Source organism: Manihot esculenta, chromosome 13, assembly GCF_001659605.2.
Source record: "Manihot esculenta cultivar AM560-2 chromosome 13, M.esculenta_v8, whole genome shotgun sequence".
In the NCBI taxonomy this organism is placed as follows: Eukaryota; Viridiplantae; Streptophyta; class Magnoliopsida; order Malpighiales; family Euphorbiaceae; genus Manihot; species Manihot esculenta.
Window position 1 is genome coordinate 19,222,878 of NC_035173.2, and position 72,089 is coordinate 19,294,966.

Sequence of the window (72,089 nt, forward strand, 5' to 3'; positions counted from 1 at the left end):
AGCTGATTGAATCAATGAGGAGTACCTGGACTGTAATTTCATAACATACCTCCTGGCCTTCTTCACATCTGTATCTAGAGCTTGCCCTGAGAAGGGTAATAGCTCCAGAAATTTATCTGTGTACTCCTCTATGCTCATGTCTTCTGTCTGTCTCAGTTGTTCAAACTCAATCATCTTCAACTCTCTGGAACTATCTGGAAATGCCCATCCAGCAAACTCATTGGCAAATTCCTCCCATGTCATACTGTCTAGTCTCGGGTCCACATAGCACTTGAACCATTCCTTTGCCTTTTTGCACTTCAGGGTGAACCCTGCCATCTCAATGGCTCTTCTATCATCTGCCCCTAGCTCATCAGTGATCGTCTTCACTGCTCTCAGGTATTCAAAGGGATCATCCCCTGACTTATATTTAGGAGCATCCAGCTTAAGGTAAGCTGTCATTTTCACCTTACTCCCACTGGCCGAGCTAGGTCTAGGAGGTTGAGTAACTGGGGCTACTGGTTCTGTAGGAGGTGGAGGTGGGGATGCAGCATTCCCCGAGGTGGGGTTTGCTGGGTGAGGATGGAAGGATGAGGGTGGATAGGCTGGGTACTGTGGGTACGGTGGATAGAAAGGTGGATAAGGCATGTGAGTAGGGTAGGGATTAAAGCTGGAGTAATCCGACGTACTTCCCATCGGATACCCGGGACTCTGTGCATAGGGTGGGTAATAGGGTGGAAAACCATACCCCGAGGCCTGAGTGCCTCCTTGTGACTCCCCTGTCCCTTCTTCTGACATGCCAACATCCAGGTTCCCATCCCTTCTCTGATCTTCTTCCATAACCTCCCTCACATCTGAAGAACTTCCTCCTCTTTCTGTCCCCCTTCTGCTAGTATCAAAAGACCTTCTAGGGTCCCTTGATACTCTTTCTCTGTTTGTTCTGCATGACATTGCCCTAGGCAATGTGGGAGGACGGGCGCTCGTGCCCTCATCCTCTGGTGGGACTCCTGTCAATCGTGCAGATCGACGAGTTCCTCTCATTCTGTTTCTGAAAAACAGCACATAACTCACAAGCATTAGCATCATATGGTTCATGTGGAGTCACATGAACCTACATCACATACATGGCAAACATAGCATATCATTTATGCGCATGCATATAGTCATGGCCTCCCCTGGAACCCGGCACTGTTACCGTTCACACCCAGGGCTATCCCTCGCCTGGCCTCTTGCCACCTCGGGCTTTCCACTGGCGTATGAACAGCTCTTAACATCCCTTCACCCTCACGGGTTCCAGGCAGGATTTGTCCCCTTGGGTTCTCGTCAAACGCATCCTTCCCCAAGTGGATTTGGCCCAAATTTCCCTTAGGAAATTAGGTCGCCTCCCCCACTGCTCGAACCCTTGACCTCCCACTTTAAGGGAATAGTCTGGTGAGAGTGAGTACCAATTGTTCCAACTCTGTAACGCCCCGGAAATCCGGACCGCTACCGGCGCTAGGATCCAGATCGGCATAAGGCCGCCGGGACCCGTAGCAAGCCTAACATATACCTGTAAACCTGCTTAATCCCATACATGATCAACCATCATACATAAAAATTAAAACTTTTCTTCTATACATGTGATCAATCACCAACTCAACCTGTGCATACTCTGAACATATACATAAATAAAGTCCCTCTGTGGGATCTCATCAAAGCCTCGAAGGGCTATACATCATGTGTTGAGTTAGTTTTGCATAAACATCATATCATAAGATCATGTACATAAAAAAGGGATTAGCAATACACTATGGTCAAGCACAGTTCTAACCTCAAAATCTCATTACATAACATACTGAAACTCTTACATTTCATCATAATACAACTGTCATGTCCACAATCTAACTATTACATACATATGACTTTTCTCTTCTTTTCTTCTCTATCAATCCCGTACCTGCAAACCTGGGGGTTAGGGGAGAGGGGTGAGCTAGATGCCCAGTGAGTAGAACTATAAAAAGAAAAAAAAAACATTTAAAACATGCTATAATGGAATGCATCATTGCACATACATTTCACATCATGGACGGACCGACCCAAAAATCCCTCAGCTCCATGCCCGGCCCTATTATGGGCACCACAGGACTTCGTATTGCCCGGCCCTATTATGGGCACCACAGGACTTCGTATTGCCCGGCCCTATTATGGGCACCACAGGACTTCGTACACAGGACTAGTGAGTCGTGCAATGTCCCTCCTCATCAACCACAATATAATAATGCAATGTAACATATTCGTGATTCTAATGCAAACATCCTATATTATAGTCATGATGCATGAAACATGATAAAAATATTCACTTTCTTAATTTAAAAGATTAAGTATAGTTCCACTCACCTCTGGCTGACTCTGTCAAACTCTCAGCAGCTGGCTCACTGCTGGGGTCCTTGGTTCCTCGGGTCCGAACCTACACAGGTGGACTCCAATGAGGGACCAACATATATAATCATAACTCTAATGTATCCCCCAAAAACCCCCTAAAACATCATGAAAACATCACAGAAAATATGCATGAAATGGCTGAACAGGGCACCTTCGGCGGCACCTTCGGCGGCCGAAAGTCCCAGACAGAGACGAAACTCAGCTAGGTTCGGCGGCACCTTCGGCGGCCGAAAGTGCCAGACAGAGACGAAAGTCTCTTTTCGGGGGCAACTTCGGCAGCCGAAAGGCCTGCCTCCCCAGCCATGTTCGGCGGCCGAAAGTACCTTCGGCTGCCGAACCTGGTTTCTGCCAAAGGGCAGAAACTTGGCTCCCTTTGCACATTTCGCCTCCAAATCTATAAATCATGCATATTTTTCAACCAAAGCATGCATACAAGTTCCTAGGGGCCTCAAACATGCATATACCCCATCTACAACACTTCATTCATACACAATCAAGCTACATTGTTCATCAAAGCATCAAAACCATAAACTCATCAACAAACCTAAACATGCATCTCTACCCCATAGATCTTGCATAAAACTTGTTTAAAACATAATGTAAGCTAGAGATCGACTCTTACCTCTTGAAGATCGAGAGTGGAGGCGATCTAACTTGGAGTTGGGAGAGATTGAGCTCCTTGGGTCTCCAAGTTCAAAACTTGCTCAAAACTCGTTTCAAAAGCTTAAAAACTTCAAAGCAAGATGAAGACTTGTTAAAACCATGAAAGATCTAAAGGAAACACTCAAGATCGAGGGAGGAGCGGCGGAGACTCACCTTGGCCGACAATGGGAGAGAAAAAAGCTCGCCCGTGCGGACCAAGGGGACCCTTTTATAGTGGCTGGCCAGGCCACGTTCGGGGGCCGAATGTGCCTCCGTATCCATGCAATGTTCGGCGGCCTTTTCGGGGAGCGTGTCGCTGGAGGACCAATGCATGTTTCAGATGTGGCCAGGAGGGACACATAGCTCGGGATTGTCCTAGAGCACCTTTCATGGGCCAGCCCCAACAGACAGCTTCGGGTAGTGTGGCACAACCAGCAGCTCCAGCCACAACACAGGGCAGTGGCAGAGGTAGAGGGAGAGGGGCAGCCTCTTCTTCTGGTTCCCGAGGTGAAGGTCCATCAGCTCCAGCCAGGATCTTCACAATGACTCAGCAGGAGGCGAACACATCCAACACCGTGGTGTCAGGTAATCTCATCATTGGGTGTTCTGATGTGTATGCATTAATGGACCCGGGTGCATCTCATTCCTTTATTTCTCCGAGGGCAGTTGAGAGGTTAGGGTTGATGGTCTCTGGGTTAGAGTGTCCCCTATGGGTCAGTGGACCCAAGTGTGACCCGACGGCGGCAGAGTCAGTCTGCCGGTACTGTCCAGTGTTTGTTGAGGGAAGATGCCTCTCCGCCGACCTTGTGGTTCTAGATTTGACAGATTTTGACGTCATTCTAGGGATGGATTGGCTATCTACCCATGGTGCTACCTTGGACTGCAGGGACAAGGTAGTCAGGTTCAGAGATCAGAACGGGTCAGAGGTTGTCTTCAGAGGAGACAAGAGGGGTACGCCTAGAGGTCTGATATCGGCCCTACAGGCTCGTAGGCTGCTTAGGAAGGGATGTCAGGGGTATGTAGCTCACGTGAGAGAGCTAGATAGTCAGGTCAGGGAGCCAGCCTCAGTGCCAGTTGTCAGAGAATTTCTGGATGTCTTTCCAGAAGAGCTTCCAGGACTACCACCTGCTAGGGAGATAGAGTTCGAGATTGAATTGATGCCTGGAACTAGACCGATCTCTATCCCTCCCTACAGGATGGCACCAGCAGAATTAAGGGAACTGAAAGAACAGTTGCAAGATCTGGTAGATAAGGGCTTCATCCGACCGAGTACCTCACCTTGGGGTGCTCCAGTGCTTTTTGTGAGAAAGAAGGATGGATCCCTCAGACTTTGTATCGACTACAAGCAGTTGAACAAGGTCACTACCAAGAACAAGTACCCATTGCCAAGGATCGATGATCTATTCGACCAGCTAGCGGGAGCGGGTTGTTTCTCCAAGATAGATCTGAGATCAGGGTACCATCAGCTGAGGATAAGGGAAGAAGACATATCAAAGACAGCTTTCAGGACCAGATATGGGCACTATGAGTTCCTTGTAATGCCGTTTGGGTTAACTAACGCCCCTGCAGCATTCATGGACCTCATGAACAGAGTATTCAGACCATACCTGGATCACTTCGTTATTGTCTTTATAGATGATATCCTAGTGTATTCCAGGAATGCAGAGGAGCATGCCCAGCATCTGAGGATTGTATTACAGACCTTGAGGGAACATGGCTTGTATGCCAAGTTCTCCAAGTGTGAGTTCTGGTTAAGGAGCATATCATTCTTGGGGCATATAGTGTCAGAGAATGGGATAGAAGTGGACCCCAAGAAGGTTGAAGCTGTGACTAACTGGCCAAGACCCACCTCAGTGACAGAGATCAGAAGCTTCTTGGGTTTGGCTGGTTACTACAGGAGGTTCGTTCAGGACTTCTCTAAGATTGCAGCTCCTTTAACCAGATTAACCAGAAAGAATCAGAGATTCGAGTGGACCGATCAGTGTGAAGAAAGCTTTGAGGAGCTCAAGAAGAGGTTGACTTCAGCACCAGTGTTAGCTCTGCCAAACAGCAATGAGGATTTCACAGTGTTCTGTGATGCATCCAGAGTAGGCCTGGGTTGTGTGTTGATGCAGAATGGTAAGGTGATCGCTTATGCTTCTAGACAGCTGAAGAGGCATGAGTTGAATTACCCCACACACGACCTGGAAATGGCAGCAGTTATCTTTGCCCTCAAGATGTGGAGGCATTACCTCTATGGGGTAAAATGTGAGATCTTCACAGATCATAAGAGCCTGCAGCACATCTTGAACCAGAGAGAGCTGAACTTGAGGCAGAGGAGATGGGTAGAACTGTTGAGTGACTATGATTGCAAGATCCAGTACCATCCGGGTAAGGCTAATGTAGTAGCTGATGCCTTAAGCCGGAAATCACTTGGCAGTCTATCCCACATCACGGCAGAGAGGAGACCGGTGGTGAAGGAATTTTATAAACTCATCAATGAGGGTCTACTGATGGAGTTGTCTGGTACAGGTGCTTTGATTGCGCAGATGAAAGTAACACCCGTGTTTCTGGAGCAGGTGGCTCAGAAACAACATGAGGACCCAGAGTTAGTAAAGATTGCCAGGACTGTTCAGTCAGGCAAAAACAGTGAGTTCAGGTTCGATAGTAAGGGGATCCTCCGCTATGGGAATAGACTATGTGTACCAGATGACATCGGGCTAAAAGGAGACATTATGAGAGAGGCTCATAATGCAAGATACAGTGTTCACCCTGGAGCCACCAAGATGTATCAAGATCTGAAGAGAGTGTATTGGTGGCCAGCTATGAAGAGGGAAGTGGCACAGTTCGTGTCAGCCTGCGAAATATGTCAGAGGGTGAAGCTGGAACATCAGAAGCCGGCTGGAATGCTTAACCCACTGCCGATTCCAGAGTGGAAATGGGAGAATATCGCTATGGATTTTGTAGTGGGGTTACCGGCAGCATCCAACAGACTAGACTCCATATGGGTGATTGTGGACAGACTCACCAAATCTGCTCACTTCATCCCTGTTAGGAGCAACTACTCTGTGGATAAGTTAGCGCAGGTTTATATGGATGAAGTTGTCAGGCTGCATGGGGTCCCAGTGTCTATAGTATCAGATAGAGGGCCCCAGTTCACCTCCAGGTTTTGGCGGAGTCTGCAGAATGCTATAGGTACCAGGCTGGATTTCAGTACTGCCTTCCACCCCCAGACTGATGGACAGTCAGAGAGGACCATCCAGACAATAGAGGATATGCTCAGGATGTGTGTGCTAGATTTTGGCGGTTCTTGGAGGCAACATCTACCCTTGGTGGAGTTCGCCTACAATAACAGCTATCATGCTAGCATCGGGATGGCTCCATATGAAGCTTTGTATGGGAGGAAGTGCAGGTCACCTGTTTGCTGGGAAGAGGTTGGAGAGAGGTCCTTAGCAGGGCCTGAGCTTGTAGAGATCACCAGCAGAGTGGTACCCATGATCAGAGAAAGAATCAAGACTGCTACAAGCAGGCAGAAGAGTTATGCAGACATCCGCAGGAGACAGGTAGAGTTTCAGGAGGGGGATCTAGTATTGCTCAAGGTGTCTCCAATGAAAGGGGTGGTTCGGTTCGGAAAGAAAGGTAAGTTAGCTCCACGGTACATCGGGCCCTTTGAGGTCTTGCAAAAAGTTGGGAATGTATCGTACAAGCTGGACTTGCCTGCTTCTATGGAGAGAATCCATCCGGTTTTCCATGTTTCCATGTTGAGGAAGTTCGTGTCAGATCCGGGCAAGGTTCTTAGTGAGCCTGATGTGGAGATCCAAGAGGATCTCACTTATGTTGAACAGCCAGTGCGGATTCTAGACACTCAGATCAGAAAGCTAAGGAACAAGGAAATCCCGATGGTGAAAGTCCTTTGGAACCACCACATTATGGAAGAATGTACTTGGGAGACACGGGAGTCCATGCTCCAGCAATATCCCTATCTCTTTTAAGGTTAGTCTCTATGTGTTTTATATGTATGTTATGTTGTTTTGCTATGCATGTACTAGTTGAGGAACATTCGGGGACGAATGTTCTTAAGGGGGGGAGAATGTAATACCCGGCTAGACTCCGGTACCGGAATTCCTACCGTCCGGTGGAATTTGGGTGTCGGAAACCTCTAGAAGGGGTAAAAGCATGTTTTTATAAAATGTTTTCATGTTTTTAATGTTTTAAGTATGATTTTAAATGAGTTTTTGCATAAAAATCTCTTTAAGGGAAAACCCAGGTTCGGCCGCCGGAACTCACTTTCGGCCGCCGAACATGCATGGACTTTGGGAGGCACGTTAGGCCCCCGAAAGTCTTAGAGAGGGAAGTGCAGGTTCGGCCGCCGAACCTTATGTTCGGCCGCCGAACATTGCATGGATACGGAGGCACATTCGGCCCCCGAACGTGGCCTGGCCAGCCACTATAAAAGGGTCCCCTTGGTCCGCACGGGCGAGCTTTTTTCTCTCCCATTGTCGGCCAAGGTGAGTCTCCGCCGCTCCTCCCTCGATCTTGAGTGTTTCCTTTAGATCTTTCATGGTTTTAACAAGTCTTCATCTTGCTTTGAAGTTTTTAAGCTTTTGAAACGAGTTTTGAGCAAGTTTTGAACTTGGAGACCCAAGGAGCTCAATCTCTCCCAACTCCAAGTTAGATCGCCTCCACTCTCGATCTTCAAGAGGTAAGAGTCGATCTCTAGCTTACATTATGTTTTAAACAAGTTTTATGCAAGATCTATGGGGTAGAGATGCATGTTTAGGTTTGTTGATGAGTTTATGGTTTTGATGCTTTGATGAACAATGTAGCTTGATTGTGTATGAATGAAGTGTTGTAGATGGGGTATATGCATGTTTGAGGCCCCTAGGAACTTGTATGCATGCTTTGGTTGAAAAATATGCATGATTTATAGATTTGGAGGCGAAATGTGCAAAGGGAGCCAAGTTTCTGCCCTTTGGCAGAAACCAGGTTCGGCAGCCGAAGGTACTTTCGGCCGCCGAACATGGCTGGGGAGGCAGGCCTTTCGGCTGCCGAAGTTGCCCCCGAAAAGAGACTTTCGTCTCTGTCTGGCACTTTCGGCCGCCGAAGGTGCCGCCGAACCTAGCTGAGTTTCGTCTCTGTCTGGGACTTTCGGCCGCCGAAGGTGCCGCCGAAGGTGCCCTGTTCAGCCATTTCATGCATATTTTCTGTGATGTTTTCATGATGTTTTAGGGGGTTTTTGGGGGATACATTAGAGTTATGATTATATATGTTGGTCCCTCATTGGAGTCCACCTGTGTAGGTTCGGACCCGAGGAACCAAGGACCCCAGCAGTGAGCCAGCTGCTGAGAGTTTGACAGAGTCAGCCAGAGGTGAGTGGAACTATACTTAATCTTTTAAATTAAGAAAGTGAATATTTTTATCATGTTTCATGCATCATGACTATAATATAGGATGTTTGCATTAGAATCACGAATATGTTACATTGCATTATTATATTGTGGTTGATGAGGAGGGACATTGCACGACTCACTAGTCCTGTGTACGAAGTCCTGTGGTGCCCATAATAGGGCCGGGCAATACGAAGTCCTGTGGTGCCCATAATAGGGCCGGGCAATACGAAGTCCTGTGGTGCCCATAATAGGGCCGGGCATGGAGCTGAGGGATTTTTGGGTCGGTCCGTCCATGATGTGAAATGTATGTGCAATGATGCATTCCATTATAGCATGTTTTAAATGTTTTTTTTTCTTTTTATAGTTCTACTCACTGGGCATCTAGCTCACCCCTCTCCCCTAACCCCCAGGTTTGCAGGTACGGGATTGATAGAGAAGAAAAGAAGAGAAAAGTCATATGTATGTAATAGTTAGATTGTGGACATGACAGTTGTATTATGATGAAATGTAAGAGTTTCAGTATGTTATGTAATGAGATTTTGAGGTTAGAACTGTGCTTGACCATAGTGTATTGCTAATCCCTTTTTTATGTACATGATCTTATGATATGATGTTTATGCAAAACTAACTCAACACATGATGTATAGCCCTTCGAGGCTTTGATGAGATCCCACAGAGGGACTTTATTTATGTATATGTTCAGAGTATGCACAGGTTGAGTTGGTGATTGATCACATGTATAGAAGAAAAGTTTTAATTTTTATGTATGATGGTTGATCATGTATGGGATTAAGCAGGTTTACAGGTATATGTTAGGCTTGCTACGGGTCCCGGCAGCCTTATGCCGATCTGGATCCTAGCGCCGGTAGCGGTCCGGATTTCCGGGGCGTTACACAGCTTTTCCAAACAACAAGCCAAGGCAGAATCCTGTTTGCCCAAACAGCAAGATAAGGTAGATATTGTTTTGCCCGAATTCAAATTGCAGCCACCTATGGAGAAATATGAATTGGAGTTCGAAGTGCCACCCAATCATCTCAAAAATGCACACATAAGGGCTAGAGGCACACCTCATCTAAAAGAGGAGAAGATAATCATGTTACTTTATGAGTACATGAAAGAAATAAGATGGGTTGTGACCAAATCAAAAGGCGCGCTACACTTTTTACTTAATGCAGTTGGGACCATTTTCTTCCCCCCAATTACTTGAGTCTTGATCAAGTCAAGAAAGTCTAGCCCACGACTTTAAACTAAGGCGCTACTGGGAGCAGCCCAGATGTAGTGATTTGCCCAAATCACTGGGGCGATTTGCCCAAATCATTGGGCTGATCACCTGACTGAAGCATAGTAACAAGTGATTGGGGCAGTGATCAGCCCAAATCGACAGGCCACATTGACCGGGTTCATCTCAGACAGAACAAAATCAACCAAGCAGTTGCACTAAAGAAGTGATTTGCCCAAGTCATTTGACCAAGTCACCAGGCCACATCGCCAAATCAACACACCATCAGAAGAGGCGTGAACAGTCACGTGAACAGTACCAGCCAAGCAACCGCAAGGAAGAAAGTGATTGGGCTAGTGATTTGCCCAAATCACTGACCAAATCACCCTGTCAAGAATCCAGAGAGCCAGCATTTAATGATCAGGGCAGTTCAACTACCCAAATCACTTTAAGTAATTTTTTCCCTTATTATTATTATTTTTTTTTAATTATTTTTCACGCAATCTTTCTGTTTTCATATTTTCTTCTTCAAGACTTCTTTCTCCGACCACCACCTCCGGCGAACTCAAGACCACCATGGTCAGAATCAAAATGAAGGCCACCGGCGGACCCGGTATGTGGCGGCGACTAGGGCTACCGAGACCCATTCCCTCTGACAGCGATGACGAAGCATGGGACACACCTCCACCAGTCCCTACTAGCACCGAAACGCCACCGACTACTGGAACAGCGACCGGACGTCCCGACTCACCGGACGTCCAGACGTATCGCCGGTAGAACAAAGCAACAAGGATCCCCCCACCATACACCTCCCCAATAGCCCCGACGGCAAAACCTAAAGGCGAAACGCCATCAGAAGCCACCACTTCCACCGGCTATGGGCAGAAGCAGCTGAGAACACCTTCACCACCACCACTGATCATGGAGCAACAACCAGAGGCATTCTTGGACACACCTCCCTCAGGCTACGAAGACAGTGATATGCCCAGTGATATACCCAGCGATATACCCAGTGATCTGCCCAGCGATTTGCCCAAACCGTCATGCCCAGATCACATCACTCAAGCCCTGACATTCAACAAGGCTTCTGAGCGCACCAAGCTGGACAAGATTTCATCTCTGCCCTATCACCCAGAAAGAGGACAGCCAACCAGCTCACCACCACCCAGCGGATAGCTCCCATAGATGCCCCAGCAAATGAGACAATGGGGACCATAGGCCAAGAACCAGCACATGGAGTACCTCCAGCACTCTCCAGCAGGATGCCCATCAGCCCCCTGAAGACGCAGGCCCCAACCAGACAGTAGAGGCTCATCTCAGTAGAATTGAGGATCGAATGCACAGGATGGAGCACCTGTTGGACCTACTGGTAGACCATTTTTCTGCCCAGCACCGTGACAGACAGTGATTGGACCAGTGATTTGCCCAAATCACTGGCCAAATCGCCCCCAGGCCAGGAAGTCCCTTTCCCTTTCCTTCTTAAATTTTTTATATATATGTTTACACATTGAGGACAATGTTTGCAGTAGGTGTGGGGGTACTGTTAGGTTATTTTTGCATTGTTTACATAATCTTCTTGCTTTCTTTTTGTTTCTTTTTGCATCTTTTTGCCCTATGACACACACCAAAATTTTTCTTTCCACACATTTTTCTTTTGCACACATTTTTCTTCACTTTAAGCACACACTCACAGAATTTTATTTTAGCTTTTGCTCTACTCAGCATAGATGACTAAGTTAAAAAAGCTTCCTATCTCATGACCCCATTGATTTTCCACCCCTTTAAGCCTAAATTGAATCATTCACAGTATGTTACCTTCACTTAGGAAGTTCTTTTCTTGAATTGAATCTCTAAATTTGCTTTGGTCAAGGGAAATAAAAATATAAATACATGCAAATAAAAAGTTGGTGTAGCCCCTTGAGATTCGATTTGCCCAAACTGTCATGAAAAGAAAAGAAAAGAAAAAGACTAGCACAAAAGCACAAATCAAACCTGTTCCAATGGTCAAATAAGCTATGAACAGAGCTAGTAGCCACTTGAACAAGTGACTAACTGAGTAACCGGGGGTGGGTATCACCAATATGTACCTTCACGTAAAAAGGTTAGTGAATTTTTCAGGCAAGAATAAAAAGTGCTGCTGAATAAAATAAAATAAAATGCTCAAAGAAGGGCAAGTCACTCTTAGAGGTTGCATTGAGCTTATACAAAGAGAATAAGCATAATTAAATCAAAAACCTTTCCTTTGACCATGATAGGTAAGGGGAAACAAGGAAAAGAGAAGAACAACCTTGGTGCATGTACTCTATACTGTGATACTTCAATTTAGGAGTCTAGGGGGGCTGATTAAGTGGTACTTAGACTCTAAAGAAAAGGGGCTTGATTGACTAAGTTGTTTGTTGCTTGAGGACAAGCAAAAAGCTAGGTGTGGGGGTATTTGATCCAACATAATTTAGCCACATTTTTATTATATTTATTATTTCTTATTTACACATTTTCTTGCTTAATTTATGATTTTTATCTCGTTTTTAAAGAAAAGGAAGAAAATGGAAAATTGGAGAAAAAGTGCAGAAAAAGTTAGAAAATGATTGGGGCAACGATCTGGGTAAATCACTGCCCAAATCAAACTGGAGCAGAAAACTGGGATTAACTCACAGACACTGATTGGGGCAACGATCTGGGCAAATTACTGTCCAGATCAAACTGAAGCAGAAACCTGGAGGCAACAGGCAGAAGTGATATGGGCAAGTGATCTGCCCAAATCACTAGCAGAGATTGGCCAAATCACTCGCAGAGACAGAAAGCTAAAAACTGGACTAACTCACAGAAAGTGATTGGGGCAGATCGAGCAAGTGTCTGCCCAAATCACCCGCCCCAATCACATTGACAGCAGAAATTGACAGCAGAGCGGGAAATTGTGCAGAAAATAGAAATTCGAATTTTGAGAAGTCCAAATCCACTTCAAACACTGCCATCACAGTTTCAAGAGCCACGAAAGAGTTTCTCACCTAAGGAATTCCATTTGCAATTAAATTCAACATCAAGAGAGGAATTAAAGACTACAAAGAACAAATCAAAATAGGGACTCCAAACCCTAATTGAACTTGGACTCTTCACCTATAAAAGGAGGCAACCCAAACCAGCAAATCATCTTCTCTCCACAGCAAATCTGCAGAAAATATAGCAGCTTGTCTTCTTCTTCTATTCTTCTTTTCTTTTGTGATTTTGTCCACCATGAGTGGCTAAACACTTTCCTTTCTAGTTGAAGTTGGAAAATTCAGATTTGTGATGAATTGGGAGATTTAAATCTCCATTGTTAAACTTCTATTTATTTTCAATATTTATGCAATTTGATCTTTCTATAATTGTTGCTTTGCTCTTAGAATCAATTTAGGCCTATTGCTTTTAATTGCTTGAGTAACAATTGTTTGAATAATTTAGGTCCGTAATTGCTTAGATTATTTAAACACACATTTAATCAAGTTGCATAATCTAAACTTGACCACGCGGTTGGCAAGGTTAGAATTAGGTTTCTCTAAGTCTTAATGCAGTTAACAGTTCTTCGATGCTAAAAGCCCCAAGGACGTTCCTTGGCAACTTGTTAACTAGTGTTTGATTAGCGAACGTTTCCTAATCAAACTAGAACTAAGGAGGAATTTAGATTGTGAGAAGTGTCTTCCACATCCTAAACTAATTTATTGAAATAAATAGGAGCGTTAAAGATCAATGATCAATTCTAAACAAACTGAAATAGATCCATTCTTCAACTAGAATTCTTCTCCTATTGAAATTCTCATCTATTTAAATTATTGCTTTCTCTTGCTATTTAGGTTTAATCATCAAAACAAAACCCCCCTCTTTTAATTTCTTGTTATTTACTTGTCTAAGTCATTAGTAGGAAAATCTGTAGTGTCAAATCCCTGTGGTTCGACCCTATTGCCACTATCTACAAGTTAATTGTTGATTGTTTAATAGGTTTATTTTTGACGGCTTCGACAATCGCTATCAGCAGTTTTAAGAGCATTTTAACCAAATTACCTCTTTACATTGTTTTCTACAAAATAAGATCAAAACCACAGAATTAGGCAGAAAATATGTAAATTAACATTAATAACAACATGATAAATGGGTCTAAATTTGGTCTGATCAAATATCCCCACATCTAGCCCTTTGCTTGTCCTCAAGCAAATAAACTTAGTTAAACAAGCTCTATTTGCTACTTGATCCTTTATTTCCACTTAAGCTCTTACCCAGACCCCTACTTTGAACCATTATAGTGAAGAGTGTATGCACCAAGGTTACTCTCCTTCTTCCTTGTCTCCCTTTACCTAACATGGCTACTAATCGTTTTCCTCATTAGAGAGATTATACATGCACATATTCTTGTTCAGTTTAGAATTTTCCTAGCTCTCGGGGTGATTTGCCTTTACTTGAAGCACTTTATTAAGCTTTTTGCACTTTATTCTTGCTTGAAAAAGTCACCAACCTTTTGACGTGAAGGTACATATTTGTGATACCCACCTCCAGTTACTCAGTTGGTCACCTGTCCAAGTGGCTACTAGCTCTGTTCATAGTCTTTGACCATTGGAACAGTTTTTATTTTGTGCTTTTGAGGTCTTTGCCTTTGCTGAATTTTCTTTTTCTCAATGAATTGGGCAAATCAATACCAATTGCTAAAATAAGTCATGTTTGTTTCACACATCTTTCATTTTATTATTCTCTCTAATGAGTAATGAAATTCATTTTTACCATAGCAAGCTCAAAGATTCAATTGAAAAGGAAATTTCAAAAAATGAATACAACTCACTGCAATTGATTCAACTTAGATTTAAAGAGTCATCACATCAATGGGGTTATGGAAAGAAAGCTCATTCAACATAGCCTATGTGTTTGAGTAAAGCATACCAAAACAAAAAAAAGAAAAAATTGTGGCTACATGTATGTGCATTAAAGGAAAAAATAATAGAAATGAAAAAAAATTCACCTAACGTATGCTAACTAAAAATTAAAGCTAAAATGGACTTAAAAATTCAGAGATATGCACCCTCACACCTAATTCATGCATTGTCCTTAATGTATTGGAAATATTAAAGTTCAAAGGAAACTGAGTACTCCCCTGGTGTGGTTGTTTGGTACGAAGCACTAAGCAAGCTGGGAGGCGAACAAATGTTTGTCTGGAAAGTCTTCCTTGATTGGATATGGCTCGGAACTAGTAGGAAGTTGGCTTAGGTGATCAGCCACTAGATTCTTCCTCCCTTTCTTGTCTCGTATCTCCATATCAAACTCTTGTAATAGCAGAATCCACCGAATGAGTCTTGGTTTCGCCTCCTTTTTCTTGATCAAGTATCGCAAGGTTGCATGGTCTGAGTAAATTATGACTTTAGTCCCCAGAAGGTGTGGTCTGAATTTTTCCAAAGCAAATACAAGAGCCAAGAGCTCATTTTCTATTGTTGAATAGTTGCTTTGGGCAGCGTCCAATGTGTGAGATGCATAGTGAATCACGTGAGGTGAGTTTCCTACACGTTGTCCCAAGATTGCCCCCACAGTGTAGTTGCTTGCATCACACATGATTTCAAAGGGCAAGTTCCAATCAGGTGCTTGAATGATTGGGGCAGTCACAAGTAATTCCTTTATCAGATCAAATGATGTCTTGCAACCTGCATCAAAATCAAATGTTATATCTTACTGGAGCAATCTGCATAATGGCTGTGTGATTTTGGAGAAATCTTTTATAAATTTTCTATAAAATCCTGCATGGCCAAGGAAAGAGCGGATCTCTCTAACGTTTATGGGATAAGGCAGATATTTTATGGTATCCACCTTGACTTTATCCACTTCAATTCCTTTGGCTGAAACAACATGGACTAAGATCAAACCTTAGTTAACCATGAAGTGGCATTTCTCATAGTTAAGTACATGATTTGATTCAAGGCATCTTTATAGGATCTTTTCCAGATTAGCAAGGCATTCTTCGAAGGAGTTACCATACACTGTGAAGTCATCCATGAAGACTTCAATGATTTTCTCCACATAATCTGAAAATATGCTCATCATACAGCGTTGGAAGGTAGTAGGAGCATTGCATAGTTCAAATGGCATTCTTCTAAATGCAGAGGTACCAAAAGGACAAGTGAAGGTTGTCTTCTCTTGGTCTTCTAGGGCCACTGGAATTTGATAAAATCCTGAAAAACCATCTAGATAGCAATAGTGGGAGTTACCTACAAGCCTTTCTAGTATCTGATCAATGAAAGGTAAGGGGAAGTGATCTTTTCTTGTTGCTGCATTTAGCTTCCTACAGTCCATGCATACTCTCCACCCATTCTGAACTCGAGTTGGAACAAGTTCTCCTTCAGCGTTTGGTACAATGGTGATCCCAGTTTTCTTTGGGACTACATGCACATGACTTACCCATTTGCTATCAGAGATAGGGTAGATGATTCCTGCGTCCAGAAGCTTGACTATCTCCTTTTTCACCACTTCCATCATAGGAGGGTTTAGTCTTCTTTGAGCATCTCGGACAGGCTTGCATTCCTCCTCCATGTGTATTCTATGCATGCATGTGGTGGGGGAGATGCCTTTTATGTTATCTATAGTCCATTCTATGGCTCCCTTGTGTTTCTTCAGTACTTTTAGGAGGCTTTCTTCTTCATGTTGGCTTAATTGATTTGACACTATCATTGAAAGTGTATTTTCAGCTCCCAAGTATATATATTTCAAGTGGTCAGGAAGAGGCTTCAGATCTGGTTCTGAAATTTTCTGACCTACAATCTGCTGTCTGGGCAGACAAGTGTCTGCCTGCGTTGGATGTTCGGCTGAACTGGATTTTGCCTTCTCCTTTTGTTTGGGCAATCTGAGTTTTGCTTGCTGAAGTGGTACGGGAGGTTCATGGCCTGTCTGCGTTTGGTTGCGGTCAGTCTGCTGTATGCAGCAGACTGTTGCTTTCTGCTTCGGCTCCCTTTGGCTTCCTTCATCTTTTTGGTTAGCTTCCCTGCAAAAGTCATTGTTTAGCATATCATCTTGATTCATATCAAAAACCTCTTGGCTCAAACAATCAATGATATCTAAACCATAAACATGGGACATTTCATGGGGATATTTCATGGCATCATAAATATTAAATTTTATTACTTCCCCTTCAAATTCCATGGTCAATGTGCCATCATGCACATCTATCTTAGTTCTGGCTGTGCTCAAGAAAGGTCATCCAAGTAGGATGTCTGAATTAGTGTTGCTATTTTCTTCCTCCATATCAATCACATAGAAGTCTACTGGAAAGACAAGTTGATCTACTTGCACTAGAACATCTTCTAGAACTCATTTTGGATATACTACAGATCTGTTAGCCAATTGAATGACCACTCTAGTGTCTTTAAGTGCACCTGCATTCAAAGAATTATAAATAGAGAGAGGCATAACATCAATTGATACACCTAAGTCACACATGGCCTTTTTGATGCCCACATTGCCAATTTTGTAAGAGACAACAAACATCTCTCTATCTTTGCACTTGGCTGGTAGTTTTCTCTTTATGACAGCTATCACAAATTCTTCCACACTTACCTTTTCTTTCTCAGCAAGCTTTCTTTGGTTAGTGCACAGCTCTTTCAAGAATTTTGCATACCTTGGAATTTGTTTCACAGTGTCAAGCAACGGTATGTTGATCTCCACTTTCCTAAAGGTTTAAAGGATCTCTCTTTCTTCTTTTTCTTTTTGTGATTTTTCAAATCTTTTTGGAAAGGGAGGTGGAATCTTGAATGTTGCTTGTTGGTTTGCCTTTTGCTGGTGTATTGGTTCTGTCTAACCAGTTTGTTTGGACAAATAGTTTTCTGGTTGTTTTTCTTTAGCAGCTTGTCTTTGCACTTGTGAACTTCCATCATCAGCCTTGACATCCTGAAGCTCTTTCCCACTTTTTAACACGATAGCACTTACATTTTGCTTGGGATTAGCCTTGGTTTGGGAAGGTAACTTCCCTTGAGATTCAAGCTTGCTCACTAAGGTGGCTATTTGACCCATTTGCTGTTGGAGGCTTTGCACAGAATTTGCCAATGACTTTATCATCTCCTCAAGGTGCATGTTGGACCTTTGAGGTGCTGCTTGGACTGGATTTCTTTAGTAGTTTTGGTATTTGTTAGCCCTAGCATAGTTGAAGTTCGGATGGTCCCTCCAACCTGGATTGTAGGTGTTAGAGTAGGGATCATGTCTTGGCTGGCCATTGAATCCTCTAATTGCATTTACTTGCTGGTCATCCTCTTGAAGTGTAGGACATTGATCAGTTGGGTGTCCTACATGTGCACATATCCCACATGGTCTAATTTGTTAAAGTTGTTGAGCTTGTTGAGCTTGACCTATGACAAGATCTTTTCACAGCAGAGGTTAGTTCAAAATTTTGAGAAGTGAGAGCAAATGTACTTACCTCATTGACTCTTCTTGACAGCTGCTTTTTATCTCCATATTGTCTAGATGCAGTTGCAAGTGTTGAAATTAACTCTCTAATTGCTTGAGGTGTTCTATCTTCAATTGAACCTCCACATGCTACATCAATGAATTTCCTTTCGGATGGTAGCAAACCTCCATAGAAGAATTTTATGAGCAATTTATTTGAAATGTCATGTTGAGGATAGCTTGTGCACAGTCAAGTCCTCAGTCTCTTTTTGCTTAATGCCACTTATCTCTCTTCTTATGCCTATGGCTTTAAAAGTTGGGAAATATTTGTTCAGAAAAGCTCTAACCATACCATCCCAAGAAGTGATCGATCCGGGTGGTAGGTAAAATAACCAATCCTTGGCATAATCATCAAGTGAGAATGGGAATGCTCTCAGTTTCACATGCTCTTCAGATATGCCTTGCGGCCTCATGGATGAACATACTATGTGAAATTCTTTCAAGTGCTTATATAGATTTTCATTCTCAAAACCTCTGAATTTAGGTAGGAGGTATATCAAACCTGTTTTGAGCTCAAAAGGGGCTATCAATGGCAGATAGGTAATGCAGAGAGGTATTTGATCGCCCAAAGGGGCTGCTGTAACACCCCTTACCCAATCAAAGAGTAGACAGAGCAAGGAATGTCACAAACTATACCTTTTTAGATATATCACAACTAAACAATTACCATTATCTGTAAATACCAAGTTTTTAAGGTAATGCATGTAAATTTCATCCAATAAATGTGAGATTTTAAACCAAAAAGTTAACAGAGTCTCATCTGTTTCATTAATTTTCAAACTGTAGCACATGAAAAACACATGAAAAATTATCAACTGATATTTGACATCTTACTATTCTTTGATTACATAACCTTTACAACTCACTCTATTAATATGTACATGCCAAAATATAACTACACTATGACTCAGAGACTCAAAACAACCAGCTATGATAATGGCCTTGGTATCTGATATAGACCTCTGATGAACTTCACGTGCCTACGTTATCTACAACCTGCGTGAGGTAAAAACCAACACGCTGAGCTAATGCTCAGTGGGTGATAACAACAAATAACAGAATAAAACAAACACGCTCGCATAAAGAGATAAGCAAGTAAACAATTACAAGCTAGTAGATGTAAACATGTTAACATTCACCAATAAGTTCACAAAATCAAGTATCAATCTTAATTAAGATCTTGGCCCTTATAACCACATAGTAGGATCGACTAGGTAGATAAGGAATTATAACGGTAGGCACAGGGTACCGAACGGTAGGCTCAGAGGCCAAAACTGTGATAGCAGGGCTCTGTGGCCATGCTTATGAGGTACCAGATATGTAACCTCTAATATAGATCATATATCGGTAGCAGTACTGCGAACTCTGTATGTTTATATGGCATGCCATACCCTTAAGCTAACCTCGAGTCCTATTACGTTTACCAGGGCCAAGTATCATTAACTCAATGTATCAATGTAAATGCACGTCATTTGAAGCTATTTGATTTCTTTTTCCAAAGTACATATATCATATGCCAAGGTTTACAATATGGAAAACTCATGGCAAATAGTACAAAACTTTATTGACTTAGCATTTCAATATAGAAAACTACATTCTGCCATATATTGCATAAACTTTTCAAGCAGTTTAGAGTTACAATTTGACTTCAGTTTCTTCATAAGAAATGTACATTTATGTCTTATCTTTCCAACAAGGTATGGCTCATGCAAATCTGATCATCTTAGCTTAAGTTATGAATTTTGCTTTACAAACTGCTCAATAAGGTCTTAATCAGTCCAGTATTGGTACTTGTTTATAGTATCACAAAACTTATCAGATTCATGCATTTCCATACAAATTCAAGCTTAAGTATCTTCTAAAAAGTTTTAGGTATAATTCTTAAGATTCATTTGGCACTGGTCTTAACAAATTTCACTGAGTATGTAATTAGTTATGGTATAATCAATAGACTCTGTTCCGGATGCACTACCACTGTGTCCAGTTTAGGTTCACTTGCAATGTTCATCATTTTAACTACAGATTCAGAATTTTGTCAATTCATGAATGTTTTAGATATTTGTCTTAGCTTTCATTCGGTATATCTTCGGCCTAATTTCAATATATACACAATAAGTTATAAAGTTAGTAACACAAGCTGTCCTATTACAACCTATTCTGCCAGATTTACACTTTTAGCTCCCATGTTAAATTTTTTTACTCTAAGCCTTTCAAACATCATTTTAACATTCATATAAAATATTTATACAATCAAGCAACATTTTCAGCAAGTAAAATCAACCCCTAATTTCACTTATTCATGGCAGAATCAAAGGAAAACAGAAAATCATTAAAACACCAAACCTTTCTTGAATTCTTCTTTTCTTTTCCTCTTCTAATCTCTAGCTCTCTCCTTTCCCTTTGATGTTCCTTCACCTATGCCAATTTATATCTTAGGGAAGGATTAAAGAAATTGTAAAGTAAAGCTTTATACTTCATATTCATGCATGAAGAAATGAGATGATGCTATTTCCTACTCATTTCTAAGCTCACCTTTGATTTTCAAGCTTGGTGCATATGGAACCCTAAACTTTTCTTCTTCAATTCTTTCACTATATGGCTGTTCCTTTAGCTCTTGATCTTAGGATGAATTTTGGTTAAAGGAGGAAGTTGTTTTGGTAAGGTTTTGGCTTGGCTTTGGTGGGAGAAAGAAAAGCAAATTTTTTTCTTCTTTGAAGTTGGATGACCTACGGCAACATGGACAAAGAAAGAAGACAATCCCTTTTCTTTCTTTTGCATTATCATTTCTTCTCTCCTTAGGTAGGTGACACATGGAAAGTAAATCTGAATTTTTATGTTTTAACTTTCCATATTTGTACTTTAACCTACTAAACTCTTTCCCATGTTTCAATTTAGTTTTTAAACTTTCAATATTCATAGATTGACCTACTAAACTATACATATAGCCTTTAGAAGCCCTTTTCACTTAAGCAAGCATGACAGATATAAACAAGCACCTCAAGCAAGCACGTCGGGAAATCCTAAGCACCTCCCAAAAGTGACTCGTTCCCGACTTGCTAATCACATTGTCTGCTTTATTTCTGGATATGTCCGTTTCTTTATTTAATTTTTCTATGATTCAGTTATTAGCAGATTAGAGTTAAGCTAGCACCTCCCCTAATGCCACTTACTCTAGGAATGAAATAGCCTAACGATGGCACTACTCTACCTATGGGTTTGAGGATGTTACAACTCTTCCCCTCTTAAGAAATTTCGACCTCGAAATTTTACCTACTGTGAATAGCTGGGGATATTGTTGCTTCATCACTTCTTCACTTTCCCATGTAGCTTCTTCTGCCTTGTGATCTCTCCACAACACTTTCACTAAGGGAATCTTCTTATTTCTTAACTCTTTCATTTCCCTTGCTAAAATTTTCACTGGTTCCTCTTCATAAGTTAGGTCAGATTGTACATCAATGGTTTCAGCTGGAATGACATGTGAAGGATCAGATCTGTATCTTCGTAACATGGATACATGGAAGACATTGTGTATTCTGTCTAACTCTGGAGGTAAAGCTAGCCTATATGCTACTGGACCCACACGCTCAACTATTTCATATGGACTAATAAACCGAGGGCTTAGCTTACCTTTTTTGCCAAATCTTAGCACTTTCTTCCACGGAGAAACTTTCAAAAACACTTTATCCCCAATAGCAAATTCTATATCTTTTGTTTTCAAATCTGCATATGATTTTTGCCTATCTGTTGCAGCTTTCAATCTTTCTTTGATAATCTTCACTTTCTCCTCAGTCTGTCTTATCAACTCTGGACCTACAAGTTTAGCTTCACTGAGTTCTGTCTAGCACAATGGGGTTCTACATTTTCTGCAGTACAATGCTTCATAAGGGGCCATCTTAATACTAGCCTGATAACTGTTGTTGTAAGCAAATTCCACTAGTGGGAGATATCTTTTCCAGCTTCCGTCAAATTCAATTACACAACTTCTGAGCATATCTTCCAAAACTTGAATTACTCTCTCTGACTGGCCATCTGTTTGAGGATGAAAAGCTGTACTAAAATTCAATCTTGTCCCTAAAGCTTCATGTAGTTTTTCCCAAAATCTGGATGTGAATCTTGGGTCTCTGTCTGATATGATAGAGATAGGGACACCATGTAGTCTCACAATTTCATCAATGTACAATTCTGCATACTTTTCCAATGTATAATCCATTCTGATTGGCAAGAAATGCGCTGATTTAGTTAACTTGTCAACTATTACCCATATGGCATCTTTCTTCCTTGGTGTGAGTGGCAATCCTGTCACAAAATCCATGATAATTCTATCCCATTTCCATTCTGGTATAGCGATAGGCTGCAATAACCCTGATGGAACCTGATGCTCTGCTTTTACCCGTTGACATGTCAAACATTTTGTTACAAATTCAGCTATATCTCTTTTCATACCTGGCCACCAATAGTGCATCTTCAGATCTTGATACATCTTAGTGCTACCTGGATGCATAACATATGGACTATTGTGTGCCTCTGTAAGAATACTCTGTTTCAACTCTCCAATGTTAGGTACACATACTCTGTTACCATAGTACAAGTAACCATCATCACTTATCACATGCTTCTGCTTCTTCCCCTCTTGTACTTGTCTAGTCCATAAGGCTATCTCTGTATCTTCTTTCTGTGCTTCTTTAATTTGTTGCAGTAAGTTGGGTCTAACTTTCAATTCTACTACGATAGCTCCATCATCTGCTATAGTCAACTGCGCATTCATTGCTCTTAATGCAAATAAGGATTTCCTGCTGAGTGCATCTGCTACCAGATTAGCTTTGCCTAGTTGATAATCTATAATGCAATCATAATCTTTCAGTAACTCTAACCATCTTCTCTGTCTCAGGTTTAGCTCCTTTTGTGTGGGTAAGTATTTCAAACTTTTATGATTTGTATAAATGTAACATTTCTCACCATATAGGTAATGTCTCCATATCTTTAGTGCAAAAACTATAGCTGCCAACTCTAGATCATGGGTAGGATAGTTCTTCTCGTGTGGCTTCAATTGTCTGGAAGCATAGGCAATCACTTTACCTTCTTGCATCAAAACACATCCAAGTCCATTGTGAGAAGCATCACTGTATATCACAAATTCCTTGCCAGAAACAGGTTGTGTAAGTATAGGTGCTTCAGTGAGCATAGTCTTCAATCTATCAAAGCTTGCCTGACATCTATCATCCCAAACATACTTAACATCCTTATGTAGTAATTTAGTCAATGGAGCTGCTATAAGTGAAAACCCTTTCACAAACCGTCTGTAGTACCCAGCTAGACCCAAGAAACTTCTGACCTCTGCAACATTCTTTGGTGGCTTCCATTTCAGAACAACATTAATCTTCTGAGGATCTACCCTGATTCCCTCTATTGATACAACATGTCCCAAAAATGCTATTTCATTGAGCCAAAAATCACATTTACTGAACTTGGCATAAAGTTGCTTTTCTCTTAGAGTCTGCAATACTACCCTCAGATGTCTGTCATGGTCTTCCCTAATTTTAGAGTATACCAGAATATCATCAATGAATACTACAACAAACTGGTCTAAATATGGATGGAAGATACGGTTCATTAGATCCATGAATGATGCAGGTGCATTTGTTAACCCAAATGGCATAACGAAAAACTCATAATGTCCATATCGTGTCCGGAATGCAGTCTTAGGCACATCTGCCCCTTTAACTCTCAACTGATGGTAACCCGATCTCAAATCTATTTTAGAGAAAATGCTGGCCCCTTTCAACTGATCAAACAAATCATCTATTCTGGGCAGTGGATATTTATTCTTTATAGTTACCTTATTCAACTGTCTGTAATCAATGCACAATCGAAGAGATCCATCTTTCTTTTTCACAAACAACACTGGTGCACCCCATGGTGAAACACTAGGTCGAATAAAGCCCTTATCAAGTAACTCTTGTAACTGTATTTTCAACTCTTTCAATTCTGTAGGAGCCATTCTGTAAGGAGCAATTGAAATAGGTGCGGTGCCTGGCACAACTTCTATAGCAAAATCCACTTCCCTTTCTGGAGGTAACCCTGGCAACTCTTCAGGAAATACATCTGGAAAATGACATACTGTAGGTAGGTTTGACACATTAGGCCCTTCCTTCTTAGTTTCAGTTACACTAGCCAGATAGGCTGTACAGCCTTTTCTAATTAACCTCCTAGCTGTAGTGGCAGATATAACATTAGAGAGGTAATCTGACCTCTCACCCACAACTAGAACCTCAGAACCCTCTAATGTTTTGAGTGTAACTCGCTTTAACTTACAGTCAACTATGACATGATGTCTAGACAACCAATCCATACCCAAAATCACATCAAACTCTCTAAAAGGTAACTCTATCAAGTCACCTAAAAAGGTATGACCTTGCACACATATAGGACAATCTCTATAAACTCTATTCACAATCACAAGATGTCCTAAGGGATTGGTCACTGCTATATCATGTTCTAAGGGTTCTACTTGAATTCCCTTCTCACTGATGGTTATGCTGATGTATGAATGTGTGGAACCAGGATCAATTAATGCATAAACATATTTGCCAAAGATAGAAAATTTACCAGCAATAACATCTGGTTTGTCCTAGTCTTCCTTTGCACGAATGGCATATGCTCTGGCAGGTGCTCTAGTGTCTGGTCTATCTACTGTCTCTGATACTCTATCACTCTGAGCACTGCTAGATTCACCTCTACCTCTACCTCTGCCTCTAGACCCTGTCGGCAAAGATCTCTCTGTCTGTATAGGCTGCACTGACTGGCCTCTAGGACAATCCCTCATAAAGTGCTCTGAGCTTCCACATAAGTAGCAAGCCCCAGTCAATCTCCTACATACTCCACCATGTCTCCTGCCACAATGCTCACATACTGGTGGCAACCCTTTGCCTGGTCCTCCTGTACTGGATACTGAGGTAGTCTGCTGTCCAGACCTTACTACTGAACTCTGCCTAGGTCTCTGAATCTGCCTAGGTGGTCCTCTCTGCCCTGTCGGCTGAAATTCCCTCTGTCTCTTACTACTTGTCTGAGATGCAGAGGATTGTCCCTGATACTGGCTCTGACTCCTCTTCTGCTGCCCTTTCTGCCTTCTACTTTGCTCTTCTTCTTTAATTTGCTCCAGGCTGTGGGCTGTCTCTATTAAAACTGAAAGTTCCCTGATATGCATAGCTGTGAGGTACATCCTGATATCAGCATGTAATCCCTGCTCAAAGCGTTTACATCTTTCTTCCTCTGTAGGAACTATCTCTGTGGCATACTTACTAAGTCTGACAAATTCTAGCTCGTACTCAGTTACTGTAAGCCTGCCCTGTCTGAGGTATAAGAACTCCCTCCTTCTCTCCTCTATATAGAAGGCCCCAACATACTTCTTCTTAAACTCTGACAAAAAGAATTCCCAAGTCTGGCGCTCTGGTCGAACCATCTGTGTTAAAGTTGTCCACCATCGATACGCTTCATCTTTTAGCAATGATACTGCACACATCAAGCTCTCTACTGGTGAACACTGTAGCTGCTGTAAAACCCTTTCTGTACTTTCTAACCAGAATTCTGCAGCTGAAGGATCATCTTCCTTTTTACCTCTAAAATCTGTTGCACCATACTTTCTGAGTTTTTCTATTGGAGGCCTAGCTACCACAGGTGGGGGAACCTGGACTGCTACAGGTGGTGGTAGTGGTACCTCTGGTACATTTTGTGTAACCCTCCTAAGCAACTCAGCTATTTGCTGAAATAATGCATCCTGCCCTAGTCCGCCAGCAGCAGCAGGTGGAGGAGTAGCAGCAGGTGCAGCTGCCTCAGAGGGAGCATGACTCTCTACCTCCTCATCTATTGCTCTCTGTGAGTCAGATGACATCTTATATACGACCTAAACACAAAAAGAAGAGATTTACATTAGAACCATATCATAGCTGTAACTCATTTTGGCATGTACATATACTATGCATATACACATACATACTATGACCGAGAACCGCCTAAACCTATGCTCTGATACCACTAATTGTAACACCCCTTACCCAATCAAAGAGTAGACAGAGCAAGGAATGTCACAAACTATACCTTTTTAGATATATCACAACTAAACAATTACCATTATCTGTAAATACCAAGTTTTTAAGGTAATGCATGTAAATTTCATCCAATAAATGTGAGATTTTAAACCAAAAAGTTAACAGAGTCTCATCTGTTTCATTAATTTTCAAACTGTAGCACATGAAAAACACATGAAAAATTATCAACTGATATTTGACATCTTACTATTCTTTGATTACATAACCTTTACAACTCACTCTATTAATATGTACATGCCAAAATATAACTGCACTATGACTCAGAGACTCAAAACAACCAGCTATGATAATGGCCTTGGTATCTGATGTAGACCTCTGATGAACTTCACGTGCCTACGTTATCTACAACCTGCGTGAGGTAAAAACCAACACGCTGAGCTAATGCTCAGTGGGTGATAACAACAAATAACAGAATAAAACAAACAAGCTCGCATAAAGAGATAAGCAAGTAAACAATTACAAGCTAGTAGATGTAAACATGTTAACATTCACCAATAAGTTTGCAAAATCAAGTATCAATCGTAATTAAGATCTTAGCCCTTATAACCAGATAGTAGGATCGACTAGGTAGATAAGGAGTTATAACGGTAGGCACAGGGTACCGAACGGTAGGCTCAGAGGCCAAAACTGTGATAGCAAGGCTCTGTGGCCATGCTTATGAGGTACCAGATATGTAACCTCTAATATAGATCATATATCGGTAGCAGTACTGCGAACTCTGTATGTTTATATTGCATGCCATACCCTTAAGCTAACCTCGACTCCAATTACGTTTACCAGGGCCAAGTATCATTAACTCAATGTATCAATGTAAATGCACGTCATTTGAAGCTATTTAATTTCTTTTTCCAAAGTACATATATCATATGCCAAGGTTTACAATATGGAAAACTCATGGCAAATAGTGCAAAACTTTATTGACTTAGCATTTCAATATAGAAAACTACATTCTGCCATATATTATATAAACTTTTCAAGCAGTTTAGAGTTACAATTTGACTTCAGTTTCTTCATAAGAAATGTACATTTATGTCTTATCTTTCCAACAAGGTATGGTTCATGCAAATCTGATCATCCTAGCTTAAGTTATGAATTTTTCTTTACAAACTGCTCAATAAGGTCTTAATCAGTCCAGTATTGGTACTTGTTTATAGTATCACAAAACTTATCAGATTCATGCATTTCCATACAAATTCAAGCTTAAGTGTCTTCTAAACAGTTTTAGGTATACTTCTTAAGATTCATTTGGCACTGGTCTTAACAAATTTCACTGAGTATGTAATTAGTTATGGTATAATCAATAGACTCTGTTCCGGATGCACTACCACTGTGTCCAGTTTAGGTTCACTTGCAATGTTCATCATTTTAACTACAGATTCAGAATTTTGTCAATTCATGAAAGTTTTAGATATTTATCTTAGCTTTCATTTGGTATATCTTCGTCCTAATTTCAATATATACACAATAAGTTATGAAGTTAGAAACACAAGCTGTCCTGTTACAACCTATTCTGCCAGATTTACACTGTTAGCTCCCATGTTAAATTTCTTTACTCTAAGCCTTTCAAACATCATTTTAACATTCATATAACATATTTATACAATCAAAGCAACATTTTCAGCAAGTAAAATCAACCCCTAATTTCACTTATTCATGGCAGAATCAAAGGAAAACAGAAAATCATTAAAACACCAAACCTTTCTTGAATTCTTCTTTTCTTTTCCTCTTCTAATCTCTAGCTCTCTCCTTTCCCTTTGATGTTCCTTCACCTATGCCAATTTATATCTTAGGGAAGGATTGAAGAAATTGTAAAGTAAAGCTTTATACTTCACATTCATGCATGAAGAAATGAGATGATGCTATTTCCTACTCATTTCTAAGCTCACCTTTGATTTTCAAGCTTGGTGCATATGGAACCCTAAACTTTTCTTCTTCAATTCTTTCACTATATGGCTGTTCCTTTAGCTCTTGATCTTAGGATGAATTTTGGTTAAAGGAAGAAGTTGTTTTGGTAAGGTTTTGGCTTGGCTTTGGTGGGAGAAAGAAAAGCAAATTTTTTTCTTCTTTGAAGTTGGATGACCTACGGCAACATGGACAAAGAAAGAAGACAATCCCTTTTCTTTCTTTTGCATTGTCATTTCTTCTCTCCTTAGGCAGGTGACACATGGAAAGTAAATCTGAATTTTTATGTTTTAGCTTTCCATATTTCTACTTTAACCTACTAAACTCTTTCCAATGTTTCAATTTAGTTTTTAAACTTTCAATATTCATAGATTGACCTACTAAACTATACATATAGCCTTTAGAAGCCCTTTTCACTTAAGCAAGCATGACAGATATAAACAAGCACCTCAAGCAAGCACGTCGGGAAATCCTAAGCACCTCCCGAAAGTGACTCGTTCCCGACTCGCTAATCACATTGTCTGCTTTATTTCTGGATATGTCCGTTTCTTTATTTAAGTTTTCTATGATTCAGTTATTAGCAGATGAGAGTTAAGCTAGCACCTCCCCTAATGCCACTTACTCTAGGAATGAAATAGCCTAACGATGGCACTACTCTACCTATGGGTTTGAGGATGTTACAGCTGCCAACTCTCTCAGTGTTCTTTCTCTTGGTATTGGTGATCATGAACAACAGGTTCAGCATGTGCAGCAGGTTGTCTATTGATTTCAGCCATCTCTGCGGCTGTCTGGTCAAGTTTAGCAGAGTTGCACTCTGTTTCTGCGATTGTCGGTTCTGTTTCTGTAGCAAGTGATGCTGCGATGGGTGTTGTTGGCTCCTTAGGGGCAGCAACTTCTAGTTCGGTGGTGGCAGATTCTGTATGAGCTGTCTGACTCGCGGTTGTCGAAGCCGGTCAAAAATAACCTTTCTGGTTATCAACAATTTTTACAACTGCAGATAGTGGTAAAGGATCGAATCCACAGAGAATTGAATACTTATCTATTTTTCCCAACAAGTTCAAGAGAATCAACTGAAAGCATAACTGAAAGCAAGTAACTGAAAGTAGAATAAAGGTAAAGTGCAATAAAGTAAAAAGGGAGGGGTTTTGAGATTGATTTGATTAAACTAATTATGGACAGCAATTAAATCAGTAAGTAATAATAAATTAAAAGAGGAAATCAATATGAGAAAGGTTTAGTTGAAGATATGGATCCACCTTGGTTGCTTGGATTGATCATTGAAACTTATATTCTCTTGATTGATTCAATAGATTAGTTATGGAGGTGGAAAACGCTTCTCAACACCATGTATCTCCTTATGATTAAATTAATTAGGGAACGTCCTCTAATCAATTACTAATTAACAAATTGCCAAGGAACGTCCTTGGGCCTTAGGCATCAAAACAATTGTCAACTGCATAAATAATTAGAGAGATCCAATCCTAGCTACTCCAAACGCATGAAGATGATGCTAGATCATACAATTCCTTAGTTTTTACACCAAGTGTTCTTAGGTCAGAATATTTCCAGCAATTACGGACTAATAAATATCCCAACTAACAATCAATTAACTTTGCAATCAAGAATCAAGTGGCCAATTTGATCAAAACAACAAAGCAATCTTAGATTTAAGCACACAATTGCATGAATATTGAACTAATCAAAGACAAATAGTTTATGTTCAGATCTCACAATCCATAAAACAACCTTAGTTTCAACCAATCCTCAACTATAATTAAGGGTTTCAGCCACACATGGCTGAACCAAAACAGAAAATTAAAGAAAAGAAGGAGGAGGAGGAACCGGCGGTGGAGGAGAAAGGGGTGCGGTTGCCCTTGCTTGGCCGAACTTTGGTGATGTCCAATCTGCCTCTTCTTGTCTTCATAAGGCCTTTAAATATGTCTTGAGAGGCTGCCTAGGGTTTCTTGGGTGTCCATGCATCTTTTAGAGGCTACCCAAAGTGCCCTTGGTCCAATATGTGCCTTCTATGTGCATGTGTGAAGGCAAAAACGTGGAGAATGTATCAAATTGCAAGGGATGGGCTCTTTGGTCTTTTAATTGCTGCCCAAGGTCTTCAAGATACTGCCCAAGTGTGTTCAAGTTGCTGCCCAAGTTGCCTCTTCACTTCCCTTTGCCGCCCATTCATAATTAAGGAAGGTGGAGCCTCCTTTTGCAATCTTGAGTTTTGAATGTGCAAAGCATGAAGTGGGAAACATGTGATCTTTGGATTTGGCTTCCTTAGTAAGCTGGATCTTGAAATCCAAAATCTGAATATGAATCTTGGAGATTTGAATTTCAAAATACTTTCCTTATTTGGCTCTTCATATAAGGCAGCTTGAGATATGGCTTCTTGAATAAGGAAAGGGCTACTTGGAGATTTGAAATTTGAATTTCAAATTGCCTTGGCTGAGTGTTCTTTCCATATTTACCACTTTCCTTATTTAGAAATTTCCTTATTTAGCTTGACTTGATTCCAACTTGGCAGGCTTGCTCTCCTTTGCTCCATTTAAGGCAGTTTTAGAGGGATTTTCTCCAAAGTGTCCTTTTTCACCAATTTTTGCAAAACAATGCCAAGAGCACTAAATTAAGCAGAAATCATGTAAATAATCATCAATAATATCAAGATAAAATGGACTAAAATATGCTCTATCAATGTCTCTTGGACAGCAACAGCTTTGGCGGTGACTTGCTTCCAAAGTCGCTTGATTGTACACTCAATTTCTGGATCGTGAGGTAGAGTTTCCTTGCGTCCAGCCCTGGTCATGAAAGAAAAATAAATTAGTTAAATCAATTCCCCGAAAATGGCTCCAATTTTTGATTGTGCGGTTGTCGAAGCCGATAAAAAATAACCTTTTTGGTTATCTACAATTTTACAACTGTAGATAGTGGTAAAAGGATCGAATCCACAGGGAATTGATACTCACCTATTTTACTCATCAAGGACCAAGTAAAGAAATTGTAAATAAAAGGGGGTTTTGAGATTTGTTGAATTAAACTAATACTGAAAGCAATAAAGTAAAGCCAATAATAAAGTAAAGAAGATTCAAATATGAGAAAGGCCTAGTTGAAGCTTCGGATCCACTTCAGTTATTGGGATTGATCATTGACACTTAGGTTCTTTTATTTGATTCAATAAATTAGTTATGGAGGTGGAAGACGCTTCTCACCACCATATCCCTCCTTGAGCATAGATTAACTAAAAAATATTCTCTAATTAATCACTAACCAACAAGTTGCCAAGGAATGTCCTTGGAGCTTTTAGCATCAATTAATCGTTAATTGCATTAAGAAATAGAGAGACCTAATTCTAGCTATCCAAACGTATGGTGATATCGCTAGGTTATGCAATTTCCTTGATTTTTACGCTAAGAATTACTTGTGTTTGAATAATCCAAGCAATTATGGACTTAAAACTATCCAAACTAACAAATTATTACTTTGTAATCAAGAATCTGATACGAGCAAGGAAATTATACGATGCTTCAAAATTTTAAAATAGAAAACTCCAAATCATGACAAATCAAGTTACCATCGCTTAATTCAAGACTTACGAGATGAGAACTATATTTGGAAAGCATGGGAGAATAAGAAAACAAGTCACACTCTCTTCAACACATATGAACGCACAACGCAATTTCAGATCGCATAATGCATGTTTGGCCAAATTGCATTTAGGCCAATTTTATTATTTTAGTATTTTAGTATTTTGTAGGATTTGTTTTAAAATTAATTTGGCCTATATTAGAAGTCAAATTCGTGCAGCCCATTTAGGAAGGAGATTTCTCCAAGATAATTTAGGAAAATGATCTTTAATGTAATCCAGGTTTAAGTATTTGACTAGATACCCTTCCTATATTGTAATTACACCTTCTTACAATAGAATTAGGGTTTGAAGGCTATAAAAACACCCTTAAGGTGGCAGCCATAGGAAGCTAATGAATAAAGTGGATTTTATGAATAATATTTGGTTCTTCTCCATTATTTAGCAACTTATCGAGGTTTAACCTTGTGGCGTTCTAATACGGATCTCCTCCATGCTTAGTTAACTTATCAAGAATTTCTTGTGGTGTTCTCGAAGCTGGAATCGCTTGGTTATCTATGTTTCTTATCACATTAGTTGGTTAGGGGGTGTGGTAGAGCAACCTTCGCTTGATTATCTATGTTTCTAATCACATTCGTTGGTTAGGGGTGTAGCAGAGCAACCTTCTGGAAGATATATGTGTCTTGTTCTTTATCAAGTTGTGTGACGGGGTTTTTGATCACATGTTGGTCCTGGGTTCCGCATCAGAATCAATGGGCCCTCTTGATCTAAACAACAAAACAACAATGGAATTAAGCATGAAATTGCATAAATATTGATAAACAAAAGATAAATGATATATGTTCAAATCTCCTAATCCATAAACAACTTGAAGTTTCACATAATCTTCAACTAGAAAAAGAGGTTTCAGCCACTCATGACTGAAACAAAACATAAAAAATAAAAGAAAGAAAAGATGAAAGAGGAACCGATAGGTAGAAGGGAGAGAGGGGCGCGCGACTCTTCAAATGCAAAAGTGTCCAAGCCGCTCTTGCTTGTTTGTGATCCTTTTATAGATGAAAGTGTTGCCCTCGGTTTCCTTATTGAGATAGAGTTCTCTTTTGAATTTTGAATTCTTGGAAGGCAAGTGTATCTTTTTGAGATATGGCTTCCTAATTATGCAGGATTGAGTGCTGAGGTGTTTTCACATTTTTAATAAGGGAAAGACTTCTAGAAGATTTGAAATTCGAATTTCCCACCACTATGCTGTCTGTACTTTCCTTATTTATCTTCACTTCAGCTGCAACTTGGCTTGGGCAAACAACTTGGGCAAACCATGCTTGTTCTCTTTTATCCTCTTTTAGGCAGTTTTAAGAGCATTTTCACTAAATTACATCTTTACACCGATTTCTGCAAAATAAGATCAAAACCACAGAATTAGGCATAAAATGTGTAAATTAACATTAATAACAATATGATAAATGGGTCTAAATTTGGTCTGATTACGAGCCCAATCAGAGGAATATTTCATTAAGCTTTGGTCCTTCCTTCCATTTTACCCTTCTAACGATCGGAGTAGCGTGGACAGGAGTGTGGGCTTCTTTGCGTGGGGCCCATTCTTTCGTGGCTCACTTAGTCTTGCCTTGCCTGGTTTGCATGCTGTGGGTCTGTCTTGACTTCAAGCTCCATCATTTGGGGAGCTCGTGAGTTCGGTTGTCGGCCTTTGCTTTTTAAATGTCCTGAGCTTGCTATTAAGGTCAAACTTTGGTTCTTGCTTCAGCGTTATTTTTTCAGTTGACTTTTCTTTTCTTCTAGCTCGACTCTTTCTTGCATTTGGTTTTCCCCGGGCTCAGTTTTATGCGGCTCAGCTCGGATTCAACCTATTTTAGGTCTGATTCATTCCTTCCTAGTTCTTAGACTTGCTTGAGATTAGGGCTCTTAGGCCTTACTGTCGCTTCATCGTCTCAGCTGGTTTTGTGGTGCTGAGGGTTATTTTCTAAGCCCGGTCACCTACCTCACTGAGGTCTTGTGCAAGATTCAGGCTTTTTGGCCTTACTATCTCTTCATCATCTTAGCCGGTTTTATGGTGCCGGGGTCATTTTCTGAGCCCAATCACGTACCTCACTGAGGTCTTGCGTAAGATTCAGGCTCTTTGGCCTTACTGTTGCTTCATCATCTCAGCCGGTTTTATGGTGCCGGGGGTCATTTTCTAAGCCCGGTCACGTACCTCACTGAGGTCTTACGCAAGATTCAGGCTCTTTGGCCTTACTGTCGCTTCATCATCTCAGCCGGTTTTGTGGTGCCGAGGTCATTTTCTGAGCCCGGTCACCTACCTCATTGAGGTCATGCGCAAGATTTAGGCTCTATGGCCTTACTGTCGCGTCATCATTTCAGCCGGTTTTGTGGTGCCAGGGTCATTTTCTGAGCCCGGTCACCTACCTCACTAAGGTCTTCTTTTTTTGCTCTTTTTAATGCCTGTTCTGTTCTCTTTAAGCGAAAATAAAACAAGTAACAACAAAAATGACATTGTTTGATTTGAATTGTGTGGTCTATTTCATTCACATTGTTTCAGAATATAAGTGTTCATATTACATTATCTATATTTCAGGGAAAGTACCTCTTCAGATGTTGAATGTTCCATGCGTGAGGCTCTAGATTTCCTTGCATATCTTCAATTCGATATACACCTGGCTTGACAACTTTGATTATTCTGAAAGGGCCTTCCCAGGTCGATGCCAACTTTTCTACTGCAGCTCTCTTTCCAGTGGCCTCTAGCTTTCTCAGTGCCAAATCTCCTACTTTTAGGCTCCTTTCCCTAACCTTTTGATTGTAGTAACGAGCTACTTTCTGTTGGTAAGCCGCGTGTAATGACCCGAAAATCGGACCGCTACCGGCGCTAGGATCCGGGTCGACTTAAGGCCGCCGGGACCCGTAGCAAGCCTGACATGAAACCTGTAAACCTGTTCAATCCCATACATGATCAACAATCATACATAAGAATTAAAACTTTTCTTTTCCTCATACACCAAACTCAACCTGTGCATGCACTATACATAGCATAAACATAAACTTGACCCCTCTGTGGGATCTCATCAATGCCCCAATGGGCGATACATCATAAGTTGAGTTGGTTAAACGTAAACATCAATAGACGTCAAGATCATGTATATAACAAAAAGGGATACAACAGACTATGGTCAAGCACACTTCTAAACCTTAATATCATCATTACACATAACGTAACTATTTAACTTTACATCATCTTACAATTTATCATGTCCACTATCTATCTATTACAACATAAGACTTCATTACTCTTGCTGACCTCCTGGACTACCCTGTACCTGCAAGCCTGGGGGTTAAGGGAAAGGGGTGAGCTACAAGAGCCCAGTGAGCAGAATAGTAAAACATTTAAAACATATGATAACATGGAATGCATCACAACACAGCTAATCACATCAAGGATGAATCTGTCACCAATAGTCCCCTACATGGACCAACTGTGCCAGGGGCGTAGAATGGGCCTCACTGGTCTTTCTCTTACATAGTGCCAGGGGCGTAGAATGGGCCTCACTGGTCTTCCGTACCGTATCATCATCATAGCATAGGGCGACTAATGGATCATTCAACATCCATCCACATCATCAAACATAATATGCAATGCAACATATTCGTGAGTCTAATGCAACACCCTATTATCTCATGGCATTCATGATGCGTGAATCATGCTAAAACTGATTTATTTATTTAAAAGTATAAGAGTTATTCCACTCACCTCTGGCTGAAGCTCTACTGACTCTGAAGTGACTGACTCACTGCTGGGGTCCTCGGTTCCTCGGGTCCGAACCTACACAGGTGGACTCAAATGAGGGACCAAACATGCATGAACATAACTCTAAAACGTCCCCCAAAAACCCCCTAAAACACCTCAAAACAATCATGCAAAATCATGCAAAGGAAGGCAGAACAGGGCAGGTTCGGCGGCACCTTCGGCGGTCGAAAGTCCCAGACAGAGACGAAAGTCTCTTTTCGGGGGCAACTTCGGCAGCCGAAAGGCCTGCCTCCCCAGCCATGTTCGGCGGCCGAAAGTGCCTTCGGCTGCCGAACCTGGTTTCTGCCAAAGGGCAGAAACTTGGCTCCTTTATGCACATTTGCCTCCCAACTCTTCCAACATGCATATAACTCATTCAAATCATGCAAATATACATACATTGGTTCCTAGGGGCCTCAAACTAACTTAAACCCCAACTACAACACACAACAACAACACAATCCAACATACATTGCTCAAAACATAACATTAACTTAAAAACCTAACTATGAGCTAAACATGCATTCTACCCCATAGATCTTGCATAAAACTTACTTTAAACATTAAATGAGCTTAAGATCGGCTCTTACCTTTTTAAGATCGAGAGAGAGACGTCTTAAACTCGGAGGTGGGAGATTTTGGGTTCTTGAACCTCAAAGCTCCAAAACTTGCTAAAAACTCGAAAATCTTCAAAACAAGATGAAAACTAGTGAAAAACTTGAAAGATTTGAAGGGAAGAACTCAAGGATGGTGAGGAACGGCGGAAGGACTCACCTTGGCCGAAAATGGGGAAAAAGCTCGCCCATTTTCGGCTAAGGGACCCTTTTATAGTGGCTGGCCATGCCACGTTCGGGGGCCGAAAGTGCCTCCGCATGCATGCCATGTTCGGCAGCCGAACTTGAGGTTCGGCGGCCGAACCTGGACTTTCCTCACTTATGCCTTCGGGGGCCTAAAGCACTCCCGAAGTGCATGCATGTTCGGCGGCCGAACTTTGAGTTTCGGCGACCGAACCTGAGTTTTCCTCCAAGGGTGTTTTTATTCAAAAACTCATTTCCTCTTTACTTAAAATCATCAAAAACATTAAAACATTTCATGAAAACGTGGTTTTTACCCTTCTAGAGGTCTCCGACATCCGAAATTCCATCGGACGGTAGGAATTCCGATACCGGAGTCTAGCCGGGTATTACATTCTCCCCCCCTTAAGAACATTCGTCCCCGAATGTTCCTCAACTAACACATAGCATGGCATACACATAACATACATACAAAACACATAGAACTTACCTTAGAAAAGATAAGGGTATTGCTGGAGCATGGACTCCCGTGTCTCCCAAGTGCACTCTTCCAAATTGTGGTGGTTCCATAGGACTTTCACCATCGGGATTTCCTTGTTTCTTAGCTTCCTGATCTGGGTGTCTAGGATCCGTACTGGCTGTTCAACATAAGTGAGATTCTCTTGAATCTCCACATCTGGCTCACTAAGAACCTTGCCCGGATCTGACACAAACTTCCTCAACATAGAAACATGGAAAACCGGATGGATTCTTGCCATTGAAGCAGGTAAATCTAGCTTGTACGACACATTCCCAATCTTCTGCAAGATTTCAAAGGGTCCGATGTATCGTGGGGCTAGTTTACCCTTCCTCCCAAAGCGAACCACTCCTTTCATTGGAGACACTTTGAGCAATACCAGATCCCCCTCCTGAAACTCTACCTGCCGTCTGCGGATGTCTGCATAACTCTTCTTGTAATACCCGGCTCGAGTCCGGCATCGGAATTCCTATAGTCCGGTGGAATCTCGGGTGTCGGAACCCTCGAGAAGGGTAATACATATGTTTTTTAAGGTATTTTCACTGGTTTTCCTGTTTTGAAGGGTTAAAAGACTTGAATTTTGACAGAAAATCAACAAGGGAGAAATGCAAAGGTTCGGCCGCCGAAGGTCACTTTCGGCCGCCGAACATTGCATGGTTGCGGCTTCACGTTCGGCTGCCGAAGGTGGTCTGGCCAGCCACCTATAAAAGGGCCAAGGGTCGGTGGAAGGAGGTTATTTCTCCTCCACTTGCAGCCAGAGGTGAGTTTCAGCCTCTCCTATGTTGACTTTCATGTTTTCCATGATTTTCATCAAATCTTTCAAGAGTTTTAAGAGTTTTGGTGACTTATGAAGGTTTTGAGCAAAAGAACCAAGTTTTGAAGCTTGGAGCTTTGGAAGAGCTTTTCTTCATATCTCCACGTTGGGATCCTTCATCCTCAAGTTTTTTAAGAGGTAAGTGAAGATCCTGAGCTTCTTTGATGATTTTGAAAGGTTTTATGAAGTTTGTATGGGTAGTATGCATGTTTAGGTTTAGGTGAGGTTTTTGGTGATTTGTGGTGTTCCAGCATGATTAAGTGTTGTGTGTTATGTTTGTTTGGGGTTTTAGGATAGTTTTAGACCCCTTTGTGCATATATATGTGTATATGCTAGTTGGGAGTAGTTGATGTGCATGTTGGTAGGTTTTTGGGCAAAGTTTGCATGAAACAGAGCAGGGTTCTGCCCTTCGGGCAAAACCAGGTTCGGCCGCCGAAGGAAGGTTCGGCCGCCGAACCCTTTGTGGAGGCAGTTCGGCTGCCAAAGGTTGCCCCCGAAAGCTAGGCTTTCGGTTTAGAAAGGGACTTTCGGCCGCCGAAAGAGGGAGTTCGGCCGCCGAAAGTGTGTGAGTTTCGTCTCTGGACGAGACCTTCGGCCGCCGAAGGTGCTGCCGAACATGCATGAGTTTCGTCTCTGGAGTGGGGTTTCGGCCGCCGAACCTGCCGCCGAAAGTGCCCTGTCCAGCTTCCTTTTGCATGTTTTATGTGATGGTTTGAGGATTGTTTAGAGGGGTTTTGGGGAGTTTCTTAGAGATGTTCTTGAGTGAGTTTAGTCCCTCATTTGAGTCCACCTGTGTAGGTACGGACCAGAGGAATCAGGGACATCAGCAGTGAGTCCAGAGTCAGAACCTGCAGAGTCAGTTCAGAGAGAACTACAGGTGAGTGGAATTTAACTTCATGTTTTAATATGATAACTGATATTTTCTCATGCTTCATGCATCATGACTATGCTTTAGGGTGAATGCATTAGTGTACACAAAGATGATGCATTGCATATATCCTTGTACTTGGCATTGCTCCTTGTACATTGCTTATGTGAGACGGCACGGACTTCGTGAGGATTCATTAGCCCTCAGAGGAAAGACCTGGAACAGCCTTACGAGGACCAGGCATAAAGACCTGGAACAGCCCTACGGGGACCAGGCACATGGTACTTAGGTACCCCAGATGAGATAGAGGGAGTTTTGATCCGTCCGGCCGAGGTTATGTGATTATGTGTTGCATTCCATGAGAGCATGTTTTATCACCTGTTATTTGACTATTCTACTCACTGGGCTATCGTAGCTCATCCCTCTCCCCTAACTTCAGTTGTGCAGGTTCAGAGAGCAGAGAGAACTCAGCAGGGTTCAGAAAGAGTACAGAGTTTTGTAATAGCTAGTGTGGACATGTATTTGTACAGAGATAATGTAAATGTATAGAGATTGTGTATCTGTATAGTGTATAGAATGGTGCTTGATTTATAAGACTTGTAATCCCTTGGAGTCACATGATCAGTTTATGTATGTTTCTTTCTTGTTGTATGTTTATGAGCAAAACCAGGCTTAACATTATGAGATTGATCCGCCTAGAGCCATGAGGAGCTCTAGTAGGGATTGGTAGAGCACAGAGAGAGTGCATGCACAGGTTAAGCCTTGGAATGAAGAAAAGTTTTATGTTTTTACAGCAAATGTATGATCATGTATGGGATTTTACAGGTAGACAGACAGGATAGCAGGCTTACTACGGGTCCCGGCGACCTTAAGTCGATCTGGATCCTAGTGCCGGTGGCAGTTCGGTTTTCGGGCTGTTACAGATTGGTATCAGAGCCCTAGGTTCACATGGTCGGACCTATAGAGAGAGAGTTGGGCTCATAGAGAGGTTTAGTAGGTCAAGCACCATAGGAAAACATGTCCACTAGGATAGGATGTCAGTCCTGTCTATATGCTGATGTGCAATGCCATGAGTTATGTATGTGCATTTTTTTGATGTGTTGCTTCTGTTTTATGTGTTTGTTGTTTCCCAGAGAGTGAAGATGCGAGGAACTCGTCGATCCGCGAGATTGACTGGAGTCCCACCCGTAAGTGAGGGTACAGCTGCTCGTCCACCTGCCTTGCCAAGGGCAAGATCTCACAGGTCAAGCAGGGAAGGAACGTCACGAGACCCTAGAAGGTCTTCTGACGAGAGCAGGAGAGGAGTAAGCAGAGGGGGAAGGTCAGTAGAAGAAAGAGGTGTGATGGAAGAGGATCAGAGTAGAGATGCAAGCATGGATGTAGGAAGGTCAGAAGAAGGTATGGGGGAGTCCCAGGGAGGCATGCAGGCCTCGGGGTTTGGCTATCCACCCTTTCCACAGGACCCAGAGTATCCGATGGGAGGCACGTCGGATTACTCCAGTTTTGCCCCATATCCACCCTACATGCCATATATGCCCTATCCTTCCTTTTATCCACCATATCACATGTATCCACCCCCACCTGTTCAACCAAGTCCAGTACAGCCTGAAGTGAGGGAACCAGTTCCTCCACCACCACCTCCTGAACCAGTAGCCCCTGTTGTGGAAGCACAACAACCCAGTTCTTCAGGGGGAAGTAAGGTGAAGATGACCGAGTACTTAAAGTTGGATGCTCCGAAATTCAACACAGGAGATGATCCCTTTGAGTATCTCAGTGCAATCAGAATGATAACAAGTGAGTTGGGAGCTGATGACAGCAGAGCCATTGAGATGGCAGGGTTCACGTTAAAGTGTAAGAAAGCTAGAGAATGGTTCAAGAACTATGTGGACCCAAGACTTGAGAGTATGACATGGGAAGAGTTCGCCAACGAATTTGCTGGATGGGCTTTTCCTGACAGTTCCAGGGAACTAAAAGTTGTGGAGTTTGAGCAGTTGCGACAGACGGAGGAGATGAGCGTTGATGAGTATACAGATAAGTTCCTGGAATTGTTGCCATATGTCGGTCAGGCATATGATACAGATCAGAAGAAGGCAAAGAGATATGCCACAAGGCTTCATCCCAGGTATTTCTCTTTGATTCTTCATGCGGAGAAGGAAAGTTTCCACTCTATTGTGGATGCTGCTAGAAAGATGGAGGCCAGTGCCATAAGTCAAGGTGTAATCAAGGCACAGTCTTCTGGTGTTAAACCAGGTTCCTCCTCACAGGGTACAGCAAGTGCAAGTAAGAAGAGATGGGAGAAATTCAGAGGAAAGAGAGGCAAGTTCTGGAACAGGCTTAAGTCAGGTCTGGGAATGAGTAGTGGCTCTAGTTCTGGCGCAGATTTTCCAGTGTGCAAGAGGTGTGGCAAACAGCATAGAGGAGCTTGTCAGTTGGGATCCACAGCCTGCTATAGATGTGGGCAGGAGGGACATTATGCACGGGAATGTCCTCAGGCGACTTTGGTTGCACCATCCCAGCAGATGAGTACGGGCAGTGTAGTTCAGCCCGTAGCTTCAGCCGTACCACCAAGCAGTGGCAGAGGAAGAGGAAGAGGGGTAGCCTCTTCATCAGGGATGGGTTCCCGAGGTGCAGGTCCGTCAGCCCCAGCACGGATTTTCACCCTGACTCAGCAGGAGGCAGACACGTCGAACACGGTGGTGTCAGGTAATCTCATCATTGGGTGTTCAGAGGTGTATGCTTTAATGGACCCCGGTGCTTCTCACTCTTTCATTTCTTCTAGAGCTGCAGAGAGGTTGGGTCTGATGGTGTCTGAGTTAGAGTGTCCTCTATGGGTCAGTGGACCCAAATGTGATCCATCTTTGGCAGAGTCAGTCTGTCGGTTCAGTCCAGTGTGCATAGAGGGTAGATACCTTCCAGCTGACCTGGTGGTTCTAGAGTTGACAGATTTTGATGTCATTCTAGGGATGGATTGGTTATCTACGTATGATGCTACCCTGAACTGTAGAGACAAGGTAGTCAGTGTCAGAGACCAGGATGGGTCAGAGTGTGTCTTTCGAGGCGACAGGAGAGGGACACCTAGGGGTTTGATATCAGCCCTCCAGGCTCGTAGAATGTTAAGGAAGGGGTGTCAGGGGTTCCTAGCTTATGTGAGAGAGCTAGACAGTCAGGTTAGGGAACCATCCTCAGTACCAGTTGTGAGAGACTTCCCAGATTTGTTTCCTGAAGAGCTTCCAGGATTGCCACCAGATAGGGAAATAGAGTTCGAGATTGAGTTGATGCCCAATGCTAGACCGATCTCTATTCCTCCCTACAGGATGGCACCAGCAGAGTTGCGAGAGTTGAAAGAGCAGTTACAGGATTTGGTAGCTAAGGGTTTCATCCGCCCGAGTACCTCACCCTGGGGTGCTCCAGTATTGTTTGTCAGAAAGAAGGATGGACCTCTTAGACTTTGTGTCGACTACAGACAGTTGAACAAAGTCACTATAAAAAACAAGTATCCTTTACCCAGGATCGATGATCTATTCGACCAGCTGGCAGGAGCAGGTTGTTTTTCTAAAATAGATCTGAGATCCGGATACCACCAGTTGAAGATCAGGGAAGGAGATGTATCTAAGACTGCGTTCAGAACCAGATATGGGCATTATGAGTTCCTTGTGATGCCGTTCGGGTTGACTAACGCCCCTGCAGCATTCATGGATCTCATGAATAGGGTTTTCAGGGAGTACTTGGATCGTTTTGTGATCGTCTTTATGGATGATATCTTGGTGTACTCCAGGAATGCAGAGGACCATGCCCAGCATCTGCGGATAGTGTTGCAAACCTTGAGAGAGCATGGCTTGTATGCCAAGTTCTCCACGTGTGAGTTCTGGTTAAGGAGCATTTCCTTTTTGGGACATGTTGTATCAGAGGAAGGTATAGCAGTTGATCCCAAAAAGGTAGAGGCAGTAGCCAACTGGCCTACACCCACTACAGTGACAGAAATCAAGAGTTTTCTGGGTTTGGCAGGCTACTATCGGAGGTTTGTTCAGGACTTCTCGAAGATAGCTGCTCCTATGACCAGACTAACCAGAAAGAATCAAAAGTTTGTGTGGTCAGAGGAATGTGAGGAGAGTTTTGCAGAGTTGAAGAGACGGTTAACTTCAGCACCGGTGTTAGCTCTGCCGATCAGTGATGAAGATTTCATAGTGTTCTGTGATGCATCCCGAGTGGGATTAGGTTGTGTGTTGATGCAGAAGGACAAAGTGATAGCTTATGCTTCTAGACAGCTGAAGAAGCACGAGCTGCATTACCCGACACACGATCTGGAGATGGCAGCTGTTATCTTTGCACTTAAGATGTGGAGGCATTACCTCTATGGGGTAAAATGTGAGATCTTTACGGATCATAAGAGCCTGCAGCACATCTTAAGTCAGAGAGAGTTAAACTTGAGGCAGAGACGGTGGGTAGAATTGCTCAGTGATTACGATTGTAAGATCCAGTATCATCCGGGTAAGGCTAATGTTGTAGCTGATGCCTTAAGCCGAAAGTCACTTGGCAGTTTATCCCACATTGCAGTAGAGAGAAGACCGGTGGTGAAGGATTTCTACAAGCTCGTGGAAGACGGGTTACAGTTGCAGTTATCTGGTACAGGTGCTTTGATTGCACAGATGAGAGTGACACCAGTGTTTCTAGAGCAAGTGGCTCTGAAACAGCACGAAGACCCCGAGTTAGTGAAGATTGCTAGGACTGTTCAGTCGGGCAACAGTGCAGAGTTCAGATTTGATAGTAAGGAGATTCTTCGGCATGGTAAGAGGTTATGTGTACCAGATGATAGCAGTTTGAAGGCAGACATTATGAGGGAAGCTCATAATGCGAGGTATAGCATTCACCCGGGAGCCACCAAGATGTATCAAGATCTGAGAAGGGTGTATTGGTGGCCAGCAATGAAGAGAGAAGTGGCACAGTTCGTGTCAGCCTGCGAGACATGTCAAAGGGTGAAGCTAGAGCACCAGAAGCCGGCTGGAATGCTTAACCCACTGCCGATTCCAGAATGGAAATGGGAGAACATAGCTATGGATTTTGTAGTAGGGTTACCGGCGACGTCTAACAGACTAGACTCCATATGGGTGATTGTGGATAGACTCACGAAATCTGCTCACTTCATTCCAGTCAGGAGTAACTACTCTGTGGACAAGTTGGCGCAGGTGTATGTAGACGAGATAGTAAGGTTGCATGGAGTTCCAGTGTCGATCGTATCAGATCGAGGACCTCAGTTCACCTCCAGGTTTTGGCGGAGTCTGCAAAATGAAATGGGCACAAGGTTGGATTTCAGCACTGCTTTCCATCCACAGACAGACGGTCAGTCTGAGAGAACCATCCAGACCATTGAAGATATGCTGAGAATGTGTGTGTTAGATTTTGGCGGTTCTTGGAGGCAGCATCTACCTCTGGTGGAGTTTGCCTACAACAACAGCCATCATGCTAGCATAGGGATGGCCCCTTATGAAGCTTTGTATGGGAGGAAGTGCCGAACACCTGTTTGCTGGGAAGAGATAGGAGAGAAAACTCTTGCAGGGCCAGAGTTAGTGGAGATAACCAGCAAGTTAGTGCCTATCATCAGAGAGAGGATCAGAACAGCGGTAAGCAGACAGAAAAGCTATGCAGACATCCGTAGGAAGCAGATAGAGTTCCAGGAGGGGGATATGGTATTGCTTAAGGTGTCTCCGATGAAGGGAGTGGTTCGGTTTGGAAAGAAGGGTAAACTGGCCCCACGGTACATTGGTCCTTTTGAGATCTTGCAGAAGATCGGGCCTGTATCGTATAAGCTAGATTTACCGGCTTCTATGGAACGAATTCACCCGGTATTCCATGTTTCTATGTTGAGAAAATTTGTGTCAGATCCAGAGAAGGTTCTTAGTGAACCTGAGGTGGAAATCTTAAGTGATCTCACCTATGTAGAGCAGCCAGTGCGGATCCTTGACACCCAGATCAGAAAGCTGAGAAACAAGGAGATACCAATGGTGAAAGTTTTGTGGAACCACCACAACCTAGAAGAGTGCACTTGGGAGACTCGGGAGTCCATGCTCCAGCAATACCCGTATCTGTTTTAAGGTTAGTTTTCCCCTTTTCTCTGTGTTTATGTTGTGTTAGGAACATTCGGGGACGAATGTTCTTAAGGGGGGGAGAATGTAATACCCGGCTCGAGTCCGGCATCGGAATTCCTATAGTCCGGTGGAATCTCGGGTGTCGGAACCCTCGAGAAGGGTAATACATATGTTTTTTAAGGTATTTTCACTGGTTTTCCTGTTTTGAAGGGTTAAAAGACTTGAATTTTGACAGAAAATCAACAAGGGAGAAATGCAAAGGTTCGGCCGCCGAAGGTCACTTTCGGCCGCCGAACATTGCATGGTTGCGGCTTCACGTTCGGCTGCCGAAGGTGGTCTGGCCAGCCATCTATAAAAGGGCCAAGGGTCGGTGGAAGGAGGTTATTTCTCCTCCACTTGCAGCCAGAGGTGAGTTTCAGCCTCTCCTATGTTGACTTTCATGTTTTCCATGATTTTCATCAAATCTTTCAAGAGTTTTAAGAGTTTTGGTGACTTATGAAGGTTTTGAGCAAAAGAACCAAGTTTTGAAGCTTGGAGCTTTGGAAGAGCTTTTCTTCATATCTCCACGTTGGGATCCTTCATCCTCAAGTTTTTTAAGAGGTAAGTGAAGATCCTGAGCTTCTTTGATGATTTTGAAAGGTTTTATGAAGTTTGTATGGGTAGTATGCATGTTTAGGTTTAGGTGAGGTTTTTGGTGATTTGTGGTGTTCCAGCATGATTAAGTGTTGTGTGTTATGTTTGTTTGGGGTTTTAGGATAGTTTTAGACCCCTTTGTGCATATATATGTGTATATGCTAGTTGGGAGTAGTTGATGTGCATGTTGGTAGGTTTTTGGGCAAAGTTTGCATGAAACAGAGCAGGGTTCTGCCCTTCGGGCAAAACCAGGTTCGGCCGCCGAAGGAAGGTTCGGCCGCCGAACCCTTTGTGGAGGCAGTTCGGCTGCCAAAGGTTGCCCCCGAAAGCTAGGCTTTCGGTTTAGAAAGGGACTTTCGGCCGCCGAAAGAGGGAGTTCGGCCGCCGAAAGTGTGTGAGTTTCGTCTCTGGACGAGACCTTCGGCCGCCGAAGGTGCCGCCGAACATGCATGAGTTTCGTCTCTGGAGTGGGGTTTCGGCCGCCGAACCTGCCGCCGAAAGTGCCCTGTCCAGCTTCCTTTTGCATGTTTTATGTGATGGTTTGAGGATTGTTTAGAGGGGTTTTGGGGAGTTTCTTAGAGATGTTCTTGAGTGAGTTTAGTCCCTCATTTGAGTCCACCTGTGTAGGTACGGACCAGAGGAATCAGGGACATCAGCAGTGAGTCCAGAGTCAGAACCTGCAGAGTCAGTTCAGAGAGAACTACAGGTGAGTGGAATTTAACTTCATGTTTTAATATGATAACTGATATTTTCTCATGCTTCATGCATCATGACTATGCTTTAGGGTGAATGCATTAGTGTACACAAAGATGATGCATTGCATATATCCTTGTACTTGGCATTGCTCCTTGTACATTGCTTATGTGAGACGGCACGGACTTCGTGAGGATTCATTAGCCCTCAGAGGAAAGACCTGGAACAGCCTTACGAGGACCAGGCATAAAGACCTGGAACAGCCCTACGGGGACCAGGCACATGGTACTTAGGTACCCCAGATGAGATAGAGGGAGTTTTGATCCGTCCGGCCGAGGTTATGTGATTATGTGTTGCATTCCATGAGAGCATGTTTTATCACCTGTTATTTGACTATTCTACTCACTGGGCTATCGTAGCTCATCCCTCTCCCCTAACTTCAGTTGTGCAGGTTCAGAGAGCAGAGAGAACTCAGCAGGGTTCAGAAAGAGTACAGAGTTTTGTAATAGCTAGTGTGGACATGTATTTGTACAGAGATAATGTAAATGTATAGAGATTGTGTATCTGTATAGTGTATAGAATGGTGCTTGATTTATAAGACTTGTAATCCCTTGGAGTCACATGATCAGTTTATGTATGTTTCTTTCTTGTTGTATGTTTATGAGCAAAACCAGGCTTAACATTATGAGATTGATCCGCCTAGAGCCATGAGGAGCTCTAGTAGGGATTGGTAGAGCACAGAGAGAGTGCATGCACAGGTTAAGCCTTGGAATGAAGAAAAGTTTTATGTTTTTACAGCAAATGTATGATCATGTATGGGATTTTACAGGTAGACAGACAGGATAGCAGGCTTACTACGGGTCCCGGCGACCTTAAGTCGATCTGGATCCTAGTGCCGGTGGCAGTTCGGTTTTCGGGCTGTTACACTTCTGTCTGCTTGCGGCTGTCTTGATTCTTTCTCTGATTATGGGTACCACCCTGCTGGTGATCTCTACTAGCTCAGGCCCTGCTAAGGCCTTTTCTCCAACTTCCTCCCAGCAAACAGGTGACCTGCACTTCCTTCCGTACAAAGCTTCATATGGAGCCATCCCGATGCTAGCATGATGGCTGTTATTGTAGGCAAACTCCACCAAAGGTAGATGCTGCCTCCAAGAACCGCCAAAGTCCAGCACACACATTCTAAGCATATCTTCGATAGTCTGGATGGTCCTTTCGGACTGTCCATCCGTCTGGGGGTGGAAGGCAGTACTGAAATCCAACCTAGTACCCATGGCATTCTGCAGACTCCGCCAAAACCTGGAGGTGAACTGGGGCCCTCTATCTGACACTATTGAAACAGGAACCCCATGCAGCCTGACGATTTCATCCACATATACCTGCGCCAATTTGTCCACAGAGTAGCCACTCCTGACAGGGATGAAGTGAGCAGATTTGGTGAGTCTGTCCACAATCACCCATATGGAGTCCAATCTGTTGGACGCTGCCGGTAACCCCACTACGAAGTCCATAGCTATATTCTCCCATTTCCACTCTGGAATAGGTAGCGGGTTAAGCATTCCAGCCGGCTTCTGATGTTCCAGCTTCACCCTCTGACACACTTCGCAGGCTGACACAAACTGTGCCACTTCTTTCTTCATCGCTGGCCACCAATAAACCTTCTTCAGATCTTGATACATCTTGGTGGCTCCGGAGTGAATGCTGTATCTTGCATTATGAGCTTCCCTCATAATGTCTCCTTTTAGCCCTATGTCATCTGGTACACACAATTGACTCCCATAGCGGAGGATCCCCTTACTGTCAAATCTGAACTCACTGTCTTTGCCTGACTGAACAGTCCTGGCAATCTTCACTAACTCTGGATCCTCATGCTGTTTCTGAGCCACTTGCTCCAGAAACACAGGTGTCACTCTCATCTGGGACACTAAAGCACCGGTACCAGACAACTCCAACTGTAGACCTTCATCAAGAGCTTGTAAAACTCCTTCACTACTGGTCTCCTCTCAGCCGTGATGTGGGATAGACTGCCTAGTGACTTCCGGCTTAGGGCGTCTGCCACGACATTCGCCTTACCCGGATGATACTGAATCTTGCAATCATAGTCACTCAGCAGCTCTACCCATCTCCTCTGTCTCAAGTTCAGATCTCTTTGACTCAGGATGTACTGCAGGCTTTTATGATCTGTGAAGATCTCACATTTTACCCCATAGAGGTAGTGCCTCCACATCTTGAGTGCAAAGATTACTGCTGCCATCTCTAGGTCATGTGTGGGGTAATTCAACTCATGCTTCTTCAGCTGCCTAGAAGCATAAGCAATCACCCTCTCATTCTGCATCAGTACACAACCCAGTCCCACACGGGACGCATCACAAAAGACTGTAAAGTCCTCATCACTAGATGGCAGAGCTAACACTGGTGCTGAAGTCAACCTGTTCTTAAGCTCTTCAAAACTCTCTTCGCACTGGTCGGTCCACACAAACTTCTGATTCTTCCTGGTTAGTCTGGTCAGAGGAGCTGCTATTTTTGAGAAGTCCCGAACGAACCTCCTGTAGTAACCTGCCAAACCCAAGAAGCTCCTGATCTCCGTCACTGATGTGGGTCTAGGCCAGTTAGCCACAGCTTCTATCTTCTTGGGGTCCACCTCAATATCATTCTCTGATACTACATGCCCCAAGAATGAAATGCTCCTCAGCCAGAACTCACACTTGGAGAACTTGGCATACAAGCCATGTTCCCTCAAGGTCTGCAGAACCAACCTCAGATGATGGGCATGCTCCTCTGCATTCCTGGAATACACTAAGATATCATCTATGAAGACAATAACAAAGTGATCCAGGTATTGACTAAACACCCTGTTCATGAGATCCATGAATGCTGCAGGGGCGTTGGTTAACCCGAACGGCATTACAAGGAACTCAAAATGCCCATATCTGGTCCTGAAAGCTGTCTTTGGCACATCTTCTTCTCTGATCCTCAGCTGATGGTACCCCGATCTCAGATCTATTTTGGAGAAACAACCCGCTCCTGCTAGCTGGTCGAATAGATCATCGATCCTTGGCAATGGGTACTTGTTCTTGGTAGTGACTTTGTTCAACTGTCTGTAGTCAATACAAAGTCTAAGGGATCCATCCTTCTTTCTCACAAACAAAACTGGAGCACCCCAGGGTGAGGTACTCGGTCGGATGAAGCCCTTTTCTACCAACTCTTGTAACTGTTCTTTCAATTCCTTCAACTCGGCTGGAGCCATCCTGTAGAGAGGGATAGAGATCGGTCGGGTTCCAGGCATCAATTCTATCTCGAACTCTATCTCCCTAGCAGGTGGTAAACCTGGTAGTTCGTCTGGGAACACATCTAAGAACTCTCTAACCACTGGCACCGAGGCGGGCTCTCTAACCTGACTGCTAAGCTGTCTCACATGAGCCAAATACCCCTGACATCCCTTCCTAAGCAACCTACGAGCCTGAAGAGCTGATATCAGACCTCTAGGTGTACCCCTCCTATCTCCCCTGAAGACAACCTCTGACCCATCCTGACCTCTGAACCTGACTACCTTGTCCCTGCAGTCCAAGGTAGCACCATGGGTAGATAACCAGTCCATCCCTAGAATGACGTCAAAATCTGTCAAATCTAGAACCACCAGGTCGGCGGACAAGCATCTTCCCTCAACAAACACAGGACTACACTGGCAGACTGACTCTGCCACTGATGGATCACACTTGGGTCCACTGACCCAGAGAGGACACTCTAACTCAGAGATCATCAACCCCAACCTCTGAACGGCTCTCGGAGCAATAAAAGAATGAGATGCACCAGGGTCCATCAAGGCATACACATCTGAACAACCAATGACTAAATTACCTGCCACCACGGTGTTAGATGCATCTTCCTCCTGCTGAGTCATCGTGAAGATCCGTGCTGGAGCTGATGGACCTTCACCTCTGAAACCCGCTGAAGAAGAGGCTGCCCCTCTCCCTCTGCCTCTGCCACTGGCCTGAGTCATGGTTGGAGCTACTGGCTGAGCCACACTACCAGAAGCTGTCTGCTAAGACTGTGCTCCAAAAGCTGCCCTAGGACACTCCCGAGCCATGTGTCCCTCTTGCCCGCATCTGAAGCAGGCTGCTGTCCCAGCCCGATAAACTCCCCTGTGTAGCCTACCACACTTTGCACAAACTGCATTATCAGCACCAGAGCTTGAGCCGCTCCCTAGTCCCAGACTAGACTTAACCTTGTTCCAAAACTTGTTCTTCTTCTGCTTCTTGGTGGTACTGCTCCACCTCTTGCTGCCTGAAGCTGCTGCACTAAAAGAAGAAGAGCCTGGGGTCTTAGAATCGGAAGGCTGTGCCACTGACTGTTTAACTGTTCCCTGAACGATGGCACTGGCCTCCATTTCCCGAGCCATATCCACTATGGCATGGAAGCTCTCCCTATCTGCTGACTGGATCAAGGAGGAATATCTGGAGTGGAGTTTCATGATATACCTCCTTGACTTCTTCTGGTCTGTGTCAAGGTTTTGCCCTGCAAATGGCAACAGCTCCAAGAATCTGTCTGTGAACTCTTCTACACTCATCTCATCCGTCTGCCTCAACTGCTCAAACTCTATCATCTTTAGCTCCCTCGAGCTATCTGGGAAAGCCCAACCCGCAAACTCGTTTGCAAACTCCTCCCATGTCATGCTATCCACCCTCGGGTTCACATAGTTCTTAAACCACTCACGGGCCTTCTTGCATTTGAGTGTGAACCCGGCCATCTGAATGGCTCTACTATCATCTGCCCCAATCTCATCTGTGATCACTTTCACCCTCTCAAGGTACACAAACGGGTCATCTCCTTTTTCATACTAAGGAGCACCCAGTTTCATGTAGTCGGTCATCTTGACCTTGCTCCCACTGGCTGAGCTAGGTCTAGGAGGTTGAGTAACTGGGGCTGCTGGTTCTGTAGGTGGTGGAGGTGGGGCAACATTTTCTGTGGTAGGGTTTTCTGGATTTGGATAGTAAGGTGGGGGTGGATACATTGGGTACTGTGAGTATGGTGGGTAGTAGGGTGGGTATGGCATCTGTGTGGGATAAGGGCTGAAGCTATGGTAATCCGATGTGCCTCCCATCGAATACCCGGGGTGTTGTGAGAAATGTGGGTAGTGGGGTGGCTGAACAAATCCCGAGGCCTGAGTGCCTTCTTGGGACTCTCCCATTCCCTCTTCTGACATACTGACTCCCAAACTGCCATCCCTCCTCTACTCTACATCCATATCATCCCCCATGTCCTTAGACGCTCCTCCCTGAACTGTTCCTCTGACTGATCTGCTTCTACCCAAATCCAAAGACCTTCTAGGGTCTCTTGCTACTCTTTCTCGGTTAGACCTACTGGACATTGCCCTAGGCAATGCTGGAGGACGGGCACTCATGCCCTCATCCTCAGGTGGCACTCCAGTCAATCTTGCTGATCGACGAGTTCCTCTCATCCTGTTTTCTGAAAGGCAGCACATAACAAGCAAACATTAGCATCATATGGTTCATGTGGGCACACATGAACCCTCATCACATACATCACATATCATTAATGCACATGCATATAATCATGGCATTTCACATCATCAACAAGACAGGACTCCACATCCTATCCTAGTGGACATGATCTTCCTATTGTGCTTGACCTTCTATAACATCTATGAGCCCGACACTCTAGGTTTGACCATATGAACCTAGGGCTCTGATACCATTCTGTAACGACCTGAAAATCAGACCGCTACCGGCGCTAGGATCCGGGTCGACTTAAGGCCGCCGGGACCCGTAGCAAGCCTGACATGAAACCTGTAAACCTGTTCAATCCCATACATGATCAACAATCATACATAAGAATTAAAACTTTTCTTTTCCTCATACACCAAACTCAACCTGTGCATGCACTATACATAGCATAAACATAAACTTGACCCCTCTGTGGGATCTCATCAATGCCCCAATGGGCGATACATCATAAGTTGAGTTGGTTAAACGTAAACATCAATAGACGTCAAGATCATGTATATAACAAAAAGAGATTACAACAGACTATGGTCAAGCACACTTCTAAACCTTAATATCATCATTACACATAATGTAACTATTTAACTTTACATCATCTTACAATTTATCATGTCCACTATCTATCTATTACAACATAAGACTTCATTACTCTCGCTGACCTCCTGGACTACCCTGTACCTGCAAGCCTGGGGGTTAAGGGAGAGGGGTGAGCTACAAGAGCCCAGTGAGCAGAAGAGTAAAACATTTAAAACATATGATAACATGGAATACATCACAACACAGCTAATCACATCAAGGATGAATCTGTCACCAATAGTCCCCTACATGGACCAACTGTGCCAGGGGCGTAGAATGGGCCTCACTGGTCTTTCTCTTACATAACATAACATAACATGGTCCAACTGTGCCAGGGGCGTAGAATGGGCCTCACTAGTCTTTCTCTTACATAGTGCCAGGGGCGTAGAATGGGCCTCACTGGTCTTCCGTACCGTATCATCATCATAGCATAGGGGGACTAATGGATCATTCAACATCCATCCACATCATCAAACATAATATGCAATGCAACATATTCGTGAGTCTAATGCAACACCCTATGATCTCATGGCATTCATGATGCGTGAATCATGCTAAAACTGATTTATTTATTTAAAAGCATAAGAGTTATTCCTCTCACCTCTGGCTGAAGCTCTACTGACTCTGAAGTGACTGACTCACAGCTGGGGTCCTCGGTTTCTCGGGTCTGAACCTACACAGGTGGACTCAAATGAGGGACCAAACATGCATGAACATAACTCTAAAACATCCCCCAAAAACCCCCTAAAACACCTCAAAACAATCATGCAAAATCATGCAAAGGAAGGCAGAACAGGGCAGGTTCGGCGGCACCTTCGGCGGCCAAAAGTCCCTCCAGAGCCGAAACCCAGGCAGGTTCGGCGGCACCTTCGGTGGCCGAAAGTCCCAGACAGAGACGAAAGTCTCTTTTCGGGGGCAACTTCGGCAGCCGAAAGGCCTGCCTCCCCAGCCATGTTCGGCGGCCGAAAGTGCCTTCGGCTGCCGAACCTGGTTTCTGCCAAAGGGCAGAAACTTGGCTCCTTTATGCACATTTGCCTCCCAACTCTTCCAACATGCATATAACTCATTCAAATCATGCAAATATACATACATTGGTTCCTAGAGGCCTCAAACTAACTTAAACCCCAACTACAACACACAACAACAACACAATCCAACATACATTGCTCAAAACATAACATTAACTTAAAAACCTAACTATAAGCTAAACATGCATTCTACCCCATAGATCTTGCATAAAACTTACTTTAAACATTAAATGAGCTTAAGATCGGCTCTTACCTCTTGAAGATCGAGAGAGAGACGTCTTAAACTCGGAGGTGGGAGATTTTGGGTTCTTGAACCTCAAAGCTCCAAAACTTGCTAAAAACTCAAAAATCTTCAAAACAAGATGAAAACTAGTGAAAAACTTGAAAGATTTGAAGGGAAGAACTCAAGGATGGTGAGGAACGGCGGAAGGACTCACCTTGGCCGAAAATGGGGAAAAAGCTCGCCCGTTTTCGGCTAAGGGACCCTTTTATAGTGGCTGGCCAGGCCACGTTCGGGGGCCGAAAGTGCCTCCGCATGCATGCCATGTTCGGCGGCCGAACCTGGACTTTCCTCACTTATGCCTTCGGCGGCCTAAAGCACTCCCGAAGTGCAGGCATGTTCGGCGGTCGAACTTTTAGTTTCGGCGGCCGAACCTGAGTTTTCCTCCAAGGGTGTTTTTATTCAAAAACTCATTTCCTCTTTACTTAAAATCATCAAAAACATTAAAACATTTCATGAAAACGTGGTTTTTACCCTTCTAGAGGTCTCCGACATCCGGAATTCCATCGGACGGTAGGAATTCCGATACCGGAGTCTAGCCGGGTATTACACCGCGGTTCTTATTTGCGCTTCATCTCTAATCTCTTCTAGGGCGTCCAGATTGCTCCTCAACTTGTCATTGTTAGTGTCTTCGTTGTTGAATTGAACCTGGTGAGTGGGGACTTGCAACGCAATGGGAACCATAGCTTCAGTCCCAAATGCCAGTGTAAAAGGTGTTTCTTTCGTTAGCGTCCTAGGGGTGGTTTGGAATGCCCATAGTATGCTATTGAGCTCTTCTGTCCAATTTTTCTTTGCTCCATTTAGTCGCTTCTTCAGTCTCTGAAGGATAGCTCGATTTGTAACCTCCGTCTGGCCGTTAGTTTGAGGATGGGCCACCGAGGAGAATTTATGCCATATGCCTATGTTTCTTGTGAACTCCTTAAAGATCCTACAATCGAACTGTTTGCCATTGTCTGATATAAGCACCTTTGGTATCCCAAATCACCAGATGATGTTGCCCCAGATGAAGTCTATCATTTTCCTTGCATGATAGTGGGGACTGCTTCAGCTTCTGGCCATTTCGAAAAATATTCCACCGCTACTACTACGAACTTCTTCTGTCCCGTGGTCTTGGAAAAAGGTCCCAAGATATCTATTTCCCATTGTGAGAACGGCCATGGGCTGGATATGTTGGATTGAGGGGTGGCTGGAATATTAATGGCGTTAGCAAAACTCTGGCACACATCACATCTTCTAACAAATTCTTCTATCTCTTTCTTAACCGTGGGCCAGTAGTATCCCTGCCTGAAAATTTTGTTCGCCAACATTCCTGCTCCTTCATGAGCCCCACACATCCGGTGGTGAATTTCTTCCATGACCCTTGTTGCCTCTTCTGGGCTTATGCATCGAAGCCACGGGTTAGACTTCCGTCTTCTGTACAGGGCTCCCCTTACTGCCTAGTAATTGGCAGCTCGAGCTGCAATTTTCTTTGCTTTGGCTTTATCTTCTAGGAGTTTTCCCTTTTCTAGATATTCCAAGTATGGGGTCATCCAGTTATCCCCTTCCCCAACCTCAATTATCATGGTGGGCTTCTCATAGGCGAGGATGCTGATGTGCTGTATATACACCTCGTTTGGAAGTTGTTCCAGTTCTTCTTCAGATAAACGGCTGAGCAGGTCTGCTTCTTCATTTTCTTCTCTAGGTATTCTCTGGTATCGAACTGTGACTCCCTGCTTGTCGAGCTCAGCTTCTGTAGCTTTTACCTTCGCCTGGTATTTTTGCATGGTGGGATCTCTTACTTGATATGCCCCGGTTACTTGATTGACCACCAGCTGAGAAGCACTGTTTATCGCAAGGTTGGTTGCCCCTACTTCCATCGCTATTAGCATTCCGTTTATCAGGGCTTCATATTCTACTACATTATTGGAAGCACTGAACTCTAGTTGTAGGGTGTAACAAACTTTGAACCCTTCCAGTCCCTTCAACATTACCCCTACACCGCTAGCCCCAGCGCTAGATGCTACATCCACATATAGCTTCCAGCTGAATTCTCGCGAGGGCTGCTCTTCGCTCTTTTCTTTCATTGCTTCTGAAGGTTTCTTATTGGGTTTTGCCTGCTCTTCGTTAAAGGAGCATTCTGCTATAAAGTCAGCGAGGGCTTGTGCCTTGATGGTTGTTCGAGGTCGGTATTCCAGACAATATAGGCCGATCTCAACAGACCAGGCCAGTATTCGTCTTGACATTTCGAGCCTATGGAGGATCTTCTTTAAGGGCTGGTCTATCATTACTACTCCTTGATGGCCTTCGAGGTACACTCTGAACTCACTTCTAACAACAGGGTGTATGCTAACTTTTCTATGTTTAAATACCTGACCTCAACATCTTTGAGCACCTTGCTAACATAAAATATTGGCTTCTGCTCTCCCCCTTCTTCTCTTACTAACACAGCACTGATGGCTTCTTCTGAGGCTGACAGATAGATAAAGAGTTCTTCCCCGGCTAGTGGGCTACTGAGTAAGTGGGGCAAACTCAGGTACTGCTTGAGCTCCTTGAAAGCTTGCTGGCAGTCCTTAGTACATTCGAAGATTGGGACCTTTCTCAGCTTCTTGAAATTTGGTAAGCACCTTTCTGCAGACTTCGACATGAATCGGTTAAGTGCTACCACCCTCCCTATGAGTCTCTGCACATCGCTCACACAGGTCGGTTCGGGCATTCTTAATATGGCTTCTACCTTCTCCGGATTTGGCTCAATTCCCTTTCCATTGACCCTGTATCCCAAGAATTTTCCCCCTCTGATGAAGAAAGCACACTTAGCCGGGTTTAGCCTCATTATGTACTGGTCCATCACTCCGAATACTTCCTTCAAGTCTGCCAAGTGCTGCTGGAAGGTCTGGCTTTTTACCACCATATCATCCACATACACCTCCATGTTTCTTCCTATCTGCCCCTTGAAAATTTTATTCATCAGCCTTTGGTATGTTGCTCCAGCATTTTTTAGCCCAAAGGGCATGGCCCTGTAACAATAAGTCCCATCCTCTATTATGAACGAGGTCTTTTCCTCGTCTGACCTGTCCATTGGTATTTGGTAATAACTAGACATAGCATCCAAAGATGACATATAATCAAAACCGGCCGTGGAATCGACCATTTTATTAATGTCAGGGAGGGGATAACAATCTTTAGGGCAAGCCTGATTCAAGTCAGTGAAGTTTATACATATCCTATACCTGCCATTGGCTTTTTTCACTAGTACAGGATTTGCTAACCATTATGGATACATGACTTCCCTAATGAACCCTGCTTCTTCTAACTTCTGTACTTCCTCCCTGGTGGCCTCACCACCCTCTTCTTCTACTTGATAGGTTTGGCTTCGGGGAGAACATTTAGTTTATGGGTCATCACTTCAGGATCTATTCCTAGCATGTCTGATGGCTTCCAAGCGAAGCTTGAGACATAGCCTCGGATTAGAGCCATTGCTGTCGTTTTTTGCTCTTCAGTCAGATCGGTGTTGAGGCTGATAACCTTGTCTCCTTCTTCTTCTGACAAGGGGAAGGTTTCCAGCTCCCCCACGGGTTCTGTCCTGGCTTCTTTCTTTTCGTCTCTGACTTCCATAACTTCTGAGTTTATCCTATCCTCCACCGAGCTCGGTTCTGCCACGGTAGCCATATATACTGCCCTTGCTTCCTCTTGACGCCCCCGGACTACTCCCACTCCTGCCTTTGTAGGAAATTTCATAGTCAGATACCTGATGCTAGTTACCGCCTCAAACTCATACAGCGTAGGTCTTCCCAGTATTGCATTGTAGCTCAGGGGGAGCTTGACTACTAAGAACACGACATAGTGAGTCCAAGACAGGGGTGGTTCTCTCAGAGTCAAAGCCACCTTCATTTTTCCTTCCACAACTATTGGAGTTCCTCCAATCCCCTTCACTGGGGCTTAGTCCCTTACCAACTGCTCTTCTAGTATTCCCATCTGTTGGAAGATCCTATATGGCAATAAATTTACCTTGCTTCCATCATCAACTAGGATCTTCCGGACTCGGTAATTGTGGATTACCGCCTCGATGATAAGGGCATCATCGTGAGGCATTTGGATGCCATGGACGTCTTCAAAGGAGAAAGAGATGACCGTCGGGGAATGAACGTTCTACTACCTGCATGATTTCGCTACTGCCTCCTTCTTCCTCTCGGCCTCTCTTCTTTCCTCTTCTGCTCATCCGACCTCCAGTCCCACCGACGATCATATTTATAGTTCCGCTGGAACCATCATTCACTGGTCCTGCTCCCAATCTCTGAGGTCTTTCCACTACAGGATTCTGCTGAGGTCTCTCTCCTTCAGGTTTTTTCACAAAGTTTTAAAGATGTCCTCTTTTTATTAGCCTCTCGATCTCACTGATTAGCTGATAGCAGTCGTTAGTGTCGTGACCATGAGTGCGGTGATACTAACAGTATTTGTCAGGATCTCTCCAGTTTGATTCTGCCCTCATGGGCTTGGGGCACTGAAGGAATTCCTTATCTTGAATGGCCATGAGCACTTCAGCTCTAGAGGCATTGAGGGGTGTTATTGTTTCTGGTACCCGAAGCGGGAGTGGTCTCTGCTCTCTTCTGTCTTAGGGCTGTTTGTATACCTCGGGTCTTTTGTTATGCCATCTCTCATGCCTGTTCGACCTCCTTTCTTTCGGGGCTTTTCTTTTATCTGCAGCCTCTTTAGCAAACCTGCTGGTTGTTAAGGCATCATCTTGCCTTATATACTTCTGCTCTCTCTTCATCAACTCTGCTAATGAGGTGGGCGATTTTCGGCATAGTGACCCAAAGAACTCGGGGGAGGTGGTTCCCTTCTCTATGGCTTCCACAGCTCAACTTTCATCCAGCTCAGGGATCTATAGGGCTTCTGTGTTGAAACAGGCTACGTACTCCCTCAAGGATTCATTCTTCTTCTGTCTGACTGTCTCTAGATAATTGGTTTTCCTGTCAGCTGGTACTCCTGCTATGAACTGGCTGACGAAGATGTTGGCGAGGTCGCCAAAACTCCTAATACTCCCTGTCTCCAAACTATTGAACTAAGCCCTTGCCGGTCCTATGAGCATTGTAGGAAATACCTTGCACATTAGGGCATCCGACAGGATCTGTAGCTCCATAAAGGTCTTATAGTTGAGGATGTGCTTCCTCAGGTTTCCTGCCCTGTCATATGTTGCCATAGGTGGCATCATGAATTTCTTGGGGATGGTCTCCTGTTGGATCCACCTCGACAAAGGTGGGGAGGTGGGCAAGAAAGTCTGGTTGTTCTCTTTTGCCCCCAGCTCTGCCAAAAGCTACTGTCTCATCTTCTGCAACTTTTGATCCACATCTTCCTCCTCTTGTCTCGGCCTCTTTTCCAGGCGATATCCTTCTCTCCATTCCTCACTCCTTGTTCTCCTGACCATTTTTGCAGAATAGCTTTTCATTTCATCATTGTCAATAATCTCCCTTGCCCTCCTTCCATGAACTCTAGCGATTGACTCCTCTGCTTCATCCTCTTGCTCTGTGGCTGCTTTGTTGAGGGGCCGGGTAGTTGAAGGTGGATTGAGGCTCTACAACAGGGGTTGCCTCCACTACGGGATACACATTCAACGGGGTATTGAGACCCCTCTATTGCATCATCTATCCTAGCCAGTGGGCGGTGTTTTGTAGTTGGAGGGCTATGGTTTGGAGTTCTTGGTTGGAGAGGGTGTTTTGGGGCGTGTTTCCTGCTAAACTTGGTGAGGGAACAGGTAGCATTGGTGGTTGGCTGGTGGAGGTTGTGGGGCTGGGAAAAAGAGAACTACTGCCCTTCCTGGGCAGAGCTCGGGTCATTTAGGGTGTTAACAGCGTGGTTTTCATTGTGATTTGCCATTGTGGATCTCAGTGGGTTTTACAGGAAAGGAAACTTCGGTGATGAGAAAACCTCCTTTGTTTCCCACAGATGGCGCCAATTGATGTTCTGAGATCCAGAGAATAGGGTTTACAATGGTTGTGTAAGCTTGGGTGGGGGAAAGTGCACTTTCCCCTTTATTCATTTCCTTTTGTCTGTTAGCAATGTCTAACGGCCTCTCAGTTACAGTGCCACCTGTCTCTATCATACAGGTCTATACGTATGAAAGCGTCAGACGCCCTCTCCACGCCAGGCGGCCATTTAATTCCCCCCGGCGCTCATGTAGACATGACTGCGAGGTGACTGGACTACTGTCCTTTCTCCTATCACGTTTCAAGACTGAGCTCGTGGTGGGTAGGCTGGGGCTTGTGAGTGACCCAGCCCACTAGGCGAGACTGAGTCAGAGCTGAAAAAGTTGGACCGGCCCATCAAAGAGGATCCTTGGGCCTCGGATCAATACTGTCCTCGCGGGTCTGGCCCCATACTGGGGTGGTGAAGCTCAGTGGTCATCAGAATCTAACTCTACTAGGTAAGTAATTTTCTTTTCCTTTTGATGGTATTCATCTTCATAATGAATAAAAAAAATCAAAGATTAATATAAATCTCTTGAAAAAAAAAATCATTTTTTTGCAATTAATTAAATACTAAATTTAAGAATCATGTTTATTTTCTTTTATTTCATAGGATATGCTTTCAGAGTTTATAGCTGGGATAGTAAAAAGATCGGAGTATTTTTAGATATTTAATTTTATAAAACTCTATTAGTATAATTTTGTATAGCATAATTATATTTGAGACAAGGTCAAATTTAAAAATGAATCACCGTGATGGATTCGAATGTTATGTATTGAATAGCATTAATCAAAGCACGTTAAATATAAAAATGTATTGTTTGTGAATATAACAGGGCTATTAAAAAATTTAAACTAAAAAATTATAAATGAGAATATCTTTTATGTAGATTTTTTTTTTTTTTTTTAAAATAGGGGTTGGGGGAGTAGAATCTTAGACCTCTCAAATCTACTAGGATGCACTTTCCACCAGGCTAAGCCTCGAAGTGCATCTTTTATGTAGATTATTAAATCAAAATAGAAAATTAAATAGTTTTGAATATTTTTCTTTTAGTAATAATTGTATTTAGATTAAATTTTAATAGAAAAATTATTATGGAACTTCTAAGTTTTAATGAAATTAACTAGTTAGTTCTTATAAATTTTAAGAGTATTTTATTATTAACTATTTAGTTTTTTTTCTAACAAATTTTGTTAGTTAAAGAATAAAACTGTTAGCGAGAAGAGAGAATAATTTCAGATTCTAAAAATAACCTTATGCTTAAAATTTTCATTTGTTTATCCTCATTCAATAAAACTCATCAATCCAAAAGGATGGTCTCTCCACCTCTTACCTCATCTCCGTGGATTTCTACTCTTTGATTTTACTCATAACTTGCAGTCTTAATACCCCATAAACAACTTTTTGCTCAGATTTCTCCAATTCACAGATTTCATGATTTGTTTGGGACAATAGAACCATTGATTCACTTTAGAGATGCCTATAATTCTAAGCTTGCCCACCATTCTTCTCATTTTCAATATAAACAAAAATATAAGAAATTAAATTTCAGATTTTATAAATAAACTAAATATGAGTTAAATCCATAAGATCTTACAAATATCAAATATAGAACTGTTCATAATCAAATTTTATTCGAGTAATAATCTATCAATATAGAAACCTCCAGAAACAATAAACACGTGAATTCAGTACACATTCAAACAACCAATCATTATTATTGATCAAATTGAGAGAGAGAGCGGCCATCGGCAAAGAAAGTGACTATCGCCAAAGAGAGCGGCCATCAATAAATAAAACAACCATCAATCAAACAATAAAAATATTGGACGATCTAACAGCAATGAAAGTGAAGAGATTTAAAGGAACTAAATAAGTGCAGAGAAAAATAAGGTGACACTCCAAGGGCATTTCAAATGCGTGATGACTAAAGATTAAGGGAGAAGAAAGGGCTAAAAGGAATTGAAGAGTGAGAGAGATGAAGAGCAAAGTTGGGAGATAGAATAGAAATAGAGTTTCTTCAAAATATATATATATATATGTGTTTGATTTGATTTATTCAATTTTTTATTTAATTACTCACTCAAGTTAAATTTCTTAATTAAAAAAGTATTTATGACTTTTCATTAAGATTAATAGAATCTATTAACAAATATTAACTATCAATTAGTTATATTTTAAAATAATGACTAACTTGCTAATATCAATAAAATCTAAGAATCGCATAATAATTTATTCAATTTTAACAAGGTCTGAAATAGATTTATGTATTAAAAATAATAATAAAATTCAAATGCTAATAGAGCGATTTTCATAGATATTCTACCTTTTTCATTTCTAACAGTTGCCTTATTGATATAAATTTTACCTTTTTATCATCATATTTAGGTTTTATTATTTATATGAAAAATATTTTTTTAAGAAAATTAATTTCTGAGAAAATACTTTTCTTTTTCATTGTTTAGTGACTACGTTAAAGACAAAACTTATTAAGATTACATATAATAAATCCAGTAATATTAATCTCTTTATAATTTATATTTTTAATTTATAATATTTATAATTTATATTATAATATATATAAAAGTGGGAAAGGGGAGGAAGATATTTCCCAAACATATTTCTCCTTAGACATAAGAATTATAATTTTTTTAATTTTTATTTAAAAATTTTAATTTAATTAAATAATAATATTAGTATTTTATTTAAATGTGATGCGATCAAAAAATAGAGTTGTGCTGTCATTAGTGAAACTTGCAAGAAATAAAATTTTTCCGACGCTCAGATTAGTAAATTGGAGAATATGGCAAATGTAGAACTTGAGAGTATTAGTGTAAGAGAATAATGTACATTTACCTCTGTGATCGGTTCCCTTTTATACTGTAAGAAGATGGAGTTAAATATAACATTTTCTGATAATCCAGCAATGATGTAATCGACTGCTTGGTAAGGGATCTGTTGGGTTAACTGGTCGGGGATCCTGTAATTACAGGCGTAACAGGGGCCCGTTGGGTTATACCTGCTAATGGTAACTTTATACCGAGATATATCCTATCAGAGGAGGACTAGACTTGATAAAGAACCAAGTGTTAAAGTGTCTGGATCTTCCTTTCCTCGGGTGGGACCGCATTACCCACTTATCAGATCCTTACTACATTGCCCAATTTTATAATGACAGCTCATGGCTTACTTTTGGCGATCATGGTGTAATATCATAGGTCCCTAGCTGGTCTTTGATTCTTCATATTCGAAGGTGATAGTTGTTTTCACAATCTGAGACACGTAGCTTTTTAAGATTGGTCTTACCCTGCTCACGTCGTTTTGCCTACCTAGCTCTTCAATAATGATCGCCTCGTTTCTCGAGCCGCATTTAAAGTCTGCCATCAAAACCGTCTTATAAGAATCCTTCTTTATCCCTAAATATCACTTTTGCTCACAACTGTAATCTTTACTCCATATTTGATGTTTTGCTCACTTTTGCACACAGTTGTTTTCTTGAGCCGCTTCTTCTTTTCCGATTATACTCTCTTGATTTCACAATAATTTATTTTTCTCTTTTAAATGAATAGGGATACTTCCTCTTCTTCTCTTGATGGAAATTCTGCCTCAAGATCCTCCTCCAATGCCCCATCTGTACTCCGACCCCTATCGTTCCACTGAGATCGGCTCACGAAAGCGAAGGCAACCTAATTAGCGATGTCCATTCCATACTATCGGAGTAAGATTTAGATCGTCTTCACGACCGATACCAAATTTCTTGAGAGACTTTTCGTGTTTTTGCTCCTTATTGACTAACCAAATCCTTACAGAGGACACCCTTATTGTCTATAAAAAACAACTGAAGGTGGGCCTTCGGTACTCCATGGAACTATTTTTTTATTGAAGCCCTTCGATTCACAAACTTGCAGTCGCTTAGCTGCATCCCAACATCTGGAAAATCCTGGTGGCTTTTCGGTTTATTTGTTTTAATAAAAACATCGAGCCGAGCGTGGCTTTTTTCTCCCAGCTATACCAGCTGGGTACTCACAAAAATAAAAAGTTCCAATTTTTCAGCGATCAAAAACGCCAAATGATGTTTGACTAGATACCTTCTTTATTAAAATGATGAAAAAAATAATTTTTTTTATCCTCTGTCACCAGATGTTTGGAGGTTTCGAGTGCCTCGAAACGAGTTAGAACTTGTGGGTAGAGTTAAGAAAGAATGGAGTCCAGCCATAGAGGGATGAGAATGAGGCTCCAAACTTTCTTTTAATGATGGCTAAGTCCCCAAAGAAAATGGATATCACCAAGGTGGTGAGGAACACTGTTTTTTTTTTTTTTTTGGCAAAGTCATCTCTAAGTGAGTCAGACTCGGGGTCCTCACCCGCCTAGCCTTCCAGACCTGGGAAGAGCACTTCCTTGGCTAGAGATTAGGATATTTTTATTTTTTGCCTTCTTTTAAATTTCAAACTGCCTTACTTACTTTTTAATTTACGCAGATATGGTTGGGTCAAGAAGCAAATTTGCTAAAGCGGTGCATGCTGCCCGCAAAGGTAAGGGTGTTGCTGGGGCAACCGGTCCCCCTCACAAGCATGCTCGCCGGGCAAAAAAAGTGATCATGCTTCTTCCTCCTCCTCCCCAACTGATGTAAGCACAACCAACAACACTGATGAGCTAGCATTGCCTCAAGGACCAATTACAAGGTTGAGATCCAAGAGGTTGAAGGAAGCACTTCAAGGATTCATGAAGGAATATGTTGAAGCTTTGCAAGTTCATTTTGAAGTTGAAGAACAATCTGGCCATTCCAAGTCAATTAGGCCTTATAGTGGGTAGTTATTTAGCAGTTGGTAGTTAACCAGTAATGGATAGTTAACCAGTAGTGGGTAATTATCCAGTAGTGGATAGTTAACCAATAGTGGGAAGTTATCCAATAGTGGATAGTGGCATAAATTATGGATCTATGCAGAGTAGTGGGTAGTAGCATATATCATGGGTCTATGCATAGTAGTGGAAAGTGGCAAAGATCATGGGTCTTTATTTAGGTTATATAAAGCATCTATTTTACCATATTATGGACAGATTATCAATTATTCAATACAATTGCTTTATGCGATTCTTCTTTGAGAGCTTAAAAGAGATCTTGGTTCTTGACATTGTATCACGAATAAGGTTTGATACTAACTTGTATGTTTCTTATTCTTACTGCTTTTAAAATCAATCAGTTATAAGTGTTCTTAATTACATGTTAATTAAGGATGTTTTAGATTGGAGAATTATTTTCTGAACTAAGTTCTTTTTACTAGGGTATGTGTCGTTTCAGTCTCTAATAGGCAGGGGTTCCGCATCAATTGGTATCAGAGCTAGGCTTAGTAATAATTTCTTAACTATCCTTTGTGTCTTTTCTTCAATTTTTCATGATCTTTTCGTTTGGGATACCTACTAGAGTCGAATACATTGTTCAGTTTCTGTTCAAATCGTATTTTACCCTAAATTCTTATTTAGGCGGAATTACTATCTTCAGTGGTTTGGTTTGCGCTTTCTACCCTTGTAATGACCCGAAAACCGGACCGCTACTGGCGCTAGGATCCAGATCGGCATAAGGCCGCTGGGACCCGTAGCAAGCCTAACATGCATCCTGTATACCTGTTAAATCCCATACATGATCAAACATATACATAAAACTTTAAACTTTTTCTTTCATTTACCAAGCTTAACAAGTGCATGCACATACTCATAAACATAAAACCCTACATTGGAGCCCTCATCAAATGCTCCAATGGGGTAACATATCATACATTAAGCTTGGTTTACATAAGTCATCAATAAAACATTTCATAGATCATGTGCAAAAAGGGATTTACTTTATATACTAGGGTCAAGTACAACTCTAAACCTCAATATACATCATTACGTTACATTACATTACTATACTTTACATTACATTGTCTTTCTCATGTCCACAACTAGCTATTACATAAAACATGACTTTACTCTTGCTGACATCCTAGTCTATCTCGTACCTGCAAATCTAGGGGATTAAGGGAATGGGGGTGAGCTACTAGAGCCGAGTGAGCAGAATAATAAAACATTATATTAAAAATCCATGCTTTCATGAAATGCATCACAACACAAATAATTCACATTAAAGATGAACTTGTCACCAATAGCCCTCTACATTTCCAATAGTGCCAGAACGCAGAATGGGTCCTGGTCTTTCCCTTACATAACATGTCATAACATTTCAATGTGCCAGGGACGTAGAATGGGTCTTCCTAGACTTTCTCTTACATAGTGCCAGGGACGTAGAATGGGTCTTCCTAGACTTCTGTACCGTATCATCATCATATCATATCATACCATACGAGGGCTAATGGATCATTCAACGTTCATTCACATCAACAACATAATGTGCAATGCAACATATTCGTGAATTCTAATGCAAACAACCTAATATATCTCATGGCATTCATGATGTGTGAATCATGCTAAAACTTTCATTATTTGCTTTGAAATATAAAGAGTCATTCTACTCACCTCAGGCTAGCTCTGAAAAGACACTAAAGCAGCTGTCTCACTGCTGGGGTCCCTGGTTCCTCGGGTCCGAACCTACACAGGTGGACTCAAATGAGGGACCAAACATATATGAACATGACTCTAAAATACTCCCAAAAAAAAACCCCCAAAACACCTTAAAACAATCATAGAAATCATGCAAAGGAAGGCTGAACACGGCACTTTCAGCGGCAGGTTCGGCGGCCGAAAGTCCCTCCAGAGCCGAAAGTCATGCACCTTCGGCGGCACCTTCAGCTGCCGAAGGTTCCTTCCAGATCCGAAACTCGTGCATGTTCGACGGCACCTTCGGCGGCCGAAACTCCCTTCCAGAGCCGAAAGTCCACTTTCGGGGGCAGGGTTCGGCAGCCAAAAGTTTGCTTCCATAGGCAGGTTCGACGGCCGAAAGTCCTTCGGCTGCCGAACCTGAGTTCTTCCAAAGGGCAGAACTCAGCCTCCTCATGCATATTTTTGCCTCCCAAACCATTCAAACATGCATTTAGCTATTCTACAACATGCATACTATACCACCAAGCATATAGGGGTCTCAAACTATCCTAAACCCCAACACAAATACAAATATCAACTCAAACAACACACATTGTCTATAAACTCAACATTAACCTAAACATGCATTTCTACCCCTTAACCCCTCAAAACTTGCTTAAAACATACAAGAAGGGTAGGATCTAAGCTTACCTCTTGAAGATCGAGAGGAGAGACGATCCTAACTTGGAGATGGGAGGAATCTAGCTCCTTGGGTCTCCAAGCTCCAAAACTCCGTTTTAAACTCAAAAATCTTCAAAATAAGATGAAAGCTTGTCAAAACTTGAAAGATTTAAAGGAAATCATTGAAACTAACCATGGGAGAGCATGGACTCACCGTTGGCCGAAAATAGGGGAGAAAGCTCGCCCATTTTCGGCCATGGGGCCTTTTATAGGTGGCTAGCCAGGCCACCTTCGGAAGCCGAAAGTGACTCCAAAACTCATGCATGTTCAGCGGCCGAACATGAGGTTCGGTGGCCGAACCTGGATTTCCCTCTATGGTCTTTTTCATTCAAAACTCAATTTCTTTCTTACTTAAAACCATAAAATACATGAAAACATTTTATAAAAACATGTTTTTACCCTTCTAGAGGTTTCTGACATCCGAGATTCCACCGGACGGTAGGAATTCCGATACCGGAGTCTAGCCGGGTATTACATTCTCCCCCCCTTAAGAACATTCGTCCCCGAATGTTCACCAAACCAGCATACATAGCATAAAACATAAACATACATACAAAACACACAACACTCACCTTAGAAGAGATAAGGATATTGCTGGAGCATGGACTCCCGTGTCTCCCAGGTACACTCTTCCATGTTGTGGTGATTTCAAAGGACTTTCACCATCGGGATTTCCTTGTTCCTTAGCTTTCTGATCTGCGTGTCTAGGATCCGCACTGGCTGCTCAACATAGGTGAGATCTTCTTGGATCTCCACATCAGGCTCGCTAAGAACCTTGCCCGGATCTGACACGAACTTCTGTAACATGGAAACATGGAAAACTGGATGGATTCTCTCCATGGAAGCAGGCAAGTCCAGCTTGTACGATACATTCCCAATCTTTTGCAATATTTTAAAGGGTCTGATGTACCGTGGAGCTAACTTACCCTTCTTCCCAAACCGAATCACCCCTTTCATAGGAGACACATTGAGCAATACCAAATCCCCCTCCTGAAACTCTACTTGCCTTCTGCATATATCTGCATAACTCTTTTGCCTGCTCACAGCAGTTCTGATTCTTTCTCTGATAATGGGTACTACTCTGCTGGTGATCTCTACTAGCTCAGGCCCTGCTAAGGCCCTTTCTCCAACTTCCTCCCAACAGATAGGTGACCTCACTTCCTTCCATACAAAGCTTCATATGGAGCCATCCCTATGCTAGCATGATAGCTGTTATTGTAGGCAAACTCCACCAAAGCTAGATGCTGCCTCCAAGAACCGCCAAAATCTAGCACACACATTCTGAGCATATCTTCTATTGTCTAGATGATCCTCTCTGATTGTCCGTCCGTCTGAGGATGGAAAGCAGTGCTGAAGTCTAGCCTGGTACCCATTGCATTCTGCAGACTCCGCCAAAACCTAGAGGTGAACTGGGATCCCCTATCAGACACTATTGAAACAGGAGCCCCATGCAACCTGACCACTTCATCAACAAACACCTGCGCCAATTTATCCACAGAGTAGCCACTCCTAACAGGGATGAAGTGAGCAGATTTGGTCAGTCTGTCCACAATCACCCATATGGAGTCCAATCTATTGGACGTTGCCGATAACCCCACCACGAAGTCCATAGCTATATTCTCCCATTTCCACTCTGGAATCGGTAGTGAGTTAAGCAGTCCAGCCGGCTTCTGATGTTCCAGCTTCACCCTCTGACATACTTCGCAGGCTGACACGAACTGTGCCACTTCTCTCTTCATAGCTGGCCACCAATAAACTCTTTTCAGATCCTGGCACATTTTGGTGGCTCCAGGGTGAACACTATATCTGGCATTATGAGCTTCCCTCATAATGTCTCCCTTCAGACTCACGTCATCTGGTACACACAATCTGTTCCCATAACGGAGGATCCCCTTACTGTCAAATCTGAACTCTTCGTTCTTGCCTGACTGAACAGTCCTGGTAATCTTTACTAACTCTGGGTTCTCGTGCTGTTTCTGAGCCACCTGCTCCAGAAACACGGGTGTCACTCTCATTTAGGCTATCAAAGCACCTGTACCAGACAACTCCAACTGCACACCTTCATTAATGAGCTTATGAAACTCTTTCACCACCGGTGTCCTCTCTGCTGTGATATGAGATAGACTGCCAAGTGATTTCCGGCTTAAGGCATCTGCCACAATATTCGCCTTACCCGGATGGTACTGAATATTGCAATCATAGTCACTAAGCAGTTCTACCCATCTTCTCTGTCTCAAGTTCAACTCTCTCTGACTCAGGATGTACTGCAGGCTTTTATGATCTGTGAAGATCTCACATTTAACTCCATAAAGGTAATGCCTCCACATCTTGAGTGCAAAGATCACAGCTACCATCTCCAGGTCATGTGTAGGATAATTCAACTCATGCTTCTTCAGCTGCTTAGAAGCATAAACAATTACCCTTTCATTCTGCATCAACACACAACCCAGTCCCACACGGGACGCATCACAATACACTGTGAAGTCTTCATTACTAGTAGATAGAGCTAACACCGGTGCCGACATCAACCTTTTCTTCAGCTCTTCAAAGCTCTCCTCACACTGGTCAATCCACACAAACCTCTGATTCTTCTTATTCAGTCAGGTCATAGGAGCTGCAATCTTAGAGAAGTCCTGAACGAACCTCCTGTAGTAACTTGCCAAACCCAAAAAGCTCTTAATCTCTGTCACTGTAGTGGGTCTAGGCCAGTTAGCTACGGCTTCTACCTTCTTGGGGCCCACTTCAATTCCATTTTTTGATACAACATGCCCCAAGAAAGAAATGCTCCTCAACCAGAACTTACACTTGGAGAACTTAGCATACAAGCCGTGTTCCCTCAAGGTCTGCAAGACTAACCTCAGATGATGGGCATGCTCCTCTGCATTCCTGGAATACACTAAGATATCATCTATGAAGACAATAACGAAGTGATCCAGATACTGACTGAAAACTCTATTCATGAGGTCCATGAATGCTGCAGGGGCATTAGTCAACCCGAACGGCATCACAAGGAATTCATAGTGCCCATATCTGGTTCTGAACGCCGTCTTTGGCACATCCTCTTCTCTTATTCTCAGCTTATGGTATCCGAATCTCATATCTATCTTGGAGAAACAACCTGCTCCTGCTAGCTGGTCAAATAGATCATCGATCCTTGGCAACGGGTACTTATTCTTGGCAGTGACTTTGTTCAACTGCCTGTAATCGATACAAAGTCTAAGGGATCCATCCTTCTTTTTCACAAACAAAACTGGAGCACCCCAAGGCGAGGTACTCGGTCGGATGAAGCCCTTATCTACCAGCTCTTGCAACTGCTCTTTCAATTCTTTCAACTCAACTGGTGCCATCCTGTAGGGAGGGATAGAGATTGGTCTGGTTCCAGGCATCAATTCTATTTCAAACTCTATCTCTCTAGCAGGTGGTAAACCTGGCAGCTCATCTGGGAAAACATCTAAAAACTCTTTGACCACGGGCACTGAGGCGGGCTCTCTAACATGACTATCCAACTCTCTCACATGAGTTAGAAAACCCTGACAACCCCTCCTGAGCAACCTACGAGTCTGTAGGGCTAATATCAAACCACTAGGTGTACCCCTCCTGTCTCCTCTGAAGACAACCTCTGACCCATCTTAACCTCTGAACCTTACTACCTTGTCTCTGCAGTCCAAGGTAGCACTATGGGTAGATAGCCAATCCATCCCTAGAATAACATCAAAATCCGTCAAATCTAGAACCACAAGGTCGGCTGGAAGGCATCTACTCTCCACAAACACTGGACAAAATCGGCAGACTGACTCTGTTACTGATGGGTCACACTTGGGTCCACTGACCCATAGAGGACACTCTAACCCAGAGACCATCAAACCCAACCTCTCAACGGCGCTCGGAGCAACAAAAGAATGAGATGCACCAGGGCCCATTAAGGCATAAACATCTGAACAACCAATGATGAGATTACCTGACACCATGGTGTTTGATGCATTTGCCTCCTGCTGTGTCATAGTGAAGATCCGTGCTGGAGTTGATGGACCTTCACCTCTGAAACCCACTGAAGAAGAGGCTGCCCCTCTCCCTTTACCTCTGCCACTGGCCTGAGTCGAGGCTGGAGCTACTGGCTGAGCCACACTGCCAGAGGCTGTCTACTGGGACTGTACCATAAAAGCTGCTCTAGGACACTCCCGTGTCATGTGTCCTTCCTATCCACATCTGAAGCAGGCTGTGGTCCCAAACCGACATACTCCCTTGTGCGGCTTCCCACACTTCATACAAACTGCATTGTCTGCACCTGAGCTCGAGCCACCTCTTAATCCCAGACTTGACTTTATCTTGTTTCAGAACTTGTTTTTCTTTGACTTCTTGGTGGTATTAGCCCACCTCTTACTGCCTGGAGCTGCTGAACTCAAAGAAGAAGGGTCCAACTTTCCCCCGCCTGGGGTCTTGGAACCAGAAGACTGTGCCACTGACTGCTCAACTTTCCCTTCAATTATTGCACTAGCCTCCATTCTCCTGGCCATATCCATTATGGCATGGAAACTCTCCCTCTCTGCTGACTGGATCAAGGAGGAATACCTGGAATGAAGCCTCATGATATACCTCCTAGCCTTCTTCGGATCTGTGTCCAGATTTTGCCCTGCAAACGGCAACAGCTCCAAGAACCTATATGTGTACTCATCTACACTCATCTCCTCCGTCTGCCTTAGCTGCTCAAACTCAATCATCTTCAATTCCCTTGAACTATCAGGGAAAGCCCATCCTGCAAACTCATTAGCAAACTCCTCCCATGATAGGCTATCCAACCTCGGGTTCACATAGTTTTGAAACCACTCTCAGGCCTTCTTGCACTTCAGTGTGAACCCAGCCATCTGAATGGCTCTACTGTCATCTGCTCCTAACTCATCTGTTATCATCTTGACTGTCTTGAGGTACTCGAACGGATCATCACCTATTTCATACTTAGGAGCATCCAACTTCAAATAGTCAGTCATCTTGACCTTGCTCCCTCCAGATGAGCTAGGTTTAGGTACTTGGGCTTTTGGGACCATAGGTTCTGCTGGGGGTGGAGGAGGTGCAACATCCCCTGGATTAGGATTTGTTGTACCTGGATAAAAGGATGGGGGTGGGTACATAGGGTACTGTGAGTATGGTGGGTAGAAAGGTGGGTATGGCATGTAAGAAGGATAAGGGTTAAAACTGGGGTAATCTGATGTACCTCCCATCGAATACTCGGGATTCTGTGAAAAGGGTGGGTATTGGGGTGGTTGAACAAACCCCAAGGCCTGAGTGCCTCCCTGAGACTCTCCCATGCCCTCTTCTGACATGCTCACACCAAGACTGCCATCCCTCCTCTGATCCACATCCATATCATCCCCCACATCTTCTCATACTCCACCTTGAACCGTTCCCTTTCTGCTCACATCAAAAGACCTTCTAGGGTCCCTTGACGCTCTCTCCCTATTAGATCTGCAGGACATTGCCCTAGGCAATGCAGGAGGATGGGCATCCGTGCCCTCATCCTGAGGTGGTACTCCAGTCAATTGTGCAGATCGACGAGTTCCTCTCATCTTGCTTACTGAAAAATAGCACACATCACATAAAACATTAGCATCGTATGGTTCATGTGGAAACACATGAACCCGCATCA